General features: G+C 36.3%; 1 protein-coding gene across 3 annotated transcripts; it reads right to left on the reverse strand.

Moving 5' to 3' along the window:
* Positions 1-2537: 2537 nt before the first annotated feature.
* SH3GLB1 (SH3 domain containing GRB2 like, endophilin B1) lies at positions 2538-40791 on the reverse strand. Of its 3 annotated transcripts, XM_032303498.1 has the most exons (11): positions 40421-40791; positions 30109-30250; positions 26669-26797; positions 24439-24572; positions 22882-22974; positions 19382-19420; positions 17725-17748; positions 13530-13619; positions 13034-13134; positions 7629-7854; positions 2538-7241 (listed from the first exon to the last, which is right to left on the reverse strand). In XM_032303498.1, the coding sequence occupies exons 1-11, from the start codon at positions 40490-40492 to the stop codon at positions 7134-7136; spliced, it is 1158 nt and encodes a 385-aa protein (XP_032159389.1). In that variant the 5' UTR covers positions 40493-40791; the 3' UTR covers positions 2538-7133. The 3 variants fall into 3 exon arrangements, with proteins under 3 accessions (XP_032159389.1, XP_032159390.1, XP_032159391.1); XM_032303499.1 differs by lacking the exon at positions 19382-19420 and having other exon boundaries at positions 40421-40790; XM_032303500.1 differs by lacking the exons at positions 17725-17748; positions 19382-19420 and having other exon boundaries at positions 40421-40786.
* Positions 40792-72089: the final 31298 nt, after the last annotated feature.

Consider the following 72089-nt stretch of genomic DNA (forward strand, 5'->3'; position numbering starts at 1 on the left):
TGATGAGCGTTGTTTAAGGTGAACTAGAGGGGCACCTGGGTGGTTCAGTCAGTTAAGTGTCTGCCTTCAGCTCCAGTCATGATCCTGGGGTCATAGGTAGGAGCCCTGCAACAGTCTCCCTGCTCAGCGGGGAGTCTGTTTCTCCCTCTGCCTTTGGCCTTACCCCTGCTTATGCTCTCTCCCTTTCTCAAATAAATAAAATAAAAAAAAAAAATAAAAATAAAATACCGGGGGCGCCTGGGTGGCTCAGTGGGTTAAGCCTCTGTCTTGGGCTCAGGTCATGATCTCAGGGTCCTGGGATAGAGCCACACATCGGACTCTTTGCTCAGCGGGAGCCTGCTTCCCCCTCTCTCTCTGCCTGCCTCTCTGCCTATTTGTGGTCTCTCTCTGTCAAATAAATAAATAAAATCTTTAAAAAAAATAACGCAAAATAAAGTGAATTAGGGTCAACCGGAAATAATAAAGATGATCAGTTCTGCAATTTATTCTCAAAGAAAAGTAGACATGCATTTTCTATGATATTGATGTGCAAAAGGAGCAATGCTTCCTAGGGCAAAGACACACATAATAGCGCTAAGTCTGAACCATTAGTACATCTTTTGTAGAAATTAGAATACTGGAAGCAGGTATGGGGATTGCTGAAACTCAGCTTCAGGTGTCTAGGTGTTAGGGGACACAGAATCCCTGTCCTTGAGCTCAGCCAGTTTTGCAAGTAATTGTAATTCAAAGCAATAAATGCCATAGTTGAGTCACACGTATACACGTGGGTAATTAATTCTGCCTGAAGGAGTCCAGAATATCTTTGTAGAGTAGGGAGCCTCTGGACTTGCTCTTAACAAATGAGGGTCTTCAGACAGGTTGAATGCAGGAAACCACACAGAAGGCAAGCAGCCATCAGGGTATGTGGTTGCTGGGGACTACTTACCACGGCTTGAGTTTCAGACATCACTACAACATGGGACTAGGCAGAAACATTTGCACTGTACCCTGGTGCATCAGGCTTCCAAAAAGTTGCTTGCAATAATAGCTCATTGTCTTTGGCCTCATAATTATTTAATATCTGCTTTGTTCTCACAAACAAACCTGGAGCCTCCCCTAGGCTTCCTTCTTTACATCCCTCTTCAGTTCTCTTACTACTCACTTTTTATTGGCTGAGTGGCTCCCAGTTATAATCAACAAGCCAGAGGCTAATTTAAACTTCCTGGGGGTTCGTCCAAATGTGACGAGTTGGTTTCTGGGGCTTTGCTATTACTAGTTGTTAACCCTGAGATACCTATCTTTTGGAAATACTGTTGAGCAACTTTCAGAGTTCAGATACATGTCTAGATAAAGTTCTTTCATTAGCGATCAATTCTGGTCTCTAGTTCTGGGGATGCTATTGGGACTTCGCTAATTGCCTTTACTTTTCTTGAGCTGAGCCTCTGTGCCAGCTTTTAACTAACCCACACTTGTCTCACAGACAAGTGTGGGTTAGTTTCAGGTAGAAGGAGAGGTTTGGCATGGTTGGCATGTCCAGCTCAGTACTTTAGAATAATATGATTACCACTTTGATAGATGGCCATAAAAGCACAGCAGTTGAAATCTGTTATACACCATGAAATCTGTTATACACTCCCTTGTCTGGGAGTTTTATCTGGTTAGATACTTGAATACCTGAGGGTGGAAAAATTAGGCAGCTTTTTTATGAACCAGATTTTGAAGGTATAGTAGGATATACCAGGCCAAATCCATTTATTATGACAGATTCCAGGAAGATTTGGTAATGGCAGTGATATTTACTCTATAGAGGTTAATAACTGCTCTAACACACTCGACCAGAAATCCTAATAAATTGTCTATTAAGTGCCAGCCACTTTGTCCATAACATGGTAATCCTTTCAGTCCTACAAAGGAGGTTTGTATTATTCTCATCCTAGAGTTGAGCGAACAGGCTCAAAGAGGTTAATGGACACAGAACCAGGAAACCAAGAGGGAGATCAGTGTTCTGCTCACCTTCCCAAGTTTCTACTTCCCCTATGATGGCTATACTCTCTAAAACCAGTAAGAACCATGTATCAGAGTTATCACAAGATTCCGGTCTACTTAAGATTGTTCTCCTACCATTTCAGCAAAAGTCAGAAAGATGATTGTGCTTCCAGGAGACTGAATTAAAGCAAGGAGCAAGCTGGTAAGACAAACATTCCCAAAGGATCACAAAACACCTAAGATAAGGTAGAACTGTAAATGTCATGCTGGAATAACTTAAGACTGATCTTGTTTTAATTTTGTAGGGTCTCTTTATCTTCCTCTTGCACTTTATTTTTAAACTGAAGGCCCTAAGAATGTTGGGTTGGAAGCCCTTCAAAAAAGAAACAGTATTTTTTTTTTTTTTAACATACTACTGAAAGAAGTGTAAACTGGTAAGTTTTCCAGGGGGCAAACTGGCAATAACAAAAGCTTTTTTAAAAAAAACTGGCATATCCTCTCCACTAGCAATTCCATTTCCAAGCATTCATCTTAAGGAAATATTAAGAACACACAAAAGATTTAGCAACATGTTCTTTAAAGCAGTTTATTAGTGAAAAACTGGAAACCTAAAAATCAACAATAGTTTAATAAAATGTGGCACATATGATGGCATACCATGCAGCCATTAAAAAAGATGTAGAAATATATTTGACACAGCAGGATAGTTGTGGTATTGTCAAGTGAAAAAAAGTTACAAAACAGTATGTACAACTTGATTCCATTTAAAAAAATGTATAAATGCACAGAAGACTCTGGAAGGCTATACACCTCAATCACAGTTCTCCCAGATGGTGGGATTATAGGTGATTTTTCTTTAAACTAAATTTTCATTTTTGTTTCCTTTTTACCAACACATCTACGACTTGTATTATTTAAAAAAAAAAAAAAAAAAAAGCCTTAACAATTCTTAAAAAGTCTCCTGTGAAGTAGAAATGAAAGAGCTTAGCAACCTGAGGCATAAGGATGTAAACGTTAATCTGAAACCTCATTCATGGTTTGCCAGGATGCTTTAATGTCAAATTGTCACTGTGTTAAGTGGAGACGTGCATGGTCGTAGTGCTTACCCCTTCTTCAGACTACAGGATCCATTCCCAAGAAACCCTCCACAGCAACCAAGTCCTGGCATTCCAAGAACTATTTCCCTTGCATACCCTAATCATACCCTTATTCCATCACGAGCACTCATAAGACAGCCCAGCAAGGTGCCTCTACACTTGAGAGAGCAGTGTTGGGTGATGGTGCGGAAGCCAGGGAAGATTTCTCCAGTGATGTCAGGTAGTACCTGAAGGTGGAAGGCAAGTTTTTGTTTTCTACTGAAGTGGTTCTCAAACTTGTAAAAACAGATTCAGTAGATCTTGGATAAGGCTTAGGAATTGCATTCCTCCCCTTTCATTTGACAAATATTTACTGAGTACATACAATGTGCTAAGTCTTGTACTAAGAGTTGGAAATTTAATTGTGATAAAAAAAAAATTATAACCTCTACCTCAGGGAGCCTGCATTCTAGACTGACAGATACATACTAATCAAATAAATTATAGAACTATATAATTATGACAGTGTTAGAATACAGTAAAGATCAGAAGACAGTTTTTGTCTTTAACTATTTTTACAATGTTACATGGAAGAACTAAGACTAGTTCTATAGCCTCAAGACAAAAAATTCAGTACAAATAAAGGTAGAAAGTACTTGGAAATATGAATTAGCATTTGAAACAAGTCCCTAGGTGATGTTGATGCTGCCTTTCCTGGGGTCTCAACACAGAGAACCACTGCCCTACTGAACAGACTTTCTAATTAGGATAATGTGGGAGAAAGGGCACAATTCCCTTCTCCCCTTTAGAGTCTCACCACAAGGTAGGGGCCACTTAGTCATCTGGAGGAGAGGCTGAGGCAAAGCTAGCTAGCTATTATAGCTCCTTATTCAGGCCTTAAGTGCTACATGCTAGAAAAGATATTTCAAAATGTCAAGCACTCGGGAGGTAGGGAAGAGATCTTTTGAGGAATCCAGTCAACGCATGGAGGTAAGCTGGGCCTCTCTGGGTAACCAAAGCTGTTGATTCCTGTCCTGCACTCTGTCATCTTTCCCACAGTATATCTCAGAAATGCCCTCGCACACCAGCTCCTCCATTCACATTCTGTTCCTTTGTTCTGGTGGAGAACGGCAGACTATGAGGATGCCTCTCAGCCACTGGCGACCCCAGCCTCAGGTCTCTTAGCTCTCCTGTTACTCAGAATGAGGCACATTCCCATTTCTGGGACCTAATGTCCTACAATATGAATTTTTCTGACTAGCACCATAAAAAACAATTTAACACCATGACCTCTGATGTTAGATTATTTTGACAACAAATGTAGAAACAACCCAATCATTTTTGTCTGTCTACAAAAGTGCCTATAGTTATTTCCAATTTTATTATTTCATTCATATGTACATCCTTCACATGTTACTAAACTTTTAGGTTAAGCTCAGGGGCACAGAGCTTATTTAAGTCATTTAAAATTGCACGTTACTAGCCTTCCCAAGCTTTTCTTCCATGCCTAAGAACCTTTATGGGCTTTTACCTGAGTAAAAATTAAATCCATGACTTCAGAAGTCAAAACCAAAATAAAAAAAACCCACAAAAAAACCGAGCTACCCTCCCTGCCCCCACAAACAAAACTCCTTTAAAGTAAAAAGCAACACAAACATAAGAACAAGTCCACGTATTATGGTGGATTTGTGGTAGACAAAGGCACAAGAAGCATTCGAATCTTAGTATTATTGAAGGCTACTGCACATAGGGTTATAATCAACATTCATTTGATGGAAAACAGAAGGTTCTGATAAAAAACTTATGCTGGCTGCAGTGAGGTTAAACCTAGATCTAGTTCTCCTTTTTAAGTGGGGTGGAGGACAGGGTCGATAAGTAGAATAGAGCATGGGTATAAAAGGTATCTCTGGTACACAGTCATAAATAAGGCCAGGAAGCCTATAGGGGTTAATGAAGGGAAACTGGTATTTACAGAATGTTTCTACTATGTGTTTAACTTTTCCCTAAAAATGACTTACCAAGCAAGTTAACATTTGCTACAGAATCCTCATAGTAACCTTAGGTGGCATTAATTATTATCCCTATTTTACTAATGAGGAAACAACAGTTGTTACAGTGTTGGGAGTCCAAGCTCAAAGAGAACAGGATGTGAGGAAGATTGGATTTGAACCTGTGGCCATTTCACTCCAGATCCCACACTTTCCCCTACGTTACTACTCTACTTCCCATAAGCCTAATTTATAGTTGCTGTTTGAGTTGACCTGGATTTTTTGTATGATCTTTTAAAACCTAAACCTGAACTCATGTCTCATGAAAGACAGTACTCCAGGCTGGCTCTGGAACTTCCTTTCTAGGAAAATAAGCAGCTCACTCACTCACCTGGAGCTATAGCTAATTAAACAGCTTGAACAGCTTTTAGGGTTGAGTATGGTGATTCACAGTGTGAATCAAAGTGTCTTTGTACAATTAAAAAATTGCAGAGGAATGTGTCTCAGCACAGAAATAAGAGGGTAACAACTACTTATTGAAGTTTGGACTGTGAACTAAATTATTATCAACATGTTTACAAAGCTCTTACTAGGAGCTCTTAAACACATTTAAAAATACCTTTTTTGTGTTAAAGGTTCATCATTTTTTAAAGTACCAAAAAATATTTCAATACATTAACATTCTCTGAGGAAATCAACTACACTTTTGCACTTGGTGTGTAAGCCAGACTGAAATACTACTTGTAATTGTCAGAATATGCTACATTCTCTTTCCTCCAGGCCCTGCACATCTTTTTCCCTCTGCCTGGAACACTTCCTCTCCAAACCATCTCCTACTCCCCAAATCTGATTTAGGTGACTCCCAAAGTTCCCAAACACAGTACCCTGTATTTCTTCTATCGTGACATGGATTCTGTTATATGGCAACTGTTTATTTTTCTGTATTCTCCATTGGTCTTTAAGGTATGCCGGGGAAGGACTGTGCAGCTCAGTAGATCAGTATAGTTCCTGGCCCTCAACAATGAATGAATGAAAATGAATGCAGAAGTCCTAACATGGAAACAATCTGATTAACAGCTATGGTCCAAATAGCAATTTTTTGACTGCAAGGGTGGCACCAATGATTTCATTAGTGTGTTTCATAACCAGAGATCCTGATCAAGATAACCTAAGTTCATTAATAAACATTCAAAATTAGTAGGCTTAGAGTAACCAAAAATGTATTGTTTGTATACAATTTTTCTATGATGGGTGTAGTTGCACTAATCTATATTTTGATAAGGACTGTTGTTCCATAAGAACAAATTCTCTTTACTGAAGTATGTTCTAAACATATCTGATTCTGATTATGCATTACATTGTTCCAACTGAACAATCTTAAAAAAACATTGTTTAGCGAATTGACCTTGATCCAGATGTTTTAGAACCTTAGCTGAAAATATACCAGAGTAATAATGTTTTTCAAGGACTAGTTTTTAACTTTAGAAGAAATCACTTAGTAGTGTTTAATAAAACCCCCAAAACCCCCTAACCACTGAGATACAGTATTGAAATAATTCAATTTCTGTTAGAAAACAAGGTAAACACGGTATAATTGCATTTCTGTTTATGGAAACATTCAGAAATAATCTATTTTCCACAAAAGAGGATTATATCCTAGAGCTCTTTTTAAAACAACAGCTTAAAACAAATTTTAGTGTTATTCTTTGGTTATTAATTATACCTAATAAATGAGTCACTGATATCAATTCACAATAAATTTATTTTACATAAAAGAAAAAGCTTGCCATTAATGAAAAATTCAGTAGAAAACAGTTCTGCTTTAAGTTGGAGCTCAAAAGTAGAAGCTGCTTATTAGTGAAACCTCAGTAGAAAGAGAATTTTGTAAGAAAACATTCTTGGCATGAAAGCACTAACATAAATTCTGTAATGAAATATGTACCATGCAATTTTATTGGCAGAAAGGCTGGCTTCTGGTGGCTGGTATTTTCTTTTCAGTCTCCTAAGAACATTAACATGGAAGATACTTAAACCTGCTTTATTTAGAGTTAATTGTATATAAATACTGGTTTCATGATGGGTAATCTTTCCATAGTCCACCTATTTAATTGAGCAGTTCTAAGTAGGTAATTGGCACCCTGCCCTTCTGATTTCCCCTTTCCCCCATTAGCCAGTCTGAATCCATTCCAACGACACTGAACACAGTGATCACCTACAAAATAAAATGTTTCCAGTTATTAACTATGTTACAAAATAAGCAAATAGAAGAGTAATCAGATTTGTAATCTGTTTATTCATTACTAAAGTTCTTTAAACATTTTCCTCAATTTTGGTAAAAGATAAAGGATTTTATTAGAGGTAGTTTTAGAAATCTTCTAGTTACTTAGCAGTTAATAGCTTTAAATATTTCTGTGATATTCTATTTTGTTAAAGAATAGCAAATTTTTTAAATAAAATGCTAATATAACCATCTTAAATCTATGAAAGTATTCACGATAAACTATTTCCAAAAAATTAATGAGGAATTTACACTTTACTATAATACTAGAAAATACGTCAATCTATGATACAGGTTTTCCTATACCCATATATTACTCACCTCATCTGCCAGAAGTGATAATTCACTACTGTTTGCAGCATCATAATCATACAGAACCCTGGCCTTCCTGCTGCCACTGCACTCCTTAAGGTCAATGAGGTTGGTAGGAGAGGCAATTACTAGGCCACTTGTTGAAGACAAGGCAGAAGAACCAATCACATTTGATGAAGCAGATGGCACGGGTGCCACAGAAGTTTGATTGTTGTTACAGTAACTGGATGGAAAACTGTTGAAAAGAAAATGTCCAATAGACCAGTTACTAGAGCTTCTGAATACCACCACTTGGTGGCAGTGTTTAGTTTCTACCAACTTCCACTGGATAAAGATTTACAGAAGTCAGTAATATTTTAATGACAAAGGTTGCTATCTAACTTACGCCTTTCGGGCCAGTTATACAATAGAAAATTCAGGTGTTTTCCAAATATAAGTCCTTCAAAGTTTTTTTTTTTTTCCAAAGCTCTCTTCACAATTATAAAGTTAAAAAAATGCCATTTTTTTCCTGAAAAAATTGTTTATCCTTAAAACACTTCCAAAAAACTTTCACTAGTATGTTTTATTAATCTTTTCCTGACTTTAAGAGTTGTTAAACACAATGAAAAACTACTTCTATATTAGATACTATCAAAAGAGTGAAATTTTTTCTCAAGTTAATTCTTTGAGAAATATTTCAACAGCCATACTTTTATAAAACCAATCCAATCACATTCTTCTACTTATTTAAATGACAAATATTAAGGAGCATTCACATGTCCAGAACCACTACCACAAGCTGAAGATACTAAGAAGAAAAAATATCATTCCTTAATGGGCATACAGACAGGTGACGACATGGGCATTCAAATATTATGCTATGACTAGTAATTATCATATTGAAGACTCAAATTGAGAATAGGGCAAATTTCACAAATTCATTGTCTTCTATTTTTTAGGGGGTAAAAATAAAAGTTTTATTAGAAATTAGTAAAATCTCTGTGATTGATGTGCTATAAATATATCTTAAAATTTAAAGATAATTAAAATTTCATTCAATGTTTCTCCAATACTAAATGGAAAACAGCATAAAATGGCTGGCCTATATTCATTCTCACCCAACCATTTCTAAGGTTGAAAATTCATACTTAAGTCTTAATAAGTATAAAAAGACCTCATCTGGTAAGGTGGGTGAAATTTATCTCTCCATAAAATCCAATTTCCTTCTCTTTATGACCACTGTGCCATCTGGAAATCACAGTCAGCCAGCAGCATAAAGAAAGTAGTTAAATTCTAGCAATTATCCCCTAACCTTTATAATCAGTCAATGAGTTGTTTCCTTTTGAACTGAGTAGAAAAAGAATCACGAAACATCTAGGCTTTTGTGATCATCTGTCCTCTTACTACAGATGAGCTGTCTACACTTCTATGGTTAATTTCTTCACCTCTGCACAAAAATCTCACTTTCTTTTTCCTCTCAAGGACATCACACTAGCAATCTTCCTTTTCTTTCCCATGCTATCTTATTTCTCCATGTACTGTATCATTCTCATCAGCTTACAAATATGCTAATTTCCATCTTAAAAAATAAGAATCTGCTAGACACACTTTCTCCTAGAGCTACTGCTTCATTTTTCTGTTCCTCTTTACACTAGAACGCCTCTGAAAGACTTATCTAAATTCAACATCACAGTCCCTCTCCTGTTCTTTTACATTACAGACAAGCTTTTGCCTCCACTGTTCCACTAGAACTACTCTTGTCGAGGACAGCAATGACTTTGTTGTTCTAAATCCAGCAGTCTATTAATACTCACTTCACCTGGCCTAACTAGTGATCAGAGTGGACCCCTTCCCTCCACTTTCCTCTATCTTCTTCCAGGTCACACTCTTGGTTTACATCTTACCTGTTACTCCATTCCACTGCTTCCTTAAGCTGTGTTGGGAGTGCTTCAAGGCTCAACCCTTAGCCCTCTTCTTTTCTCTACCTATACTTAGAGCTAGGCTTTCATTAGGTTTCAGATTTAAATACCCTTGATAAGCTGACCACTCTCTACTTTCTACCTCTAATTTATCCCCCAAACTCAAAAGCTGTATGTCCTACAACTGGGTATCTCCATATCTCCACTTAGATGTCTGATAGGCATTTCAAATTTCAGATGTCTAAAACTGGGCTTCTGGTATAAACCTGGGTTAATACACTACCCCAACTTGCTCCTCTTGTAGCATTCCCTATTTTAACGAACTACAGCTCCATTCTTTTCATTGTTTAGGCCAAGCACCTGCAGTAATCTGGACTCCTCTAAGCCCCATATAAATGAAGTCTTTCAGCAAATCCTGCTGGTTCTACCTTTAAAATACACCCAGGGTTTGACTGCTTCTACCACATCTACCACAATCACCCTGATCCAAGCCACCATCATCTCCTGACTGGATGGTAAATTCTAACAGGTCTGTTAGCTTCCACACATGCCCCCTAACATTTACCTTTAACAGAGGAGCAAGAACGATCCTATCAAAGGTCAGAGTAAAACTCTCCAAGGGCTCCTCATGTCTGAGTAAAGGCCAAAGCCCTCTCTCTCCCAGCTTCCTGTTTCCTCAATTCATCTCCAGCCAAGCCCTCCTTACTGCTGCCTGAACATCACAGCTATTTTCCTGCTGCAGGGCTTTTCTACTTACTATACACTCTCCTGGAGCACTTTCTCTCAGATGCCTGCCTGCTTTGCTTCCTCTTTCAAGTCTGTCTTCCCTAACTAGTGTAAGCCTCTACTCCTAATCAAGAAGTATTTCCCTGCTTATTTTTCTCCACAGTATTTATCACCTTCTAATACACTATGCAAATCACAAACCTATTGATTTTCTACTTCCCTCTGCCCCCAAACAGAATGCAGGTTCAGTGAAGAGAGAGATTTAGTCTGTTTTGTTTACATTGTATCCTTCCTGACTGGAATAGTGCATTTTTAAAAAATTAAAACAAATATTTCTCTGACAAATTAACAGGGTTCTAATGATAAGAAATCCTAATTTCTAATTCAGATTTTACTCTAAAGTTAGGAACACCTTTCCTAGCATCTCTTCCTCAGTGAACTGAGGAACTCAGCTGTGACTAAATATTTATATTTCTGAAGATTAAAAAAAAAATAAGCTCTCATTCCCCACATATGTGGGGTTTTGAAAGTCTCTAACCATGGAATTTTACTTTCAAATTTACTAGTATAATTAGCCTTCGTTTACCACTGAGGTCTACCTATGTCAATTTTGAGGAATTAATGGTAAAAACAAAAACAAAAAAGCCCAACCAAACAACAAAACCCTGAAAGACCATTTTTACTTTCTAAGAACTTTTACTGATATATTTTAAAAACTACAGACTTTTTGCCACTGTAGCTTGATATATTAAAACCTTCTGATTATTTAAAAATAAAATACATTTACAAATTTTGTGACTTGTTTCCTCATCTGTAAAATGCAGATACCAATACCTACCCTTACTGGTGTGAGGACTATCACATTACATATGAGGTGTCCAGAGGAGTGCCTGAGGACAATTGGAGCCCTTCTGAAGTGACTGCCAGTTACGACTACTACTACTACCAACACTACTATAACCATTAACATGACAACCCGGCTCTACTCTGCAGAAATAGCTTCTGAATTAGAGTGTAACTGGATGATTTGGCCAATACTGCATTTGAGTATTTCTATATACTCTCTTAAAAAGCCTAACTTGCAACATTGAAGACTTAAAAAGTCCCCCCACACTCTATCATTGGTCCTTACCAGTAATCTAATTCTTTGCGGGTAGCGAGATAAGCCAGACTTCTTCCCTAGAACAATAGTACCCATTTCAGTCTGTAATGTTTGAGCTTATCCAGAAGTGCAATACTAGCATTTTGTTTGAATGGCAGAGTTCCAAGCATTTGTGTGGCTTTAAATGGAGTACAGGTACGAATGGTAACAACAGCAATCCCTTTGCTGCACTCCCAGAGTAACAGGAAAGTGAAAAGGAAGTACTAAGCCTTCCTGAGCTTAAAATAGTTGTAATGAAGTGGAGATAAAGTAGTATTCTGCTTTCAGATACTAAATACCATTAACAAACTTCAAATATACAGAAGTATGAATCTTCTATGAATCTTATTGGAATAACCAGTGGTATCTGGCTACAATTAATCTTTAGGTCTAAAATTGGTTTTGTGGATGTGCCTAATTTTGTTCTAGGTCTAGTTTTAAAGGATTAATATGCAGAAAGGAACACCAAAGTGATTTTTAAAAGAACTTATTCCTTGAAAATAATTTCTCTTTATATTTCTCCTTAAATATTATATCACTCCCTTGCCTTAATGGCTCCTCACTATATAAGTCTCAAACTCCTTATCACTACTTACTTTACAAGGCATTGGTGATATGACCCTGCTTCACTCTTGTAGCCTTATCAACCATTCCATTCTTAACTCAAACACTATGTATGCTCCAACCAGAACAAACTACTGTCAGTTCCCTCAACTTGCCACTATCTCTTTTCCCTGGCCATTCCATATATGTTGTTCTTCCTTTGTCTGGAAAATGTGTCCCGGCTACTTTTATCTACATTATTCCCACTAGAATAATTTCATCTGTGAAATTTTGTCAGACCCACCTGAGTCACAGCTAGAGGTCCTTCACAGAAACCTGCACTTCTACTTTCCACTTACTGCCTATCTGCCAATGGCCTTTTACTTCTAGCTAGACTTTAAATACCGAGGTATTTCTATCTAGACCTAGCAGAGACCATGTTTGTCCTATACATCGTTTTATTTCTAGTGTCTCCTTACAATGTGAGCTCCATAATGGAAAGCAATTTTGCCTGTTGTTTGCTGATGTAATCCTAGAGAATAGTGTCTGGTATATGACAGGTATTCAATAAACATCTGGTGAATGACTGACCAAGCCATGCGTGTTTTGTGCTATCATTTTGCTTTAAAGTATATTAAAATATAATTTTTAGTAATTACATCATGGGCTTGAGGTCTTATAGACTATTCTAAAACTTTTTTTTTTTTTAAATAGTGGACAGGTAAATAATGAGTAAGTATAAATTAGTTTATCTCTAAGGGCAAATAAGTGTCAATGTAATCTCCCTCAACTAACTGGAAGGTATTTTAAGAGAGAAGTATACTTCAAACACTTAAGTTTTCTCTACATAGCACTAAAAAAGTATTCACCTAAACTATGTTCTCATTCCTGTTAAGTTTTTGGGTGCCAGAAGAGCACACCATGTTTTTGTTACCTCACGAGTCTGACAATTACTTTCCTTAAAACAAAATAAAACAAAACTGATTTTAAGTAAGCTAATAAAAGCCTTTAATTCTTCTATTCTTCACCTCCATTATTAGTTCATATACAAAAATCTGAATTTCTTCTCTTATCAGGAGTTTCATGTGTGAAAAGGAAATTACAACCTTCCCAGTTGTTTCTGGAGGTCTAACATGTACTGGTAACATTGCGCATAGTAAGTCATCTGGGCTTCCACAAAGTCATTCAGACAGCGGAGATGATGGGCCTGTAAAGGAAAGTTACAGTTACCTCTTAGATCTATAATCTACTTAAACGTGTTAAATTCCAAGGGGTAAGGAGAGCACATATACTCAGGGAAAATCACCAGTACCTAGCATTTTACTACCATGCTTATCAAGGCTGACATCAGTTAATAGCGTAAGAACAAATTATGGTGCTAACAAAACTCAACAAATGGATTTGATGATGGTGGGAGAACTAGGTGATGAGGTGTAAACAAAAATTTAAAATATTTCTTTAAATATCTTGGAAAGCACTGCAATTTAAATTTCCTTGATAAATAACTGAAAAAGTTTTGAACTTTAGTTTCCCCCCTCACAGTGCCTTAGGACCATCAAAGTCTTCTGTTTCAAATGAATTCCCAGTGGAATAAACACTCACATGCGTACTGCTGATTCCCTCTAGCAGAAGTCTTGTAATCTCTGCTTGACGATCAAATTCACTTTGAGTTATTCTCAATTCCTGTTCAGACTTAAATTGGAACACAGTTTTAGAATTTTATTTGAGGACTTAGTCCATTTTATGTACACTTGTTTAGACAATTTAAAAATCCCCCAAGTAAACCCTAAATGAGAAGCTGGCAATTTCCCGACTCTGCTGTGTTTAAATGTCCCTGTTTTCGATACCTTAGCTTTTCTACATTATCCAATTCCCTACCAGTACTTCACTCAAAAGAATCTATTAATGTCAAAGCTTAATGGTATATACAAAAAAGCCTAGAAACACTACCAAGAGACAGTCAATATGCTGTCATGACATTTTAAGAATATTGGTTTATATGTATAAAATAATATTTAAAAAATTCTCCTGGGTGGCACAGATAGTAAGTGTCTGCCTTTAACTCAGGTCATGATAGTCCACGTCTGGCTCCTGGCTCAGCAGGGAGTCTGCTACTCCCTCCGCCTTTCCCCCTGCTCATGCTTTCTCTGTATCTGTCTCAAATAAATAAAATCCTTAAAAAAAATTGTTAAAAAAATTTCTCAATTATCACTAGAGCTACTTTACTTTGAAGTTAAAGATAGTCTTTATTTTTTTATTATTTTTTTTTTTTGGCTTCTTTGTAAGACAAATTCAACATATAATACTTTTTTAAAATTTAATTTTATTTTTTTTTTAAAAAAGTCTTTAATCTCAAATGAAAAAAACTTCAAAGTGAAGACATAGGATTTTAACCTCTTCTGTTTAGTTACCAAACATATTGTTTCTAGGCACACAGTTCTAAGCTTCTTTCAAAGGACTCTTTCTTGAATAAATGACTTTTTCAGTTTTCTTTTCAAACTTTAACCCCTGAGCCACCCAGGTGCCCTTCTTTTCAAACTTTATATAAAATGTGCCTTAAGTATCATTATTATATACAAGATATGCTAGGGTTTTTCTGCAAGTTATGGAGCATACCTTTTATCAGTGGTGTGCTGGGAGTGGGATGAGTAAGTTCTACTATGCTGATTTTCATGGTACGAATACTCCAACCACAGCTCGTTTCAAGCTACAAAGGTGAAGTCATTGACCTCAGGTTTGGAAAAAGGTATATATAATAGCACACCACTACTACTAGCTTTGGCCCTCTGATATAGGTTCAGTGCTGGAAAAAAATAGTTCACTAAAAAATCAACGGGACCTAAAAATAATAGATACTGGCAAAAAAAAATCTTAAACCTTTAGCTTGGTTGGTGGTAAGTGAGGAAGAGAAAAATAAAATCTCACACTTGCGCAAAATAGCTTATCCCACACAGGGAATCATCACTGATGATAATGTCATTAATAATGCTATATCTTCTTCTACCTCTCCAGAATAAATAGCTCCCCCACATCCAAGTAATTAAAATATTTCTAAGATTGTAGTAAGTATAAAAATTAGGTCTAAGCATTTTCCTTGCACACCGCATCTCCCTCTCCTTCACCTTTTGGTGGCAACAGTTAATCTAGTGAACCAGTCAAAAAGGAAGTAGCAGCAAAACAAAATGACTACAGTTGCTGTAGTCATTCTCATCCCACTGGCAACAGATCTGGGAGAGGTGATTAGAAGTGACCACTAGATTGGATTTATGAATATAAGTTTGAATTACTCAACAATTCAAGATTAAATTTTACTTGACTGAAACCAGAATGCAAGGCTGAAGTATGCGTCATCTAGAAGATAGTATGAAGTAGAAAATCAAGTCCCAGGAGAAGCAAAGAATCAATGATCTTCCTAAGTAAAGTGTTAAGGAAAACCAATCACTTCAGGGTTAGCTATGCTTTATTTACTCTTCTGCTTGGTTGAATAGGAAAAAGTTTTGATTAGTAGAAGTAACCATAGTAAACCAAAAATAAATGAACTTTAAAAGTAAACAAGACTAGTTCCATCTGGGTCTCTATGAAAGTAAAATTTGATTTAATGACCATTAGGAGAAATGGCAGAAAAGCCTTCGAAATGGCTTTATTTCTGTATAAGGTATAAGGAAGTGAACTAGGTAACATAGTAAGTGACTGGGAAGTTTGAGCATGAGGTGGAAGAAGTTATAAAATGATCTCAGAAAGTATAAGGCGTCAGTCTTCTGTGTTTGAGCAAAATATAAATAATTTAATTATGAAGAAAGGTACTGTATTACAAAGCTTAGGAAGTCAACCTTTGCACAACATACTTTGTATTAGAAAAGGCAAATGACAGGAAGGAAATGAATCTCACTTCCTGAACAAGTTTCAGTGTATGCCTGGGGTGGCTGTAGTCTAATCTCCCAAACCATCTCTACTTTTGACACACATAATGATCATAACTAATCTGAGAGGCAGAGGTAACTGAAATAGGTTTGGCATAGTCAATTTACTTAGGAAGAGAATGATCCATATTAGAAAGACAGATAAAAAGGGTTTAAAGAAAGAATGGATTTTTATTTTTATTTTATTTTTATTCCGTCCTCCAGAAGATCTCATTTCCTGACTTAATTTTATAGTTAAGACATAGAGTTCTAGGAAAGATAACTTCTCCTGCCAGAGTATATGACAGGAGAAGTTGGGTTAGGGAAGCAAGAATTCTATGAAGCTGTAACGTGGGAAAAGGGCAAGAATTTGTTTATCTGTGATATCAGGTCTGAGTCACTGTAAGTTAGAAATTTTGGTCATGCTTTTGAGGCATTTGCTGTGACAATCTTGTTCTGTCACCTATTTTTTTTTTCTATAGGCCTAAATCTTAAAATATTCAAGGAATATGAAGTTTTAAAATTATAAAAATGGCAGAAGTGAGAAGTACAGAAGAAAAAAATCTTCCCAAATCTATTTTGATATATTCTTAAGTTTTACATTCAAAATGTAAATATTTGTTTCATGAGCTTCTTCCCATAATATCACAAATTTCCTGAACTTAGAGAGACTGAAGAATCAGAAATGTTTTGGTGTATCTACATGCTAATCAGAGAGGAAAAGACCCTGGTTTTATTGTTCAACCTATATTCTCTTCCACGCTACTCTGTCCTCTTTTCAAGCTAGAGGTTCAGGAAAAAAATCAAAGGCCAAGGGAAAACTATAACTAAGTTGATAAATGGATTCTACAAAGGGGGATGAGAGTGGGAGTCAACAACTTCACACTGGATTTCCAATTCATAGAATCAAACTCCCCACAACCTATGCACAGAATAGACCATATAGGTGGTAAGCCTACAAAATCAGAAAATAAAGTGTTAACACTGGGGTGGGGAGAAGGAAAGAAAAAGTCAGGGTCCACAATTATCAATCTTAAGTACTGTCCTCCATCTTAAGCCCTCAATCTTAAGTACTGTCCTCATCTGGAGGTCAAATTTTGTAGGCACAAACACGAGGAGTAAATAAAAAAATGCTTCTTAAGACTTCAAATAGCATTTGAAACAAATCTACACTAATGTCACAATTTATTCCTTAAATTCTTGCTTAACTACTTTACATCTCATCCTAGGAAAGATTAGAAATGGTAACACAGAAAGAGGGACTACTAGTAGCAGTCACATGGACAGCTTCTAAGTGACAGTCTGAACACTGAGGGAGGAGACAACATACTTCAAAAACAAACAACAGATCTAATTGTTACATGGTACAATAATGTACATTCATACCCTAACTATAAGTAAAATTAAATATATGCTATCCTGTACTTAATGGAGCAGTAAAATATTATTTTACAAATCTTTTCAACTAAAGTGACAGAAGACTTAGCTCTGGTACTGAAGAGAACAAGCTTTAGTCATCTAAGAAATTCATTTGTGTGACATACAATACACATATTCAATCACTGAATATACATATTCAATCACTGAATAACATGGTATAAACTGTATTTTACATAATTGTCATGTAAGTAAACCAAGTATTTAAACTGTCTCCTGGCAAGATTACTACTTAATGTAACACTGTATCAGAGCATGTGCAAAGCACATCTCTGTAACATTGTTCCATTGCTTTGTGGAGCTACTATTAGCCAAACAGTTCTGACTCTTCTATGATAATTTCCAGATTTTATAAGATATAGTAGCAAAGACTATGACTGGCCCCATGGCTGCTGTCCAATAAATATTTACTGAATGAATAACAACTGTTTCATAATTCTGTAGTTTAATAATTTACTTACTTTTGTCACTTCCTCTGCCCAAATCTAGCCAGCATTAAAAATTAGAGAAAAATAGAGCATGAAAGAAAGTTGAATTTAACATTTTCTACAACTTAGTATAGAAAAATGTAATTTTTTAAATTCAAGGGTATACTCTCCTTCTTCAGAATCACATTAACATAGTAGTAACTAAATCAGTACAGCTTAATGTACTGTGAAAGTATGCCTTCATTTGTATCAATACTATTAGTTTTTGAATCTTATACTAATTTATAAGTTACTAAGTAATAGTTTTCTAAAACTGGGAATATCTTAGTTGTAGTTCTCTCCTCTGTAAAATGAAAGGTTTGGACTAAACAATTTTTAATTTCTCATTTAGGTCTAAAATTCTAGAATTTTAGGAAACTAAAATAAAGCAGGGATAAACATACATTGATATAGCCACCAGAGGGGCACAATAAACTTGAGATATAATGAATTTAAAATGACCAGAATTAAACACATCTTATTATAAGTAGATGACATCAGTAGCAAAACAGATGCCTAATAAGTGAACCAAAGTCTTGTTAATTTGTTTAGGACATTCTTACCTAAAATGAAACCTATGATTTATATTTGAAGTTACCAATGACTGAAATAGCTCACACATTTTCATTCACCTACAGCTAGGACAATGGAAATGAATGAATGCGTTCTCTTGCTATCTAAGGAAAGCCTTAATTTAGCCAACACTTCAATAACTAGAGTAGTTTAGAACAAAAATGCATTTTAAGTATTCTGTATACAAACTTTCCTATTACATGAATTTCCCCCCTTTTAGCTCAGTGCTAATGGAATAAAATCAATTAACTGTGAATTTATTATAACTGTACTGCAGATTCCATACCACTTCTATGAATGTAATGTATCTAGGAGTATAATGCCAAACACTACATGTATAAATCTTTATTGGCTAATGTTTATGAACTTTTGGGCTATATTCAGATTTTACATATTTCTATTTTGTTAAAAATTAAAAATTGCTAACATCTCAAAAACTTCCTCAAATCAAGCTCAATATATATATTGGGTACTACAGAACAATTCTCATTTCTGATTCTTGCCCAAAGCTATCACTGTTCTGCAGCTTTCTTAAGTAAATTAGTACCAAATAGGGAATTGGCCTTGCTACTACAGAAATATGGGGGGTGAGTATGTCTTGGCATGAAACTGCAGAAGAAATTAATTCTATGTAGAGTTTGGATGAATATTAAGGTAAACATCAAAGATAATGAAAAACAAAGTCAAACTATAAACTTTACACTTTTCTCTAAGTAAATTTTGTTTTCTTTGCCAAAAGTGAAAATACAAAGTGCCAGTTAAATTAATGTCTTTCACTAGAATAAAAGGCACTATCTATTTATATATAAATTTATTTTCTAAAATCTGAATTTGGCATAGCTAACATAGTTGGCAATTAGAACACAAAATTTCTTTTCCTCAAGTTCCAATATTACTTCAGCTCATATTGTCTGTAATTTTTGTTGGACTAAGGAATTCATCGCTTTGACTACTTTAGACTTTTACATGCAGATAATAGCAAGAGAAGGCACTTTACTCAAGATGTAGAAAACACAGTAGGCCAACAAACCTTCAGCCATTTTACATGCAGGAAGTTGAGCATGTAAGAGAAATTTACCATATTGTTATCTCCTTCAAGGCGAGCTGAGTTAAGTTGCTTAAGTGCATAGGTAAGAGACAAAGAACACATTATACCAATGAACACAGTGAAACAAGTTACTTCTTCACAATAAAGAACACACGAACAAGTATTAAGAAAGCTGATAAAATGGTTTTCTACTTAAAAAGAAAACTATGTTGTTCTATGGGATTTCACATTGTGGTGCCTATTCAACTTTTCCAAAAGACTCAGATTTTTAAAGACAAGAAACATGATGCATGATTGATGCTTATTTTAAATTAGAATCATTTAGGAAAAATGCATCACTTTAAAAACTGCCAGTTACCTACAATTTTTATTAAATTTTCACCTATGAAAGCCCTTCTGCCTATCCACAACTTCCCTAATCAAAGATCATTTCTATTTTATGAATGTATGATGCCTTCAACCATGTTCTCTCTCAGTCAGCCTCAGCCAGGTCTTAGCACACCCTGAAGAAATATGAAAGGTATCTTAATCCTTGTATTTTTAATAAGTTTTAAATTCTTGTATGTGTACATTAAGGTTAAGTTATATGATGGTGCTCAATTTACAGATTAAATATTTAGACATCTGTGGAAATGCTCAAGTGGGCAGAGGGACACTCATAAGACTGTGTATTGTGAAGATGTACTTTCCACATTTGTATACCCAAAACTGAGGTCTAAACCTCTAAATATGAGAGAGAACTTTGAAACCAGATGATTTTTTTCTTCTCATTAACAAAAGTCTAAAATAATTTTTAAAAATTTATATAAGACTAAAGAAGGGTTATTGAATGTCAGTTCCTCATAATTTAAATGCAGAAATTTTGTCTTTGCTTCTTTGACAAATTTTATATTATTTTTAAAATTGTGTTTTTGTTCATTGTGAAACTTTCAAGTAGGTTTTCTTTCTGTTCAATTGGTATATTTTTGAGAAATGCCTTTGATGTTGCCTTACCATTCTACAACATGCTAACTAATAAAATACAAGCTAATAAAATCGTAGTACTGGATACAGCCATAAATATTTTACTGACAGGGTTAAATCATCAAAAAGTTCAATCTAGTATACTAGATTGTGAACTGATGGCAGTAGAGATTTTGCATTTATCTCTGAATTTCTCAGCAAAGTGCCTTGTACAAAATAAGCATTTGATAAATATAGACTTTAAAGAAGTCACCAGAAACTAGTAAACAAGTTAAAGAAAAAAAAGTGCCAATACACACAGGTCCCAAACTTTACTTGCAGAGAAATAACTATTCACTAAACAATCCAAGACAATTTATGGAGTGAATTCAAAGAAATTCTGAGATTAGAGTAAGCTCTTCAAGCTGCCAACTAGAACGAGGAAATGTGTCAAAGAAGAAAAAAGCAAACACAACTCCTAGTGGTTTCTATTTTTCTGTAGTCTTCAAATAAACAGAAAAGAAATACAGAAAAACCCTCCACCAAAGGTCACAAAATAATAGGCATGTCTCAAGGCTTTATGTAATAATAAAATAAGAGGACTATTCCTTTCTAAAGTATTTCAGACCTACTGCTATAAAGTTTGAAGAAAAATGGGTTGGTTATTTAGGGGAAAAGAACACAATTATAATCAGGAAATGTGAATTTCTGCCTAAACTAATATTTTAAATATTTGACTATAGTTAAATTTGTTTTATGCAATATATAAATTCTAGAAAAGCTGTGTATAAATGAAATTGTTCAATAAAGTCACTTGTATAATCTTTCATTTTTATTTTAAATGTAAATTCTCATGGAAAAAATTTGTCCTCAACAATACTTAGCACAAAAAAACTGTCAAGAAAAAATCTGGATATATCAAAAGGATCTTTTAAAATTTGTCTACTACTGATTCTTACATATTTTTATATGGTAAATGGTAAATGGTAATGGTAAAATAATTTAGAATAACCAAAGGTCCTTATAAGGTGTTAAATCTATAAATTTTCTGGAACTTTTCTAGGTAAAAAAGATTACATTATTCCCTAATAGTGCTTGTTAAAGAAAATTTTGTACTGATACTTGATGACAGTATTCTCATTCCACAGTCATTATTGGGCACATACAGGCATTTTGAATGAAGAGATTTTGACTTTTTTCCAAATGATTCTTATTTATCTTAACATTTTTCCTGATTATGAAATTAGTATCTTAAAAATCAATTTCTATTTTACACATAAATCTACTCTTAGCAACTAAAACTAATTCTAATTTAGAGTACTTTGCCACCCATAGTGTTCATTTTTAAAGTTCTGATTCTGTGGAAAGTGTGTTTTGGGAAGTTAGAGTGTTCTTGATGATGACATCATGATAAATCCTGAGGTGAAATAGCCAGAGAATTTGGATTTAATGTCTTATCAAAGCAAGCTCTCCTCCAGCAGTGACTAATACAGAATCTCCAACAGGCTGTTTAGAAGAAAATATTTCTATAAGCAATTTATTCTGCTCATATAAAGTGTTAGGGTACTTTCACAAGACATCACTGTCCAATGCCAATTTTACCAGTTTAAAATTTCACTGTGAAACAAGTCTGAACCTCTTCTTTTCCCAAACAAGGGAGCCAAAGTTGTCTTCCACCAGCACTGTGGCGTATGTTCCTTAAGGGAAAGACTCTTGATGACAGTGGTAGTGAGTTGGGAACAGAAGGCAGGGGGAATGTCAAGCTTCTTGACAAAATATATCCCTTAGTATAAATTAAGAATTAACTTGTTAGCCTCCTCTAATAAATTCAGACTTGTTTATATTGTACTATTTGATCAATGTCTTCAATCTTTGGAATGAAAATATAAACTGTATAAATAACAGATCAAATAAGTTTATAAATAAAACCTTTTAAGAAACTTATAAATACATAAATGTAAATCATTATATTATTATATTTAATATTTAACCAACTCCATTTAAAAAGATTATTCTGAGGTTGATTTTATGAAAAATATACCAGAAGTTATGTATTCAAATGGGTTTCCTCCTCTTCAAAATAGTCACCTATGTGTCCATGCTGCAACTATTTGAATTGTTTTGGAACCATTCTTGGTGACAATGCCTTTAGTCAGTTTGACTCACATATGGAAAGGAAGTAAAGTTTAATTTTTAGGTCACACATGAGCAATCTCAAACTTGGCTCATTCTCATCTTAATTACTGTTTTTCTATTTCAAATATAATAAACCTATCTCCAAAAGAGTATTTGCCTTCATCACTGAGGATATTTAAAGAACATGACAGAGCTTTAGGAGCTCTTATAACTTTTATTTTTTAGCAACAGGTGTATCACTGAAACAGTACTGCCTGTGGATATGACTGCTTTGCACTGATTCGGATGTATTAAGTTCTGGTTAGTTTGTTTAAACACAAAACAATACCCTAAAGTCATATTATAGTCCTAGTAACAGACTGTATGTAGTTTGCATGGTATAGGAGTAAAATATTTTACACATTTTAAATTTATCAACCCAAGACGTTTTTCTATGAAAAAACACTACTTACTGAAGCTCTAGTTTCTGCAGCTTTTGCCTTTTTTAGTCTGGTTTTTGCAGCATCCAAATCGAGTCTTTTATTTTGTAATAGTTTCCTCTCTTTCTATAAATATAGGAAAGAAAAAAATAAAGGCTAGTGATGTTAAAATCCAGTACAAGTATGTACATGTAAAGTATCATTCTCCATTAAATACATGAATAATCTGATAAACAAAGGTCAATGATTACAAAATTGGCTCTGAAGTGACGCTTGACTCTTTTTTCTTATGGTTTTCAATTTTAAAATAATGGAGACACTCTAGATGCCCAGGAAATCTGGGAAAGATGGCAGGTGATGGCACAAAGGAATGCCAATTTTAATATTTTGCAGTTTTGCCATTTAGGGAATGTTTTGCTCTATCTTCTTGGTTGTCACAACTAGGGGGTGGTAGAAGTTACTAGGCAGAAGGTAGGATGCTTCTAAATATCCTATAGTGCAGTACAGCTCCTACAACAAAGAACTATTTTACCCAAAATATCAGTAATGCCCAGATTGATGAACTGTTTCAAAGAGATTATCTAGGAAGTACCTATGGTAAAGGAGGTACAGGCCTAGGTTAAAGTTCCTTGACACCCCAAGTGATCTACATCAAGGACTGGGCAGGCTCCCTTAATGTGCCATAGCACTGAAAGCAACTCTGCTACTCCAAAGGAAATTTCAAATTTATAGACTGAATACTGAATAAACAGTAGTAAGGTATCTTGGAATTCCTCATGGTAACTTCAACATAATAGGCAAGTTTATAAAAATTCACTGCTTGCTTTATTAATTCTCAGATTTCATATATCACATTTCATCCTACTGACAATCTAAGATCCTTTAAATCATATTTCAACTTGGTGGTTTTTCCTATTCTCAGGCAAAATACTTTATACACAGGGACAAATTCATTGTAAACAAACTGAGTTTCTAGAATATTTTATAATAAGGAATCTGCAAATTAAAGTTTAAAGTAGTATTCACAATAAAGAACAATCTTGCAAAAATCTTAGGAAAAAAAAAATCCACCTAGATCTTAACTCTCCATTGCTGGAAAAACAAACTAAAAAGTAGTATTAGGCTTGGGAAGGCTATTATTTATTTCTTCAGCAATAACACACAGCTGTGTGAAGAGAAAATAACAGACTTCTAGGGATGCAAACAACAGAAAGCTCAACAGCCAGAAGTACAGTAACTAGGTTTTTGGCTCCCAGTTTAAATGAAAAACCAACATGGCTTTACTATGGAGATATTTTGTGCCATATTTTTATAATCATTCCAGGAACTTCTCTACAAATTTTAGTGCTGGTAATGAACAACTGCTGATATAATCTCAATAACACTGCAGGGACACAAAGATGACATAAATATTTTCAATAGTTCATTTTGGTTAGCTTTGCGTCCCACCGAATATGTACCTAGCTAGATTACTTAAATTTCTAATCTGCTACATCTACAGAGTCAGTAGGAGGGCAAATTATTCATTAAAACGGTAGTAATATATATAAATTATTTTACTACAAAAAAAGGGAACATTTTCCAACTCACAGCAATTGTTTTGTAATCTCCTTCTATAAAGTTTCTTAAAGGAGTGAGAAAATTTAAAGCTGATGTTTGAATCAGCTCTCTGTCTGCTGTTCCAATCCGTTTTTGTGTTTCTCCACATTTAATAAGGGCATTACCTGCAAAGGAAAAAAGTGTTTTGTTTTGTTTTTTTTACCATCTTCTGGTAATTTCAGAAAATAAAATCAGCAAATCTGATCTGCTTTAAAGTTAGTTATCACTTGTTTACTTAAAAAAATCCAAGAGAACTAGCTGTCATTAGTTTTAAAAGTAAATTTAAGATTATAAATATCTAAATGAAAATGACAGATGTTCATGAAGTCCTTATCATATCATAGTTAAATGTACCAATTCAACCTATGGAACAAAAGAGGATAAATCATTAAAAATATTTATGATCACAGCTCAAACAGTGGAGACACATTTAAAAAAGCATTATGCTAAAAAAAATATTTTCCTTAATAGATCAAGTTAAAATTTGTCTATTATTTCTATAATATGCATGGGTCTCAAGCATCTTTAAATGATATTATATATTTGTATCTTAAGTTAAAGAAAAATCCATATTTTCCAACACATATACCTTAATGTTAAATTGGACAATTTCAATGCAAAATAGAGCAAAAAGGGGACAACAAGACCAAAGTTCTACTTCCAGTTCTACCTCTAAAAGTTTCAATTGTGTAGATCTTAAGAAATCTTCCATGTTAGGATGAGATTAGATCTGATTGGCAAGGAAGATAAAATAACATAGTCATTAAGAGCTCCATGTCTGGGTACAGATCTCTCTTTGAATTACTAGCTGTATGATCACTGATAAATTATGTAATCTAAGACTTGGTTTATAAGCAGGATATAAGTGAAGACTTAAAGAAATAATATTATTTACTGTATAGTGTAGAGCCCGATGCCAGAAATACTCAATTGTTAGCTCTTATCAATTACAATTAGATTCACAAAGCCTAATTCCAATAATCAAGTTACAGTCAATAGAATTACTATAAGTGAAAACAGATTAAGCATATTAAAAAAGGAAAAAACTGAGAAGCCTTTTGAATGTTCATGCTCCACTAGACCTTCAGCTTGGTGAAGGAAAGGGCTAGGTGTCTTTCATGTACCTTTATGACCTGCAGGATCTAATTGCTGCTGTACCAGCAGGCACAAAAAAACCTGTTTAATGTGTAAAATTTTCCTAAAATTAATAGTTAAAATTTAGAAATAAAACTATAGAAATTTTAAGCATTTTCAGACTTCTCAAAGAAGTATCTTTTGAAGGCCACGATGTAAAAGTTTCAATTGTACATTTAACAGTTATTCAATGGATTAATGCCATTCATTTTACAGTATTTAGGTTATTACCTTCTGACATAAAGGTAACTATTAAAACTTTATGTTCATTTTGTTCCAGAATTTATGAACTATTTTATAAATCAGTACAATATGTAGAAAATCATTTAATTTACCTACATTTCATACCCACATAAGGACCAATTTCCTGTAGAAGTCTTAATAAAGAGAATTATTTGCCATGAACAATAGGAAAAGAAGCTATAGAAATCTGAAATAGTCTTATATTCTGAGAAAATTAGATTTGAGGGATAACAAGCTTTAGAGTTATACATTTAAAATGTCAGCATAGCAACTAACAAAGCAACTAATAAACGTAACTGTAAAACATGATTATAGAAAATTTGAACTGCATGAAGAAAATAGAATGAAATATAATCCAAACATCCAAAGATAATCACTGTTAACATTTTTGTAGTACTGACATTATCATGTAACGAAAGCACTAGTGGTGTGTTCAAACACTATGTGCCAGACATTTTATTATAAAAATAAATAAAACCTCAAGAAAACTTAAAATCACCTAGGAGACATATGTAAACAGAGTTTATAATACATCAAAAGAAGTACTATAACAGAGGTTGCAAGAGTCGATGGGAGTACAAGTGAAGAATTCATTTAACTTTTTAGATGTAAAGTGATAAACATGAATTCTCAGAGTTAACAGATACTTAAATATATTAAATATTAAATTGAACTATTCATATTTGCTGGGCACCTGTATTTCTCACTTTATCCAAAATGTAAACAAAAAATTTGGAGTTAAAATTGATTCTACTAATATTAGATAAATGTTCATGATGTTTCTAAGTAGTAAAAATCTATAAGTAAAGCTAGTTTTTAGCAGATCTTTTTGCCTTTTGCTTACCATACGCTGTTCCTGGGCCAAACTCAGTCCCTGCATCAATCATATATTGTCCCAAAAGTTCTGGGTTGTTTATACGACTTGGAGCTTTTCTATCCAGTTTCTCATAAACAAATTCTTCTATCCTGGCATCTAGGAGAAAGGTTTAAAATTATCAATGATTTCAAAAAGCAAAACTATTTAAAATTTTTTTTACCTACTACCATTTATCACCCTGTAAAATAAGATGACGTTAGCACTTTTAAGTACATATCTTCATACTTAACTTTTAATTTTTATACTAGAATATTATATAGCTCTATGAAACTTATACTTTAGAAAGCTGATAAAGTATTTTGGCACAAAAATATTTACTTAAAGTAAAACTATCATATGATGAATATTCTATGAGATTCTAAAAGCGTTGTTCACCTAATGTCTAATGAAGTTGTCTTTGCCTCTTTGTACAGTCTGATTTTTAACTTTGAATGTACGTTCATTTCAATTTCAAAACCAGGGATTTCTAGCTATGAAAATATGGATATAAAGTGTCTATTAGAACCAAAGAGTCACATACTTCTAAAACCTTTATCATGCTTTGCTTGCTCACATGCTCTCTCTCCTTCCTAGAGTCTAAATATAGGCATGGGAAATTAAGGAATAGAACAACCTAGGTTTGGAACAGTCACAGACCAACATCAGTAATATGAAGTCATGGCTTAATTTTATTTAAAGTACAAGATATATAGATATCTCTCAGCATGTATTCACTCAAAAGTTTTTGCCATTAAAAACGAGGTCAAGGGACGCCTGGGTGGCTCAGTTGGTTAAGCAGCTGCCTTCAGCTCAGGTCATGATCCCAGCATCCTGGGATCGAGTCCCACATCGGGCTCCTTGTTCCGCAGGGAGCCTGCTTCTCCCTCTGACTCTGCCTGTCACTCTGCCTGTGCTCGCTCTCGCTTGCTCTCTGACAAATAAATAAATAAAATCTTTAAAAAAAAAAAAACAGACAAAACGAGGTCAAAATATGAGATAGGTTAGAAGAAATAGCAGAATGCTAGTATACATGGAAAGGAAAAAAAAATCAGTAAAATCTGAATAAATGCTTGGTTAGTGCAATATACAAAATATTCACACCTGCACACCTGCCTAATAGATATGACAGAGACAAATGAGAAAAAGGTCAGTTTCCAGAAGTAATGATTAACTATAAATCCAATTTATCATCCAAAGAGAAGCTACAAAAAAAAAAAAAAAGGCTCCTTTTAAGCATCTCAGATAATTCCTCCACAAGTGCAAGTTTCACACAGTGCACTGAAAACTTAAAAAGTGAATTGAACCAGTAATAGAAACACTTGAGGAGTCAGCACAAGCATTAATTATAATACATAAAATAGGCTACTGGAATAATACTTGTTTTGTGGTAGACTCTGGAGCAGCATCAGAAGTTCCTAAGCAGGACTTTAAAAACCTTTAAATTGGTTCAAACCAAAATGAGTCAGTTCAAAACATAACCATTTAGAAGATGCTAACTACATTTCAGAATTTCATTTTCTGACTAAGAGAGTCATTCTTAGCTTTGGTGCATTTCTATTTATTTGGTCAAAAGTTTAAAGTTGAATCCTATGTTGACTTCATTCAGTTAGTAAAACAATTTGGCATATTTTAAGTAAATGTTCATTTCAATAGGACATCAACAGACATCAACAGACATCAACATCTATTATTAAGATAATAAAATCTTAAAAGAATATGTGGGTAATACTGCTATAATGCGATAGATATTTTTGAAAAACCCTAGGTTGTGGAAAATTATACCCTAAAAATTACAGGACTTACATGTAAAAGAGGTTTGGGCCTGACCAATCATAATCTATGTAACTTTATAATAAGAGAACAAACAAACAAACAAAAATCTAAATTTGTTTACTACTTTAGACTTAAAAAAACACTAATGTAAAACTGTATTATATGAGCTGCTGTAACTTTGCACTAATGAAATTCCCATTTACCAGTTGTGTATGAGTTTGTCTGCCACTCAGAAAAATATGTAGAACAGACTACTTATGTGAAGAACTCTGGACAGAGCAAGGAACATACAGAAAAATGTCTACTACTTTTTTTTTTTTTTTTAAAGATTATTTATGTATTTGACAGAGAGGGAAACAGTGAGAGAGGGACACAAACAAGGGGAGTGGGAGAGAGAGAAACTGGCTTCCCACAGAGCAGGGAGCCCAATGTGGGGTTTGATCCCAGGACGCTGGGATCATGACCTGAGCCGAAGGCAGACACTTAAGGACTGAGCCACCCCGCCACTCCATGTCTACTACTTTTTTAAGGTGCTCTGGTACATAATTTATGTAGCCTTAAATGAGTAAGAAATACCACATGGTGCCCAAAGATAATAGGCCTCACTCAAAAGTGTAGAAGGCCTATTTCAAAAGATTACCATGATTTAATTAAAATGGTACAGAATTACTCATGTTTTGTTTAGGTTCATAGGATAGCAGCAAAGATTAAAGTTTGGAACCTTAGTATCTAAAAATGAGCTTACTGCATTTCACAACATGGTCAGAACACTGGGGAAAATGGGAAGGAAAGCATTTGCTGCCCTTGTTCTTCAGTTTTGATGTGTAAAGCTCAGAGTGAAAAGACTGGATTTTTCCATTTCCATTTCCACTTCTAATTAGCTATTCTACACTGTATAAAATGCTAACTTATGATTTGCAATTAATAAACAATCATGTACCTTATTTGATAAATTATTGAGATGGGTGATCTGAAAAACCTTACAGTTGTCTGAAAATCAAATGTAATAATTTATGTAAAAACATCAAACTTAACATAAATAATTGGTAACTATGTAAGTTTCCATATAATTTTCCCTTAATTATTTAGGGACAATTATCCCCCCCATGAAAGGAAGATTAATTTATTGCCATAGCCCTTCCTAACTCTTAAAATTAAAAGCCACACCTAGGGTACCTGGGTGGCTCAGTCTATTAGGTGCTGACTCTCCTGATGCTGACTCTTCTGATCCTCGACTTTGGCTCATGTCATGATCTTAGTTTTTGAGATCAAGCCCCACCTTGGGATCCACACTGAGTTTAGGATTCTCTTTCCCTCTTCCTCAAGGTATGTGTGTGGGGGGTACTTGTATTTCTCTTTCTCTCTCTCAAAACCAAAATTCATTCCCTTAAATTTTCAAAAAGATTCTACAAAGACATGGAAAACCCAAGCAGTGAATCTGTTAGAGGGTACACAGAGGTGTTTATCACCCTCTTCACCAAAAGGACGCGCGCGCGCACACACACACAACCCATACACCTGAAAGCCATAAACCAAAGACTGTTTTCAAGAGCCATCAAAACCTGTTTAGTTTTTTTTTTTAACATTAAAAAAACCTAACGGTATCCTTTAATCAGATTAGTCAATATGGTAGACAAAGGTAAAAAGTTTCTTACTTGGATTTGGCTGCAATAACACTTCAGTTTGTTTCATTATTTTTTCTGTCCATATTTTGGTACATTCAGCTTTGCTAAGAAGGTTCTCTAAGTGAGCATCCAATTCTGTCTTCTCTGCCTGGCCAAGCTTTTCTTCTGTGAACTGTTATTAATTACAAAAAAAATTAAATATACCTCAAATACATTTTAGGAACCTATATCAATAATTAATAACTCAAACCCAGACAGTCCTGAACATACAAATAAATGTAAACCATTGCACCGAATGCTTTTCTTTGCCCCTATGGAAATTTATCCGTACCTTTTTAACAGCACTTACCCTGACCTTCTCTTAAGGTTGCATCTGCTAGAATGGATAGGGTAAACTCTAGAAAATCTATATGCTGCCTGGTATATAAAGTATACAAATATTTCTTACATATAAAGTAGGTTAGTATAGTGGTAAGTAATAAGAACTTTAAGTCAGTCAGTATTAAATTCAAATCCCGGCTGCACTACTAATTTTGTGACCTAAACAGGCTTTTGAGTATTTTTTCCTCAGGTATCTTCTATCATTAAAGAGAGATGATACATAATGTACAGTACCTTGAGAATTAAGTAAGAGTACGTATGTAAATCACTTTCCTCAGTGCCTGGTAATTATTATTTTGAATTTAAAAAGGGCTGCTTATGTTTAATACAGCTTTATATTAATGGCACTTTAATCACACCTAGTTAGATAGGCTTTTATGGGATGTTTTGGGAAACTATCATTCAAGTTGTTTCTTCAGGATATGTTCCAACAATTGATTCACAAACTAACTTCTGGAACATACACTATTTCTACTATGGAAGAGCATTTTTTTAAAGATCATAATACGTAGTTAAATATACTCAGCGTATCAATTTTCATTACCTTGAGTGTGTTGGTTTTTGAGGGAAGGCAGCATTGCCCATACATAAGCAAAGAGATCAAAAGACTACCATGTAAATTTTATGGAGACTTTTGAAGACTTTTAATTAAATACCTCTAGAATAGGTGGCTTTCTCCCATTTTAACAGAGGCATATCACTAACACTAATTCTACACTCATTAGCCATGACTCATTTCTGGCTGAAAGAATATAATATATACCTTGTTTTTTTTCCCCCTTTCATTTCATAAAATATCTTCTGCTGCTCCATTTTTCCGAGTTTTATTATGTTTCTTTCAGCATCCTTCTTATTGGCCTAATACTTTATGATTACCAGTTAATATTTTTAGTTAAAAAGTCCTCTAGAATGTTATTCTTAGAGTCTGGTTACAAGCCCCCCTTGAAGGTCTTGTTCAGGAGCTAGAAATAAATGCTTCAATAGCTTTTGTAAAGCCTTAGGTCTTTTCAAGACTGGCCTGTAGCCAAGCCCTCAACCGGTGGGTGGAACGGAGAATATCACTTCCAAAGCTATTGCCTAAGCCCACAATCTTGCAGTGTACTGTAACCAAGGAGAGGAACAGGAGATGCATTGGGCAAAAGATCAAAACCCTGATGCCAAGGTCAGTTGGATAACTACTACAATTTCACTTTAACCCACTGAGCCACCCAGGTGCCCCTGCAATTTCACTTTTAAGAGAGAACTATGGTATTCTCTACAGATCCCTGAAGATTTGAGGCTATAGACCTTCTACAGAGGGATAGGTTAGAATTCCACATGTTCAAAGTCTACCTCTAATGGTTAAATAGATTATCTCTCAGATAAAGCAAGGAACAGAAGGGGGAAAAAAAAAGGGTAATTTACCCAGGTGAACATCACCTATAAAGAATGATCTACCAGTAGAAAAAATTCTTAACTTTGCACCTTAATAAGAAAGTATATCTATTTATTTGATTGATTCCTTCAACAAATATTTATCAAGCATCTTCATGTGTGCCAGGCATTATTCTAAGCACAAGGGTTTCAGCAGCCAGAAAAAACAGACAGGTTTCTGCTCTTAGGAGGGCAAACAACAAACAATTTGATAATAAGGATACAAAGGGACAGAGGACTGATACAGGTGGTCCTATTATTTCTTGAATGAGTGACTGAACAATTAACTGATGAATCAATAACTTTGAATATAGAGGAAGGAAGAATTCAATCTGCAGGGAGGGAAGGAAACAGGAGAATCAGTGAAGGCTTCAAGGGGAGAAGGATATGCAATCTTGGCCTAGACATGGGGAAGAGGAGTTTGAGTGTGAGATGTAGGTAGTTAGACAGACACCTTCTCTGAGCAGGTAACAATTGGCTTGAGAGTGAACGCTAAGAAATGAGGGATTCTAAGGGCAGCGCATAGAGTTCTCTGATGATTTATCTTCCAGTTGCATTTCTAGAAGAATCATTAGCACCATCTTTATACATCCTATTTTTTTTAATAGAAGTCCTTAACTTACATTTAACAGCCAAGAATGAATTAAAACAATTCACAGACTCATAATTTAAAAATCAGTATTAGGTAGGTCAGTTTTTGTGCAAGGCACTCTCCTAAGAAATAGAAGACATGGTTGCTGTTTACAGGAGAGCTAAATGAAAACTATTATATAAATAATATAAACTTACAGGCCTATTTTCTTCAGTACATAAAATCATGTTTAACTTTATCTAACACATCGTGTAGAAACAATGGAATTAGAGGTACAGGCTAGAACTTACTTAAGAATGTTTATAAATAGCAATTTATAAACAGTAGTTCATCAGTAAGTTTATCTAACACAAGTTAGGTTTCAGGGCAAATTTTCTCCCAATAATATTTCAGAGAACCAACAACTAGAAAGCTAATTATTTGGAAAATAAAATATTTCAAACTTTAGGTCAGAAGATTCCTTTAATTATTTAGTTTCTCCTTTATGATTCTCATTATACTACCTTACAATATCTTTCATTAAATACTTTGCTTTTAAGTGAAAGACAGAGTGTGAAAGTATAACTGCAAAGCTCAGTATTTGCAACAAGCTATTTTTTGTATGAGTCTGAGCAAGAAATAAAGTAAACTGACTTAGAATGTAAGATCCTATAAACACGGTAAGCAGGTTTTTAATATTTTAGCTCAGAAGGGTAAAAAACAAAACCCAAAAATATAAGGAATGCCTAAGTATGAGTGACGTAAAGTTTGATTATAGAAAACCAGTTTAGAAAATAGCAGTTCTGTAGGAAAGCCCATGTGAGCAGTTTGTTAAGTACCAGTAATAAAGTCTGATATTTACTTGCATTTTCTGGGAGTAAAAACAGTTGCTATTCTTTTACTCTACCTAACTCTGTGCTTTGAATTCCAGTATGTTACATATGTTCTTGTTTTATCTTTTGTCTTTAACATTTTCTTTTCTCAGTAAGATCATTTATAAAGACTTTTTTTTTTTTTTTTAAACTTCTGTGGTTTTAACAGTGTCAGGGCTTAGTATAAATTAGAAAATGCCATATAGGGGCACCTGGGTGGCTCAGTGGGTTAAGCCTCTGCCTTCAGCTCAGGTCATGATCTCAGGGTCCTGGCATTGAGCCCCACATCAGGCTCTCTGCTCAGCAGGGAGCCTGCTCCCCCTGCACCCCCCTGCCTGCCTCTCTGCCTACTTGTGATCTCTCTCTCTCAAATAAATAAACAAAATCTTAAAAAAAAAAAAAAAAAGAAAGAAAATGCCATATATAAGCTGTACATTTTATATCAAATATTCCAAAAAAACCCTTTTTAATACCTAGGTAAGAATCAATATAATATATAGGTAAGAATCAAAACTTTATTGATAAACATTTTGCCTAAGGTGTCAGTGTCATGTTTTAACTCCACATGTTTATTCAATCATAGTCTCATTACACTATAAGACTTCGAGTAAATATTTGCTGATTTTAAGATATTAATATTTTCTACTACCATTATACAAATATATTTCAGTTCTTCCTAGCCCCTGTGTCTTTGCTCACAGCACTCTGGTCAGCTGGATCTTACAGCCCACCTCGGCTTCCTACATGTATTCAATAATCATCAAATTAAGGGTAACTTTAATCCTATCTGGAATGAATAAAAAAAGGCAGGGGTACAGAAAAACACTACTAATGTTATCATATATTTAAGCTGAAATCATACATTTAAATTTTATTAAATATGTATTTAATTACATTAAAATATATTTTATATATTTATATATCATATATTTATAATTTCATAAAAATTAATTACATTAAAATAATTTAATTACAAGACATATACAATATGTCTTGTAATTGTAAAAAAATATGTAATATGTAAAAAGACATATACAATATGTCTTGTAAAAGACATAATATCTCCCATGATTTTATTGTAGGGGTTTAAGGATTTTTTTCCATCATTAACCAGAAAGTATGACATATTAGCAATATAGTATCATTTAATACATTTTCTCTAATACATTTTAAGAAAGCATCTACTATAGAAAATGATGAGTTATATCAACTAAATTTAGGTTTATATTGTTAATCAAAATACTTGTGGCATATATATTTTCTTCTATTGTATGTGAGATGTATAATCAGCACATGACATGATTCTTGCCATCAAGGATTTTATGATCTTAAGAAACATAAAATGATAATAACAGTTTGCTTCTGAGAAAGATAAAAGACCCGTTCTTTCTTAAAAAAAAAAAAAATCCTTTTCCCAAATACTAAAAATCTAAGTCTAAAATCATTACTATTTGTAGTCTCCTACCAGCTGTTAAAAACTATAGTTGATTTTAAGCATTTTAATGAATGTTTAGTAGTTTTAATAAAAACCTTTGTGAAAACAACCTACAATGAAAGTCAGAATATATCACAGAAATCCAAACCCAATGTTTTCCTAGATATTATTTGATGTACAGTTCTCTCATAATTATCTCATTAGTAATACAGTAAAATGACATGAGAACAGAAAGCTTAATCCCCTCTCTTTATACATTTTCTGTAAACATTGCTTTAAGGAAAGGACTATGAGTCAGCTACATTATGCCAAGCACAGTGATCCTTTCTTTATTACAGGATGGCCATATAGCCTGCAGTATGAAACACGGAGCCTGGATTCCATACCATGCTTTACCACAAAGAGAAAAGGAAAACAGGTAAAAAGGCTTTGTGATGAAAGGCAACTACTTAGTATGAACTCTTATCCTCAATTCATGGGTAAAGTAATATTTTAAAAGTTATCTAAACTTCTTGGGGAAAAAATGTATAACACGAATTTTAATTATAATGTGTTAGTAAACTGTAAAGTAGGTCCTTCTCAACTCATTCTCATTTTTGGCTGCTCTTCGGAATTACCTGGGGAAGCTTTCAAAAACGATGATGTCAAATCCAATCCCAAGGATTCCACTTTAACTAGACTGGGGTGTATTTTGTAAAGATTCCTCACGTAATTTTAAGTGCAGTTAAGACTGAGAAATATTGTTCTAAGCACACGGGTGATTATTTTAACATCAGGTTAACCATCTTCTATCTAGTAGTTTACTAAATTAACACCAATAATACCAAAGGATATGATGTTTTGGGTAACAGCAAATATGCAAAGTTTTTACATAACAAGAAAATGTATGGACTTTGAATGTGACAAGTTTTATTAGAATTTAAGAGACATATAAAGTTGTTATAGTTTAAATTCCATAAAGGAAACAGGATTTCAAAAGGGCCTGGACCAATGTTTAGCCAATTTGGAAATCCATCCAGATACAATCTAATAGAGGAGTTAGTTGAGGGCAGCATTGTATTCATCTTTAACTCTCCAGGGTTAGACACACCATTACTTGTTAAATTAAATCAGAGATGAAAGCCAAGCTTGCAACTAAATTTTAAAGACGACTTTTTTTTCCTCTCAGAAAATAGCTGGCATTCATGAAGTTCATAGTATAACTTCAGTAGTTAGGTCAAAGGAAATGTTAGAAAATTAAAATGAAACTCCTAAGTAATTAAAGTTGAAAATTTTGGGGGGGGGGAATATATGGTCTTATTTTAAAGATGGTGAGCAAAAGTTTTGCTTCAGTATCAATTCTGAAATAAAAATGTGTCCACTTGGAACATTTATCAAATGAAGTAACAGAACAATACTTCAAAAATGGATATTTACAACAAAGAAAAAAATAATTATGACAACTGGGGCAATGAAGTTTTTGAGGGCATCAAATAGGTCTCATTCATCCTTGTACTTCAGTGCTAAGCACCTAGGAGGTACTCAATAAATACAGACTGAATTAAACAGTTTAATATTTCAGACTGGCATTAATCAACTCCAAGTTCAGCAGATATGTTAGAAAAATACTAATAAAAATAACAAGATCATTTAACATGCTAAATGATTCAAAGAGTAAACTTTGCACATGGATACGCTGCTTGGCTAAAATGATATAAAAAATTTAAAAAAACAATGTTGGATACTGTGAGAGGGGAATAAGAAACAGTTGATTCCTCAGGACATACAAACTTAATAAAGATGTGAAAGCCAGAATTTTATAGCTCCAAGGGACCTTACATAACACTTATTAGATCATGCCACATGATCATACAGAATTAAAAAATGACATAGGAGTTCACATCAAGCTCTTGTGGTCTGAGATGGACTTTAAGATTTATCTTGAGGGAAGGAAAGAATACACAAAGAGGGAGGGGGTGGAGGGTGTTCACAATGAGTTTAACTGTATGAACATAAAGTCTAGAGTTAGAAAAGTACAAAGTATTTGGGGAATTAAAAAATAATTTGATAGGAATACAGTATTTATATGAGTGAGAGAAAAGAGAAGGTTGCTCAACTAAGGAGTCTACCAAAAAGACAGTAAGAATAAATAGCTTTTAAGATACTAATAAAGTAACAATTTATGGAGGTCAAATTACCTGATGCTTTTGTATTTTTTTATTTTGAGAGAGTTAAGAATAACAAAAGCACCCAAACATACTGTTAAAGAATGAATATTCCTATTGATTATACATTTTTACCTCAACATTCTTTCAAAGTTGCAAGACACATAAACAGATTTTATGAGTGAGAGTAGAGTGGTAAAACCCATTTGTATGTTTAATAGTTTTGTTTTTTTTTTTTTAAAACAGGGAATGTTTACTTGTTAACCTAAAAATTTTTAAGTAAAATGAAAAAAGATATGGCAGTTGGTCACTCAAAGAATGGCCTATTCCTTAAGGTATAATTTGAACAGAAATTATTATTTAGAAATGTGAAAGCTGAATTCCATTCCTACTGTTGTTTTGCTTATAATGAGTAACTGGCATAGCTCTTACCTATTCTTAGCATGAAACTTGGCACCTGACACTATACTGATGTCAATGCAATCTGACTGGGAGTTCAGTTATCAACTAAGTACTAAAATGACAATGCAGTGTTTTTGCTGAAAGTTACCACACAACATTCCAAATTTCACGTGTTATGTTTTCGAATGAGTTTTTTTCCTTATGTAATAAAAAAAAGTACTGTGCAAAATGTCAAATATTAAATTTTAATAGTATATTAAAACTTAGCTTTGTAACTGTCAACATTCTGTCAATGTTTCAACTTTTCTCTCTTCTGGAATATTTTAAAGCAATCTTCAGACATGATATAGTTCATACATAAATATTTCAGAATCTATTTCTAACAGATTTAATACAAAAAGACATATTGAGGAGTCTGTTTCTGCTGAAATTTTTCCCTTCTCAGTAAATGGCTCAAGCCAAAACTGTATAGACACCCTTAACTCATCTTTCTTCCTAACCTAGAGCCAATCTGGGAAGGAATATTGAATAGATTCTAAACCTTCTCTGCTATCACCCTCACCTAAGTTTTATTACTTTTTGCCCATCCTATGGCTATAGCTCCCTAACCAATGTCCCAGGTGCCCCAGAACCTCAGTCTTCGTACTTTTTCCTTCTGCCTAAATTGCTTTTCCTCCAAAAAACTGGAACTGTCACTTCCTTGAGGTCTCTTGGAATTTGGTCCTTTTGAAAAGGCTTGCCATGATTATTATGCCTATACAACATGGCAAAAACTGCCAACCCCGCCATTAACTTACCACCTCTCCTTCACCTGATATATTTACTGTTAGATTATAAGCTCCAGGAGGGCAGATGTTTTGTTAATTTTATTCACTGCTCTGTCACCAGTATCCAAAATAGTGTAAGGCAGACATGAAGTAGGCATGAAAGTATTTAATACTGAAAATCATTTGATAGCTCAACAGATTAGGAGAGACTTTAAAAAATTTGAAACAGGGGTGCCTGGGTGGCTCAGTGGGTTAAAGCCTCTGCCTTCAGCTCAGGTCATGATCCCACGGTCCTGGGATGGAGCCCCATATTGGGCTCTCTGCTCAGCAGGGAGCCTGCTTCCTCCTCTTGCTCCCTCTGCCTGCCTCTCTGCTTACTTGTGATCTCTGTCAAATAAATAAGTAAAATCTTTAAAATAAATAAATAAAATAAATAAAAAATCTGAAACAACAAGTAATTAAAATTCACCTAGGAAGTACATCTTTTGAGAACTTTGCTAGATTTTTTATATCAACTCTATCGACAATTTAAATCAAATTCCAGTACACGTGTCTGTTCCATTTAAGCACTGTGCATTATGTACCTGAAAACATACCCATCTTTAAAAGTGTCATAATGTCAAATCTCCACTCCGCAAACAAAATCATTAAGAATCAGCAATAAACACCAAAGGCCTCTTTTCAGTTAACATTAAGTCTCACAAATCAAATTCATTTCAGACCTTCAACCACTCATTCTTTTTGCACACCCCCATCTTTGAGCTATTAAAAGTAGGTTAATTTAAATCAAGAAATTATTTTAACCATACAGTTCATTTGTCTTTAAAATACAGTTTATAATTTCATGGAGAATAGGGAGCTGAGGGTTAAGGCAGCTAGCTTATTACTATGCAGATTTTGGAACTGAGAAATCAAGACTCAGAAGGAATTTCCCATGCCTTAAGTGTTGTCTGTTTAAGTATTGTTGAAATGCTCAGACTGTAGTACCAGATGATCTTTAAGGTCTCTCTAGCCTGTAACATTCTATCTGCAATGCCTATCCTGGAAGAGAGAAGTAACTTGAAACGAATTAGTAGATTACAGAGAGCACTTGGCCATTTACTAGCCATACAAGTTAATCAAGCTTCTTAACCTTTCTAAGGCTACTTCCTCATATATAAAAGGCGTTAGTAACATCTATCTGGCAAAATTACAGAAAGGATAGTAGGTAATCTGTCAAGTGCCTTGCAAATGTCTGACAGTTTTTTCACAATATAGGCAGCTATTACCTTGCACTAGTTCTACCATTCTTTTGCCAAGAGCAGTGCAATGTTAAGATCAATCACATCAGTAAAACTGGGGTAAAGGAGACAAAGTAGTAACGGCAGGACAAGTGATTTACATTTCAGTATCAGTATGGTATACATATTAGAAAATTATTTGTGTTTTCTCTTTACAAAAGAGAATGTTGTTGCTACCGTGACTATGCCATTAACAAACACCAGATTGTTTATAACGCATGTTGTGAAATTTACATCTGTTCATAGATTTAACTGAGTTGGCATAATGTGGGTAATGACTATGGAAAACTGTCCAAGTTCCCTAGACTGATACTTCTTTGCGGAAAGCCGCGAGAGAGCCAAATTTCCCCCCTTAAAAGTGTATCTGAAACACAAAACTCTAACATGCGTAAGACGAGTCTCCCCCTCCCCCTCTCCATGTCCTACAGCCGGTGCTTCCCATTTTGAGAATGAGTGGGAACCCCCAAACTCCAGACTTCCCAAGGCCTTGGCGGAGTACGTACGCCAACTGGCAATCTCCATTTCACCCGCGGACCGCCCAAGCCCAGCGACCGTCCTTCCCCAGGGAGAGAGAGGGCTGGAGGGACTGTCTTGGCAGCTCTTTGGGTTCAGGGGCAGGAAAAGGAAACTTCCTTCTTGGACTCGGGGGGGAGAGTGAGGGAGACGAAAGGAAAGGGTGGGGGTGGTGCCCGAAGGGTCCGTCTTCAGGGCCCTCGCCCGCCCCGGGAGGGCGGCCACACCAGCACCGTCGTCGTGGGGCCAGAAAGGAGGGCGGTGCTGTGTCTCGGCCCGGGGCCGAACTCTGGATGTCCTTCACGGGCGGGGGACGCTCCCGGCCCCGTCTCGGCCCCGTCTCCACCCCGTCTCGCTTCCGGAGCCGCGGCGGTTGAACGGGAAGGGGGCAGAAAACGGCCGTCGGACCCGGAGGGGCACCAGGCCGCGCCCATCAGCCAGGCCATCTGCCGCAGGCCTGCCAGCCAGTCGGTGAGGCCGGGTGCGGAGAGCGCCGCCGCCTCAGGCGGCCCCCTTGGCCTCTCTCTCGGGCGCCGCCGCCCCTTCCCCCCCACACCGCGGTACCTGCACTGCACGACTGAGGAAGGTGCCCGCGTCGGCCGCCAGCTTCTTCACGTTGAAGTCCATGATGTTCATCCTGGGCGGCAGCCGGGCGGAGCTGCCGGCTGACCTAGCGGGGAGGCGCCGCGGCCGGGCTGGGGCGCCGGGCGAGAGTGGCGGGGGCAGACGTGGTAGGTGGAGGGAGGCGGCGCCAGCCCCGCCGCCGCAGCTGTCGTTTCCGTGAAGGGGAAGCGAAAGGGTGGGGCGAGGAGAGAGAACGAGCGCCTCGGGGCGGGCCGCGCGCCCGGGCGGCGGCGTTGGCCGAGACGCAGGGCCTGCTCCGCCGGCAGTGGGGCGTTAGCGTCGGCACTAGCGACGATGGGCGTGCGGGACACTGACGGACTGGTAATCCGCCGTCTGGGGCGGGGTCTCGGACGGAGGAAGCCGGCGCGGGCCGCGGGGAGGAGCCTTCCCCGAGGTTATCGCGGGAACAGCGACCCCTTCTGGATCGCCGCGGCGCAGTCGCGGGGCGGGGCGCGCCGGAAGCTCCGACGCCCGCACCACAAGAGGGAGGGTCCTGTTAGTCGGGAGAAGGGATCTCGGTTTGCATTTAAGCCCCTGAAAACTAAAAGCAGAGACAACCCAAATCCCCCTTTTTGTGTTAAGAGGAAATCTGAAAATTGTGGTATAGAATCACACCATCTGTGAAATTAGAACCAACAGCTACCCTGTCGTCTTCTAGCGACCGCGCGCCCTGCTGGTCCCGCACGCCTGGTGGCCCTCGGGCGAACGTTTGCTATTAGAAAACGGTTGAATTTAGAGTCCCCACCGAGTGTGTTCGGCAGCATTATTGAGAATCTTCTGTGTACTAGGACTGAATCAGGTGCTGAGATACCTTGCTGAACAAGACGGTCCCCGGCCTCAAGGAGCTCTCAGTTGGGTTGCCTGACAACCTTCGGGGATTTCTCACCCCGTCCTGAAGCGCTGTTAACTATTTGCCGCTGCAGGGACTTCGTGACTGTCTTAAGGCAGCGGGCACACGCTGGATTGCGGGAGCAGCACTAGATGCCTACTGTGTGAAATGTGCAGGGACGGGGGACACAAAGTGCCAGGTGGAAGACTCAAGTATAAAATGGTGAGTGAGGTAGAATAACTCTTAACCCTTAACACTCAGCCTGGGGAATTTTAGTAACAAATGAGAATATGATGTGAAATCTGTTCAAGAGCCCATGATTCCAAGTAACTTCCTAAGCACATTTCATGCTACCAACCTATGCTTGAATGAAGTTTAAAACGGGCAGTAGTGCAGAGAGAGAGACAGTATTTCGAGAATAAGAAAACACTCCATGTTATTTTTTGTCATTGGGTCCTTTTCTTATTTTAGGGCTGGGAAAATGCAGGCCCAGCAGGCAATGAAATGAGCTCATGTTTGTGCTTTAGTGTTTTACTGAAGCAGTCACAGAAGCAGTACCTGTTGTTAAAGACGGAAAGATTAGTTCCTAAAGACATGAAGAACAGCAGATATGTATAAATGTTTGTGTTTTTTAATTTTTTTTTTTTGTGATGGTGACAGAAATAATCACTTCTTTCTAAAGTAACTCCAAAAGAATGAGTCTCCAGGACCAAAACTACCCCATGTATCTTTCATCTCAACTTATTTTCCCAGAGATATATAAAAAAGGAAATATGTAATCAGAAACCTTGTTTTTCATTTATTGTTCATTTTAGATTTTCATGTAAAAAAGCACTTTTTCTCTTTTCAGACATCTGTCTTCACAATAAGTGTGTTTGCCATAATCTATGTCCATTCCATTTTAGGATCACAAAACTGTGTCCACCATTAATAGAAAAAACTCTAAATCGTCTTTCTCAAAAACGTAGATTTTCCTAACTTGGAAAAAAAAAAACTTAACTTCTTCCTGTTGAGCCCTTTAGAGCTGTAATACTGTTTCTCTTGTTTCACTGACAATTCATAAGACTCGTGTATCACCTCTGTTCCCTTATTATCCATCTCCTGCCTGTTTCAATGCAGTTGACTTCCATTGCTATAACTACACCTAAATAGCATTCTTGAGGTTGCCAGTTAACTTCCTGATAAACTCATCAGCTTTTTCTCAGACTTCCACAGTGACTCCACTCACTGCCTTCCCAAAGACACAACCTTTTATAGGTCCTTATTATTTCCTGGTTTTCCCTCATTTGGACTTGTCCATTCTCTTCTGCTGGTACTTCTGATGGCTTTACTGTAGGTATTCCTTATGTTCAATGTTTAGCACTTTTTTGGGTTCTCTTTTCTTTTATTAGTTAGTTTCTTAATCATGACTTCAATTATACCACTTCATTCTTTTATGCATTCATTCAGTAAATATTTTTTGGACATCTACTGTGTGCCACGTGGTATTATTCTTGTGGCTAGGGATATAGCAGGCAAAAAGAACAGCCCTTGCTCTCATGGGATTTTATAACTAATCTGGTAAGACAGAAGTTGAATAAAGTAAAGTGTGATGAAATATCAAGGAGGAATTCAGAGTACTTTAAAATGTTCACTTCCATCCTGTACCCAGTAACCTGAATTCTAATTTGGAGGTTTGATCTTCCTATAAGTGTTCTAGATCACCTTTTTAATGCTTTCTTTCTCTGTCCCCGAAACTAAATTCTTATTCCAATACAAGGTATTATGAAAGCGGTATTTCTAAGATCATACAAAGTGCTGAATACCTGAAATCTTCCCCCAAATTTTTAGCTTAAAAAAATAAACAAAACCTTTATAAAAATAGTATTGTAGATAGTATGATATGCATCTTAATTTTTTTTTTGTTAGTGTCTGACAAGGTGTTCATTACCTCATGTCTAGACCAATGACACCTAAAGTGGTGGTAGATGTACTTCATTGGTGTGTGTAATATGACCCACTGGAGTGCAGAAAAATATTAGAAATTTAATTTATATTGTATCTACAAACAGGAAAAATTTGCTTCATTAATTTTTTTAAATACATGAATTGACACTGGTGTCCTTACTTTGCATTTTTCATTTAGACACATGTTACAGATAATAAATGGGGTATCCTAAGGGAAGAATGGGAATTCACAACTTGGAAGAGTTGAAATTAGTAATTTCTTCTAATTATTTGCATCAGCATATGGTAACATAATAGAATGTGACTGGTTAAGTGTATTTGTAGATGATATTATCAATCCAGTTTTAACTAAATAAACCTCCACAAAAATGGGCAAGTTGTCCAAAGAGTTGTCCCCACCCTCTTGTACTGTTGGTGGGAATGCAAACTGGTGCAACCAGTCTGGAAAATGGTATGGAGGTTCCTTAAAAAGTTAAAAACTACCATATGACCCAGAAATTGCACTACTATATTTACCCAAAGGATTAAAAATACAGATTGGAAGGGGTACATGTACCCTGATTTTGGGGGGAAGATTTTGTTTATTTATCCAAAGAGGAGAGAGAGAGAGAGAGAGAGAGAGATTGCACACCAGTGGTGGGGGGAGGGGAAAAGGGGGGAGGGAGAGGGACAAGCAGACTCCACACTGAGCCCTGAGCCCAATGTGGGGCTCAGTCTCACAACCCTGAAATCATGACCCAAGCTGAAACCAAGAGCCACCCAGGTGCCTCCCACCCTGATGTTTATAGCAGCGTTATCAATAATAACTAAACTATGATAAGAGCCCAGATGTCCAATTGACTGATGAATGGATGAAGATGATGTGATTTTATATATATATCTTACCATATATATATGGTGGAATATTACACAGCCTTCAAAAGAATGACATCTTGCCGTTTGCAATGATGTGGATAGAGTTAGAGTGTGTTATGCTATGCTAAATAAGTCAGTCAGAGAAAGACAAATACCATATGTGGGATTTAAGAAACTTACATGGGGAATTTAAGAAACAGATGAACATGTGGGAAGAAAAGGAAGAAAGAGAGGGAAGCAATTCAGAAGAGATTCTTAATGATGGAAACCAAAGTGAGGGTTGATGGGGGAGGTTGGTAGGGGATGGGCTAAATGGGTGATGAGTATTAAGGAAGGCACTTGTTATGATGAACACTGGGTATTATATGTAAATGATGAATCACTAAATTCTACTTCTGAAATCAATATTACACTATATATTAACTAACTAGAATTTAAATAAAAATTTGAAAAGGATAAGAGTTTCTCCGAAGAAACCATCATTAAAGGTAAGCAAACAAGAAATGCCAGAGTCGAATATATTAGGAAGGCTGTTGAAATATGGATTAAAAGATGATGAAAACTTGGTTCCAACTTTCAAGGAACTCAGAATCTAGTGGGGGAGACACTTTTGTAAAGTAAAACACAATGTGAAAACTATAAACATAAAAGTCTGTATAAGATTGGGTGAGGGGGGAGCGCCTGGGTGGCTCAGTGGGTTAAGCCGCTGCCTTCGGCTCAGGTCATGATCTCAGGGTCCTGGGATCGAGTCCCGCATCAGGCTCTCTACTCAGCAGGGAGCCTGCTTCCTCCTCTCTCTCTCTCTCTGCCGGCCTCTCCGACTACTTGTAATTTCTCTCTGTCAAATAAATAAATAAAATCTTAAAAAACAAAAAAAAAAGATTGGGCGAGGGGGGCGCCTGGTTGGCTCAGGTGGTTGAGCATGGAACTCACGGTTTTGACTCCGGGTCCTGAGATCAAGCCCTGCCCTGTGTCAGGCTCCACCATTAGCGAGGAGTTCTCTTAGAATTCTCTCTCCCTCTGTTCCTACTGCCTCTACTCATATGTGTGTGCACTCTCATTCTCTCTCTCTCTCTCTCAAATAAACAAATCTTTAAAAATTTAGAAAATATTGGGGGGAGTGAGAGGAATGGTGTATTAGCTAACAGGAGAATAGAAGTGATAATTAAGTCTTCTGGCTGGGTTTTGATTGAATTCATCTGGAAGATTGAAGTTTGAGGGTGGGGAGAGATGATCAGACTTTTAATTTAGAACATGTTTGGGGTAGTGTGGATAATGAACTGGGGAAAGGCAAAGACAGATAGGAAGACCAATTAGGATTCTGTTGCTATAACTCAACCTGTGCTGTGCTATCTTGAAATTCTTAATTTAGAAATCTCATTTTGACCCAAATTCCTTCTCATTTGATCTCTGTCATTCCTTTGTTCATTTAGTGTTCTTACCATCATCAAAGTCTGCAGGCCATGCCTCATTTCTGTTCTACAGATTTTTAACTCTCACTAGGACTCTTAGTTCCCTCTATCCTTCTGACCTGTCAACCTACATTCCCAAATGAATATTTTCTCTGTTCATGCTCTCAAACTGCCAAACATTTTTAGGGAAAATTGCACAATCTTGTAAATGGATGCTACTACCAATGTATGATTGCCCATTTTCACTGAACCTTTATAATTGCCTAGAAATGCTTTTACTTGTTTCTGATTAATTCTTTTTCATACTCTCTGCAGACTCTACTGTAAAACTTTGCCATTCCTGTTAAGATGCCTGCTTTAATCTCATATGATCTTATTTTCAGCCTTTGATACTTTTTCTTTACAGAGAAATTATATATCATCAAGCTATTTGGCCAGAGCTCCTTTAATCAAATTCCCGTATTCCCACATTTTGTCCTTTCCACCACCCTGCACACCCATTGTTATTGCCAAATGCTTCAAAGGAAGAGGTATCCCAGGTGTTCTTTTCTGAGCCAAGGTATTGCTTTCTTAATCTTGGCTGTGCATTGGCATCACCTGGAGAGTTTAAGCAACGACTCCTGCCTCAACCCCACGCCCAGAGTGTGGACCAGGCACTGGGATGTTTAGAAGCCTTCCAGGTGATTCTGATGTGTGCCCTAGGTTGAGAATGAACCCATCATCCTCTGAAAACTTCCTCCCTCGTTTCTAGCCTACACTTGTAGGCAGATTCCTTTTCTCTTACTGGATTGAGTCCCTCAAGGGCAGCAGCCATTTCTTATTCATTCTTATAGGTTTATGGTCTACATTCCTGGCAACGTAGTGGATTCTCAACTTGTTAAATGAATAAAGTAATCAAATCCAGATGTATACAGTTCTTTTGTGGCCCCTCCTCTCCACAGTCTAAATGTGCAATGACAGATTGAATATTTCCAGTGCTGAGTCTGTTTAGTTTGCTTTTTTTTTTGTCTTTTTTTTTTTTTTAAGATTTTATTTATTTATTTGAGTGAGTGAGAGAGCGCATGAACAGGGGCAGCAGGAGAGGGAAAAGCAAGCTCACCAGCTGAGCAGGGTACTGACATGGGGCTTGATCCCAGGACCTCAGGGTCATGACCTGAGCCAAAGGCAGATGCTTGCCAACTGAACCCCTCAGGTGCCCCTCGTTTCTTAAAAGTTGTTTTTCTTCTTGGGTTTCCTGTAATGGTAAACTGAATTATATGCACCAAGTCACCTGAGCTAAAAATATGAGTCCCCTATGATTATTTACTCTTATTTCTCACATGCAATTGATCAAGTCCTGCTAATTTTTTTTTGCTGAATATTTCTCATCTTTATTTTCATTTTTTTTTTAAATTGAGGTATAATTGACATACCACATTGTAGTAGTTTTAAGTGTACAACATAATGATGCACTGTGCTGAATCGGTTACAAATTTTTTTTCTTGTGGTGTGAACTTCTAAGATCTATTGTCTTTGCAACTTTCAAATGGGCAATATAGTATTTTTAACTATAGTCACTGTGTTGTGCATCAGATCCCCATTACTTGTTCATTTTATAACTTGAAGTTGTAACTTTTGGCTCCTTTCACCCATTTCTTCCCCCAGCCCCCTCTGGCAACTACCAGTCAGTTCTCTGTATCTGTAAACTTGGGTTTGTTGTTATTGTTTTAGATTTCACAGATAAGTGATATCATATGGTATTTGTTTTCTCTGTCTGACTTATGTCATTTAGCATACTAAGTCCATCCATGTTGTCACAAATGGCAAGATTCTCTTTATGGCTGAATAATATTCCACTGTGTATATGGGCCACATATATTTTCTTTATTCACTCATCCACTAATGGACACTTAGGTTATTTCCATCTTGGCTATTGTAAATAATACTATAAAGGAATGTGGGGGTGCAGAAATCTTTTTGAGTTAGAGCTTTCAGTTTTTTCAGGTAGATATAGTTGGTTTTTTTTTAAATTTTTTGAAGAATCTCCATACTGTATTCCAGAGTAGCTGCACCAATTTACATTTGCATCAGTAGTACATAATGGTTCTCTTTCCTCCACATCTTCACAACACTTGTTATTTCCTGACTTCTGAAAATAGCCATTCTAACAGGTGTGAAGTGGTTTTGATTTGCATCTCCCTGATGATTAATGAGCATCTTTTTATGTTCTCGTTGGCCATCTGGATATTTTCTTTAGAAAAATGTCTACTCAGATTTTCTGTCCATTTTTTAATTGGATTTTTTTCTTTTTTTCTTTTTTTTGCTGTTGAATTATATGAGTTCTTTATATATTTTGGATATTAACCCCTTATCAGACATATGACTTGCAAATATTTTCTCCCATTCAGTAGGTTGCCTTTACATTTTGTTGATGTTTTCCTTGCTATGCAAAAGATTTTTAGTCTGATATAGTCCCACTTGTTTATTTTTGCTTTTGTTGCTTTTGATGTCAGGTTAAAAAAAAATCATTGCCAAGATCTATGTCAAAGAGTTTACTGCCTATGTTTTCTTCTAGGAGTTTTATGGTTTCAGGTCTTATATATAAATCTTTACTCCACTTGAGTTAATTTTTGTGTGTGTTGTAATATAGTGGTCCAATTTCATTCTGTTTTATGTGGTTGTCCAAATTTACTATCACCACTTATTGGAGAGACTACCCTTTCCCCATTGTTCTTGACTTCTTTGTCATAAATTAATAGACCATATTGTGTGGGTTTATTTCTAAGCTATCTATTCTGTTCTGTTGATCTATGTGTTTGTATTTTGACAGTACTATACTGTTTTGAGTACTATAGCTTTATAATATAGTTTGAAATCAGCATAACTCGAGCTTTATTCTTCCTTATCAAGGTTGTTTTGGCTATTCTTTCGTAAATGATTTTTAGTTTTAGGGAACATTGTATTCAGAAAAGATACTTGATATAATTTCAATCTTCATAAACTTACTAAGACTTATTTTTTGGCCTAATATATATTCTTCCTGGAGAATGTTCCGTGTCTATTTGAGAAGTACATATATTCTGTTGCTTTTGTATATTCTACATAAATCTGTTAAGTCCATCTGGTCTAATGTGTCATTTAAGGCCAATATTTCTTACTGATTTTCTGTCTGGATTATCTATCCACTGATGTAAATGGGGGTAATAAAACCCCACTATATTGTATTGGTGTCTGTTTCTCCTTTTAGGCCTATTAGTGTTTGGTTCATTTATTTAGGTGCTCCTATACAGGATGCATAAAGTATTTATAAGTATTTAATTCCCTTGTTGGATTGACCCCTTTGTCATTATGTAATGCCCTTTGTCTCGTATTAGAGTCTTTATTTTCAAATGTAGTTTGTCTGATATAAATGTAGCTATCCCAGTTTGTTTGTTTTTTGGTTTTCATTTGCATAGAATTCCCTTTTTATTCTTTCACTTCCAATCTGTATGTGTCTTTACATCTGAAGTCTTATAGGCAGCATATAAAATGGGTCTTGTTTTCTCACCCATTTATTCTATGTCTTATAGTTGGAGAATTTAGTTCATTTACATTTAAAGTAATTATTGATAGTTACGTACTTATGACTTATTATTATAAGTACTTATTTTGTTCATTGTTTTCTTTTGTAGTTCCCTTCTGTTCCTTTTTTCTTGCTGCTCTCTTACTGGTTTGATGGCATGCTTAGATTCCTTTATCTTTTGTGTATCTATTATAGGATTTTCCTTTGGGATTACATGAGGCTTACATATAACAACCTATATCTACAGCAGTCTTTTTTAAGTTGATAACAACTTAAGTATGATTGCATTCTAAAGCCCTTTATTTTTACTTCATTTCCATATCCCCTTGTTTTATGTATTTGATGTCACATTTTACATCTTCTTTTTTAAAGACTTTTATTTATTTATTTGACAGAGATCACAAGTAGGCAGAGAAAGAGAAGGAAGCAGGCTCCCTGCTGAGCAGAGAGCCTGATGCGGGGCTCAATCCCAGGACCCTGGGATCATGACCTGAGCCGAAGGCAGAGGCCTTAACCCACTGAGCCACTCAGGCGCCCCACATTTTACATCTTCTTATCCTGTGTATCCCTTAACTAATTATTATAATTATAGTTATTTTTACTTTTCCCTTTTAACCTTCATACTAGTTTTATACATGTTTAATCTATTACCTTTACTATATATTTACCTTTCCTGTGAGATGAAGTCTTACATATGTTTTCTTGTTACTAATTAGCACCTTTTCTTTTCAACTTGAAGAAGACCATCTGCCGTTTTGTGTAAAGCCAGTTTAATGATGATGAACTTTTTAAGCTTTTGCTTGTCTAGGAAACTCTATCTCTTCTTCAGTTCTGAATGATAACTATTCATGTATTCATGGTTGGAAGTTTTTTCCTTTTAGTACTTTGAATCATGTCACTCCCTTCTGACCTGCAAAGTTTTTAACAACAACAACAACAACAAAATCTGCTTGTAGTTGTATGAGGGGTTCTCTTGTACATAAGTTGTTTTTCTTTTGTGGGTTTTAAGATTCTCTCGTTATGTTTGACTTTTGACATTTTAATTATAATGTTTGTTAGTGTGGGTCTCCTGGATTTGTCTTATTTGGGACTTTCTGGGCTTCCTGGATCTGGATGTCTGATTAGTTGTCCAGATTTAAGAAGTTTTCAGTTTTTATTTCTTCAAATAATTTTTCACTCTTTTCTCTCTCTTTTCTCTTCCTGGGATCCTTATAATGAGGATGTTAGTCTATTAGTTGTTGTTCCATAAGCCCCATAATCTCTCTTCTTTTTTTTCCTTCCTTATATTTTCTTTGTGCTCTTCTGGTTGGATGAAATCCACTGTCCTTAGATTAACTGAGCCTTTCTCTTCCTTCATCTAGCCTGCTTTTGAAACCTACTAGTCTATTTTTCAGTTCAGTTATTGTAATGTTAAGCTCTGTGACTTTTGTTTTGACTTTCTGTCTCTTTGTTGAAGTTCTCACTGTGTTCATTCATTCTCCCAAGTTTGGTGAGCGTCTTTATAACCATTACTTTGAATGCTTTGTCAGATAAATTACTTATTCCTGCTTCATTAAGGTTTTTTTCCTGAGGTTTTACCTTGTTCTTTAGTTTGGAATATATTCTTTTGTTTCTTCATTTTACTTGATTCTCTTAGTTTCTCCATGTTAGATGAAACATCCACCTCTCCCAGTCTGAAGTAGTGGCCTTGTGTAAGAGATGAACATTGTCATTCAACCTAGCCCTAGCTCTTGGTTGTCTCTCAAACCTTTGTAATTGTCTAAGCAGCCATTATATTTTTAATAGCTTCCAGTAGCTGAAGGTTTGTGAAAACCTTTCAGTGTCCCCAAGGGGAGGATCTCAATCGGCACCTAGGTTCAGGCTGATTGGCATATAGACCTTTTGGCAGCAGCTATTAAAGTATACACATGTACATAGTCCTTTGGGATTGCAAACATAAGCCCTGCAGGACACAGAGCCAGGCCATCTGGAGGTGTCCTCTGGGTATTAGTCACAAAAATCAGCACTCCGGGCAAGTATATAAGGTGGGTTTTACCATGAAAGACTATGGACTGTGAAAAACAATCTGAGGGTTTTGAAGGGGATGGGGGTGGGAGGTTGGGGAAGCCAGGTGGTGGGTATTAAGGAGGGCACTGGGTGTGGTGCAAAAACAATGAATTCTGTTACACTGAAAAGAAATTAAAAAAAAAAAAAGCCAAAACAAAACAAATTTACAAGGAAAAAAAAAAAAAAAAGAAACATGCCCCAAGTCATCAGAGTGGTTAATGTCAGAAACAAAAGTAGAACTCCCAAGTCTCCCTGACCAGAGGCTTTTTGTAGTCCTTTCTGTTTGTAAGCAGCCATGAATCTGTATGGGTGGGCTTGGTTCAAGACCAAAGAAGAAGTGAGTCCTTGAAGGATAGGGTTTGGTTGTGGACAGAAGAGCAGATGTTCCATGATGGAGTGTCACCGGAAGACCTGGGGAAGAGTGAAGAAGGGAACAGCCTAATGAGAGTAGAAGGCACAAGTAGAGACTGTTGGTCACTGGGGGTTGGATTAAGGAGTCCTTTCAGACCAGGTAGATTTTTACATTGTGGGCCTTGGGGTACTTTCATGGATTTCTCAAATGAAAAGACTTGGTAAAAATTTTATTTTGGGAAGATCAGTCCATGTGGTGAACAGGTAAGATGGAAGTAAGAGAATTCAAAGGGCAGAAAGACAGGGTAAGCTGGGGTATCAGGTTGTGGCAGTAGGAATGAAGCAGAAAATTCAAACCCACAAGGCACTTCTAGGAGGGGAAGACAATAGCCCTAGATTATAGTTTTATAAAGAGATTAAAGGATAGAAGAGTATAGAAGAATGGGATTCCCATGGACAGAAATAAAATAACTTGAATGAGAAAAAAAAATAAGGTGGGTTTTGTTGTTGTTTTGTTTTGTTTTGTTTTTGTTTGTCTCCCCCCCCCCCCAGATGCTGACAAGTTGTAGCAAGGTAGAGGGAGAGAGCAAAGATAGCATCCATTGGCTTTGTTCTGTGAGATTAGCTCCATAGGCCCTAGGTGTATGCCATACCTGTCCTTCAGGCTGAAACTCTAGGATAAGCAAATAAACCTCTTTCATAAGAAGACTGTGGATGTGCTTCAGTCTGTTGAATATGTAGTGCCCTAGGGTGGTATCCTGCCAAGAACTCTCTCTGATTGTTATAGTCCCATGAGAGCCATGAATGCAAGCTCCCTTGGGCTCCAGAGCCAGACAATCAAGGATCATCCCCTGGGTTGGTAGCTGCACAAATAAGGGTGCTAGATATCTGTAAAAACTACCTTTGGGGAGTTACTGCTGTGCCGGTGTATGGCAAGATAGTGTGGTGATGGTGCTCATCAGCTCTAGGAAGCGAGAGAAAGAGTATAAAGATGGCACCTACCAGAGTAAGAAAAAAGAAAGAGGTTGTGCCTGTTGGCTAGGAAAGGCAGTGGGAGAATATGACAATGAAGTCCTCCAGTTTCTGTCCCCAGAGAAGGTTTTAGCAGGCTCTTATGTGTATGTTTCAAATTAGATGTCTGCCCCTCAGGCCAATACTTTCATATAAGTAGGTGAGCCTTTCTCGCTTAAAGTCTAAGAGCTATCAGCTGCTTCTAAGCTGGGCCCTGGTGTGGGTGAGTCCAAGCATGTGAGCCCTATGAGAGCTCTTTCTTAGATTGCTACAGTCTTGTAGTGTGAACCCCACTGGTTTTCAAAGCTGCATGTTTTGGGGGCTCATCCCTTAGGTACAGATCTTAAAACTTGGAATGTTGGGTATGGATTTAAACCCTTTGCTTCTCAAGGACAAGTTCCAGGTTTTGAAATTCCCTCCTGATTATAAGTCTCAACACTTCAACTGAGGTTTATGGCAATTTATGGCAAGATTGTGTACAAGCCTCTTCTACCTGCTTTGTTGTGGCTTTTTTTCTTGTTTCCTCAAAGGGTAGTTGTTGCTCAGCCAGCCTTTAGGTTTTTTTCAGAGGAAATTATTTGGTATGACTGTGGAAAGAGGTGAGTTAGGAATCTGCATCACCATGTTGAACTGGAACCCATCTTCTTATTTTTAAAAAATAATTGTTTTATATTGAAACAATTTCAAGCCAATACAAAATTGCAAGAGTAGTACACAAAATTTCTGTATATCCTTTGCTAGAAAGCTCTTTCAAGCTTTGCCAGTTATTCCAATAATGTCTTTATAGCAAAACATCCAAGCGAAGATCAGGTGTTGCACCCAGTTGCCATGGTACTCCATCCTCCTTGAATCTGGATCAGTTCTTCATCTTTTTCTTTTTCTCTTTGACACTCTATCCCTACCTCTTTCTTTCTGAAGAGTTAATCACTGTTCTTAAGTTGGCTTGATTAATATTGATTGTGTCTTGTATTTTCACTGATTGTATATGGAACAATAAATGATACTAGTTTATATTTTAAACTACATAAATGATATACAGATGCATCCTTTTGTGATTAGGAATCTAATACTGTTCTTTGTCATGTCTGTTTCCTCACTGCTTTTAGACTGATGATTCCTTTTCTGTCTTGAAAAAATTAATTTGTTTTTAATGTTTTTTTTAAAAAAGGATGTTGTTTCTATGACAGATCTTTATGGTTATCACTGGCCAGACACCAATTTTTATATGAATTTTTTTCTGGACTTAGAAGTTCCAAGATTATTCAGATATTGTAAATTTGAAACGCTAACCAGCTGAAGCATGTATCATGGTTACAAATACTATTGGGAGACCATTTTCCACTCTTTTAAGAGTTCATGCCATGACAGAAAAGTTTCTTTGTCCTCTTGCTAAGGGTTGCTATAGGGTGAATTTTTTCTACTTTACTTTTTCACTGAGGGTGCAGAACTTACCAGGCCTTAATTTATGTATGTAGTGAGACAGTAGGAAGAAGGGCTTGTAGTTTCTAATTTCTGCTTTCAGCAATGGCTCAAAATCTTATCTTTGGTTACTACATGGGTTTAAATATTCCAGCACCTTCCTCACCCATCCTCTCCCTGCTCAAGACACGGTTATATTGTGTGCTCCAGGCTCTGGTATTCAGTTCCTTTTTTATTTCTGCCACTTAAGTATTTCCCTTCATTTTTTGTAAGCTCAAGCATGTATTAAAAGCATTTTTTTTTTTTCATTTCACCCAGTATGTGTAGTGGAAGAGTTTTCATGTTACCTAGTCTGCTGGTATTAGAGATTGATTGTGATCAGCTCAGTTAACAGAGATCTGGTACAGTGATTTACCCAAATAGGGATTTATTTTATCACTTACTAAGAAGCTCAGGGGCAGGCAGCTTTTTGTGTTTCTATTTTGCTATTCTTAGCGTGTAACTTTCATCCTCTTTTCATGAGATGGCTTCTGTATTTCTAGGCATTACATATATCTTGAAGGCAGGAAAAAGGGGAGAAAGGTGAGGCAGAAGGTACTTGTCAAGCGAGGCTGTTTTCTTTTCTTTCTTTCTTTCTTTTTTTTTTTAAATCAAGAAAATACCTTTTCACAAGCTTCCATCTAGTAAACTTTTACTTATATGTCATTGGCCAGACCTGGGTCATTTGTTTCCTTGTTACAGTAGAATTTGTAAATGTAATGTGCCCTGTTTAAAAATATTAATATTTAACAAGGTTCATTATTATCCTGAACAAAACAGCAAAGCTCTTGGCAAGGAAGAAGGTGAGAATAGTTATAGAACAAATAATTATCAATATCAGCCGTGCTACTGAAGGGCAAGAACTGAAAGTCTCTTGTGCTCTTTCTACTACACTGCAACTTCCTTTCAGTTTAGAATAATAAACAGAGTCAGCAACAAAACTTGAAGAGCTCAGTGCAAAATGAAACTATGAAGCCCCTTGTTCAAGGAGCAGGAGGAAAGTGCCATTAAAAGGTACTAAAATAAGAAAATTTTTCCTTTCTTCCATGGTCTCTTTCTCAACTTTCAAAAGTTTTTGTTTTTTATTTGCTGTTCAATGTCATTCTAAACAAAGAAAAACTAAAAATTTAAATTGTTAGCATGAATTTACCTTACATTTTCATATTGTGCAATGCCAGTTTAAAAATGTAAATTTAAAAGCATTTAATATGTATACATAATTAAAGAAATGACAATTTACAAAATACAATTTGTATTTCATAGTCTGTATGCACTGTATTTCATTCTTACCAAAATAATGGGAATGCTGCACAAATATAACTTAATTTCTAAAATTTTGTTTCTTGACATATGCACATTCTACCATTACTCTCTATCTTTGGCTTCCTGATGAGTGAGGAAAGACTGAAAGGAAGAGGAACTATGGATTACCATTTAGATATTGTAAATTTGAAACGCTAACCAGCTGGAGCGTGTATCATGATTACAAATACTATTGGGAGACCGTTTTCCACACTTTTAAGAGTTCATGCCATGACAGAAAAGTTTCTTTGTCCTCTTGCTAAGGGTTGCTATAGGGTGAATTTTTTCTAATTTACTTTTTCACTGAGGGTGCAGAACTTACCAGGCCTTAATTTATGTATGTAGTGAGACAGTAGGAAGAAGGGCTTGTAGTTTCTAATTTCTGCTTTCAGCAATGGCTCAAAATCTTATCTTTGGTTACTATATGGGTTTAAATATTCCAGCACCTTCCTCACCCATCCTCTCCCTGCTCAAGACACAGGATTTTCAGTAACTTTAAGTGGTTGACAGCTTCCATGCACCCTTGCCTTTTACTCTGGTTGGTCTATTGGAATTTTTTCTTCATGGAATATTGAGAACACTGTGTGAGTAGGGCAGCAAGGACCTGCAGTGGACATGTGTATCTGTGGAAAGATCTCCAAGGTGTGTTTAAGACAAACAAACAAACAAACAAACAAGGTGCACAACAATTTGAGTCCTTCTGTGTAAATAAAAAAGGAATGCATGTGCTGTTTTTATATAAGTACATTGTATATGCATAACTTCTTTTAAATAAAAATATAAAGAGACTATAGTGGTTATCTTTGTAGAGAAGGTACAGTGGGGCAAGGAGTGACAAGGGTTTGAGGTTTTCATTTTGTATCTTTCTTTACTGCTTGGATTTTCAATCTGTGCATCTGTGTGTGTGCATGTATAATGTTTCATATTTCTACTTTTTTGACTTTAGTAATTTTATTGATTTTATAAATATGATCCCTACTCATTAGAAATATTCATTGGCAGGGGCATCTGGATATCTCAGTTGGTTAAGTATCTGCCTTTGGCTCAGGTCATGATCCTGCGGTCCTGGGATCTTGCCCTACATCGGACTCCCTGCTCAGTGGGGAGTCTATTTCTTCTCTCTCTCCCTCCCCACCCTATTTGTACTCTCTCTGTTTGGCTCTCTCTCTCTCTCTCAAATAAATAACAAGTTAAAAAAAAAACCGAATAGCTAAACCTCATTTATTTCTTTTACATGAGAGATATTAGGTCCTTAAAGATCCCTCTTGGAGTCATTAGAGTCATTTTGTGTGAGTTTTCTTTTTTTTCCTTCTTTTTAAAAAACTATCTGTTTCGACCTTGGACATTATCTTAAATTATTAAAATTTAATTAATTTAAAATTAATTTAAAATTAATTAAATTTAATAAAAATTAATAAAAATTAATAAAAAATTAATTTAATTAATTTAAAATTTAAATTATTACATTAAAAGTGTAATAAAGTGCTTTTCCTTTGTCACCCTACAACCTTATATAGCTTTAATTATTTTTACTTTTCAGCCAGGGGTTAAGCAGAGAATCACCTTTAATGTCCAGTGTTATTGGATGTTGTAGGAAAACAAGTACTCTCATATACTGTTGGAGGAAGTATACACTGATAAAGACATTTGAAATGGTAATTTGCATGTTTTTCAAAATTAACAATATTAAACACTTTGAATCAAAAATTCAACTTATAGGAATCTATCCAAAGACATGTTTATACAGAAATAAGCATACAAATATTATTTTGCAATACTGTTTTTTCCCCCAAATTTTTATTTAAATTCTGGTTAGTTAACATATAGTGTAATATTGGTTCCAGGAGTAGAATGTAGTGATTCATCATTTACATGTAATGCCCAAGGCTCATCATAACGAGTGCCCTCTTTAATACCCATCATCTATTTAGCCCATCCTCTACCTCCCTCCCTCCATCGACCCTGTTTGTTCTTTATAGTTAAGAGTATCTTATGATTTGCTTCCCTCTTCTCTCTTTTTTTTCCCCTTCTCCTATGTCCATCTGTTTTTTTTTCCCCTAAATTCCACATGAGTGAAATCATATGATATTTGTTTTTCTCTGACTGACTTATTTCACTTAGCATAATGCAATACTGTTTTTAATACTAAAAATTTGGAAAGAACTTAAATGTTAATCTGTAAGGAATTGGTTTTATGACTTGTAATGTATCAATGAGGAACACTGTACAGTTAGAAGAATCATGGAGACAAGTGTACTAAAATGGAAAAAAATCTCTGAGCTATATTCTTAAGGGAAAATCCCCAAATCATATAATGTACCTACAGTGTGATTCCATTTTTTATTTATACACCTACATATATAGAGAATGGTACACATAGAAAAAGAGACAAAGAGTGGGAAGGGCCTGGGAGGATAAGGGGGTAGTTTCACTTTTAATCTTATATACTTAAAAACTGCTCTAGTGTTTTACAACAGAAAGGTATTCATTGTATAAAAGGTGGGGGGGGGGACAAAATTCTAGTCAATTCTAAAAAATTTATTATGTGAGAACAAGGAATCTAGTTAATTTTGTTGGTATTTCATGGTTAAGAATTAATATAATAATTAAATCTGCATTACATTTCAAACAAAAAATCTTGATGCAGTCCACATGACTTGCCATAGATATTATCAAACAAGCTAAAACTTTCCCTCATATTAAAATGACATAATTTCTTTCCTGCTATGCTTAGGATCTTGGAATAATTTAGTTCACCACACCCTTTAATCCTCAATAAAAGTGCTAGGTTACTGGCAATGTTACTTTCTTTCAAAGTATTTGTAGAAATATCTTGCTCTTTATGCCCATGTTTTCGTTGGAAGGATTGAATACTTATTCCACTATAAAATAAGGCCTAATTTTCATTTTATTTTGTACTTTAGTGATACTACTTTATGACTTGGGATGAAGGTAAAAAAGGAAGAGTACAATAACAAGTTGGCCCACATCATTGTAATTTAGGTTAATGTGACTCACACTAGTAATAAACTTCCTGTCCTGAAAGGTACATATCAGTTATTAACTCATGCTTTGAGGTATGGGAGGAAGGAGACACTATTGTCAAAGTAGTATAAGTTTAAATTCTTAAGCTGTCAAGGAGAATTTCAAAAGGACCCACTCACCTGTTGCTTACCAAACAGATGAACTAGCAAACACCTATTATGAACAACCCCTATAATAAATTTGATGGATACCAATCAATAAAAGATTGTTCCTTTTGTCAAAGAACACCACACAAAATATTATGGAAAATCAAATGTAAGAAAGTCTGACTTTGAAGGCATTCAATTGGTCAGTGGAGTTAGGGATTACACAAGTCTTGCTAAGAAGTACAAGACATGATCCTTGTTCTCTGGAGGCATATGATCTGGTTTTATTCACATACAAAGAAGACCTACATGGTGAGGCTGTGTATTGCCAAGTATTAACTGAAAAGAACAGAGAAGTGCTATGGAAAATCACAGAAGGGACACGTTATTACTTCACTACATATGAAGTAGTCCGGTAAATTTCACAGCATGAGACATGAGATATCTAATAATGTCTAGAAGGCAATTAGAATATGTAATTAGGGATACCTGGGTAGCTCAGTCAGTTGTGTCTGCCTTTGGCTCAGGTCATGATCCTAGGGTCCTGGGATTGAGTTCCACATAGGACTTGCTCAGTGGTGAGTCTGCTTCTTCCTCAGCCTACTGCTCCCCCTGCTTGTATGTGCTCTTTCTCTTCTCTGACAAAAAAAGAAAAGAAAAAGAAAGAAAGAAAAAAAGAAATACTAAAAATATATGATTAAAGCTTGGGAAGGAACACTGGGTTGAAGATACAGACTCTGGAATCATTTGCACAGATGTGATAGATAAGGTTTCCATCCAGAGATACCCAGAGTGAGAATGGAAGGAAGATTAAAACCTAAAGAAAATAGTAAGAGTGTGGGAAAATAAGGACAGATTAAAAAAAAAAAAAAAGAACATCAAGAAATTTAAAATACATTTAAAATAAAAATTTTATGAATTGAGTAATAGCTTATGGATACAGGTGTAGAGATATTAGTAGATGGAAGATAGTTCTTAGGAAATTATACAGAAGGCAGCATGGAGAAATACGTAATGAAAAGTATGGATTAAGAAAGCTGAGGAGAGAGTGAGAAAGTTATTATCCAACTAAATTTCCAGAAAGCAAGATAAAAAGGAGAGAGAGAAATTTGATGAAATAATGGTTGATAATTTCCCAGAATTGATGAAACAATGTCTCAAAGTCAATAATCAGGAGTCTTAAGCTGAATAAATAAAAAGAAGCACACCCTAGGCATGTTGCAGTGAACTGAAGTGCAGCAAAGATAAAACGTGGAAAGGAATCATATAAAAGGCAGATTACCTATGAAAAAATAACTATTAGATTAGCAACAGAGCAGCAACAAATTTTCCCAAGAATAGTAGTGGAAGCTAGAAGTTAATTAAACTGTATCTTCATCTTTTTTGTTGTTTTTTTGTTTTTGTTTTTTATTTTTTATTAAACAGTATCTTCGGGGCACCTGGTAGCTCAGTGGGTTGGGCCTCTGCCTTCAGCTCAGGTCATGATCTCAGGGTCCTGGGATCGAGCCCCGCGTCGGGCTTTCTGCTCAGCAGGGAGCCTGCTTCCCCCTCTCTCTCTGCCTGCCTCTCTGCCTACTTGTAACCTCTCTCTCTCTCTCTGTAAAATAAATAAATAAAATTAAAAAAAAAACAGTATCTTCAAAGAGCTGAGGAAAAACCGATAAATTTATAATTTGATATGCAACTAAACCATCATTTATAAGTGCCAAATTAGTGACACTTCTCAGACAAAGGCTGAGAAAATTTACCTCTCCCCGACTGTCACTGAAAGACTAAAATAGTCATGTCAATGCTATACATTGTTTAAAGATGTATTCATATATATTGTGTACATATGATACATATGCAGACAGTAAGTGGTAAAAGCATAAAAACAAGCACAGGAGCGAGGAAGACCTAGATCAAAATAGTGATACTGAGGTGCCTGGGTGGGTCAGTGTCTGCCTTTGGCTCAAGTCATGATCCTTGGGTTCTGGGATTAAGTCCTACATTAGGCTCTCTGCTAAATGGGGAGCCTGCTTCTTCTTCTCCCTTGGCCCCCCTCCCCCATTAATGCTCTTTCAAGCATGCGCTGTCTTTCAAATAAATAAATAAAATCTTTGGAAAAAAACAGTGATTATCTGTGGGAAAAGGGAAGAGAATAGAATTGGAAGTTTGGTTTGTATTTCTTAAGCTACTATATATGGACATTCATTACATTCTTATTATTTTTTTGTGGGGGTTTTTATGGGTTTTTTAAAAAAAGATTTTATTTATTTATTTGACAGAGATCACAAGTAGGCAGGGAGGCAGGCAGAGAGAGACAGAGAAGCAGGCTCCCTGCTGAGCAGAGAGCCCCATGCAGAACTCGATCCCAGGACCCTGGGATCATGACCTGAGCCGAAGGCAGAGGCTTTAACCCACTGAGCCACCCAAGCACCCCTATGGGTTTTTTTTTTTTTTTTTAAAAAGAGAGAGAGAAAGCGAGAGAGCTTGAGTGGGGTAGGGGCAGAGGGAGACGGAAAATCTTGTGCTTAGCAGTGTGGAGCCCAACAATGGGGCTCAGTCTTATGACCCTGAGATCATGAGCTGAGCCAAAATCAAGAGTTAACTGACTGAACCACCCAGGCACCCCTCATTTTATTATTTTTAGGCTTTTTTTGGCCTATTTGAAATATACTTAAAAAAACAGGAGAGAGTTTTAAGAAAGAGAATGATCTACAATATCAAATATTAAAATATTTATATATATAATATCAAATATCCAGAAATATACAATATCAAATATCCAGAAAATGAGACCAGGAAATTCCACAGTTTTGTGTTCTAAGACGCCACTGATTATGCGCCAGAGAATTGTTTTCCTAGAGAAGGGAGAATGGAGACATCCTTTCCAGCCTGCCTACATCTGCTCCTACCCTTTCTCCTCTCCAGTTACAATAGAGGAGATGTCCTTCTGCCCACTGAAGATCAGTCCTTTCTCTCTGAGTCTGGATCCCACCTTTCCTACCTTTTTAGGACTCATATATTTATCCCTTGTCTTTCATATTATTTTTGCTCTCTCCCTTTCTACAAGTTCCCTACTGGCATTTAAACATGTTTAAGTCTCTCCTATCTTTGAACTCCTCCCAAATTGCCACAAAACCAAATACGGCCTCTAATTCACTCTTAGAATGTTATTCCAACCACTGCCTTATTTATCTCTTTCCATGTCTGCTAAACATCTTAAAAGAATTATCTCCAATTATTGTCTCAATATCTGTATGTCCTATTTACCTCTGAAACCTCTCGAAATGTAGCTCCTCCCTACCCACCCAACAAGAATTACTCTCCTAAAGATCACCAGTGATTTCTTTGTCTTGTTCTTTTACCATTACTCAGTATTCCGTACCACTTCTTTCTCATTCACCATCAAAATAAATGCAGTGTTCAGTGAGTATTTACCATATTCCGGGCACTTTATGTGCATTATTTGCCTCTTCAAACCTCTCTTCCTTTGGCTTCCATGACCTAATACTCCTCTGATTTCCCTTCTACTTCTTCAGTAGGTACTCTCCAGTTTCTTTGCTCATCCTCATCTCTCTGGCCTTTAATAGATGAAGTTTCTCGAAGTCATCATCCTTATTCCTTTACTCTTCTCACTTTATACCACAGATAACTGCCTCCATTCATATACATCAATCTGTACAGAGATGAGTCCCAATTTTATTTTCATTTCATCCATTAATATTTTAATATGTAAATATTCGAATTTATTATTTATTTTTATTATTATGTTATGTTAGTCACCATACAGGAGATCATTAGTTTTTGATGTACTGTTCCATGATTCATTGCTTGCGTATAACACACAGTGCTCCGTGCATTCCGTGCCCTCCTTAATACCCATCACTAGATTTACCCATCCCCAACCCCCTCCCCTCTAAAACCCTCAATTTGTTTCCCAGACTCCATAGTCTCTCATGGTTCATCTCCCACTCCGATTTCTCCCCCTTCAGTTTTCCCTTCCTCTTCTAATGTCCTCCATGCTATTGCTTATGTTCCACAAATAAGTAAAACCATATAATTTACTTTCTCTATTTGACTTATTTCACTTAGCATAATCTCCTCCAGTCCCATCCACGTTAATGGGAAAGTTGGGTTTTCATCCTTTCTGATGGATGAGTAATATTCTGGGTATACAGACCACATCTTCTTTATCCATTTGTCTGTTGAAGGGCATCTTGGCTCTTTCCACAGTTTAGCGATTGTGGATGTTGCTGCTATGAACCTTGGGGTACAGATGACCCTTCTTTTCACTACATCTGTATCTTTGGGGTAAATATCCAGTAGTGCAATTGCTGGATCATCGGGTAGCTCTATATTTAATTTTTTGAGGAACCTCCACACTATTTTCCAAAGTGGCTGCACCAACTTGCATTCCCACTAAGAGGGTTCCCCTTTCTCCACAACTTCTCCAACACTGATGTTTCCTGCTTTGTTAATTTTTGCCCTTCTAACTGGTGTAAGTTGTTATCTCAGTGTTGTTTTGATTTGGATTTCCCTGATGGCTAATGATGATGAACATTTTTTCATGTGTCTGTTAGCTATTTGCTTGTCTTCTTTTGAGCAGTATCTGTTCATCAACATGTAAATCTTTAAAGGATAATCACTCTTTTTTTTTTTTTGTAAAACATAACCATAAAACCATTATTGTACATAAAACAAAGCTAACTAAAATTCTTTAATATTAGCAAATACCCAATGACCAACTTTCCAAGTATCTTATAAATATCATAAAATTTTCTATTTTAAAAAAAATTCAGGTTCTAATTGAGCTTTTGTCTTGATTAAAAGTCTTTAATGGTTTCTTAATAGTCTTAGAATAAAGAAGAAAATCTGTATCCTGTCCTATAGATTCTGCACGATTTTTTTTCCTGGCTTATCTATTCAGCCAAATCAATAAGGTCAAATCTGGAAATCTAAATTGTTGTTTCATATCCAGTATATATATATATTTTTTAAGATTTTATTTATTAGAGTGAGAGAGAACACAAGCAGCAGAGGGAGAGGGAAAAATAGGCTCCCCACTGAGCAGGGAGCCTGACGAGGGACTCGATCCCAGGACCCTGGGATCATGACCTGAGCCAAAAGGCGGACGCTTAACGACTGAGCCACCCAGGCTCCCCTCACATCCAGTATCTTGAGTTGACGTACAGCTAATAATATTAAGCCAAAAAGGGAACTGAAACCCTCTTGGTGAAATTTGCATCTTTTGAAGTTTGTTTTGACCAAAAGGAGGGAGTTGAGAAATACTGATGGGGGAGGTGATGCAGGCCTAGCTCATCTAAAGCAAGGGGAAGGGCCTTAGCAGACATTGCCCTCTGACAGCCTGCCACTTGTGCTCCACAGCAAACTCTCAGTGTTTGGGGAAAATCTAACATGACTGGAACTCTTTCCTGTGTTATGCTTGGCCAGTCTTCACAAGCACAGACTGCCTAGACAGATCTCTTGCTGCTAGCTAATTAGTTTACCTCTAAAGATGTGCAGACAAAACTTGGTCTTCCTAAACTGTCTGCATTTTTCCCCCCTCATAAGTATGGTTCTTTGTTTTTTCCTTGACAACAATAAAATGACTGTCTCCCTCTATGTCAAAAATTTTGTTTGTAGATAAATGTCCCTAAGTTATTCTTTGGTAATAAAGGATTGGTCTTACTCTCAAATCTGTTCTTTCTTTGCTGTTTCTCTCTCCTCAATAGTTCCAGGTGGAAATATGAAGTATTTTTAAGTGATTTCTTGTCCCTCACCACTGGCTCCTTTCCAATTGCCAATTCATCACCCAGATCTGAATCTACTTTTACAATACATCTTGATAGCAACCACTGTAGACTGAGCCCAAACCATCTATCATTTGGACTATTGAAATTCTCTCCCATTTCATTTCCCCATTGGAGCCAGAATGTGTTTTATTTTTAAGATTTTATGTATTTATTTATTTATTTCGAGAGAGAGAAGGAGAGAGCACAAGGGAGAGAGGGAGGAGATGGGGGAGAGGGAGAAGCAGACTCCCTGCTGAGGAGGGAGCTCCATGCAGGGCTTGATGCAGGACTCGATCCTGGGACCCTGCAATCATGACCTGAGCTGAAGGTGGACGCTTAATTGTCGGAGCACCCAGTCATCCCGCCAGTGTTTTTTTAAAACCTCCTTTCTCATCACATATTGCTCCCTTTTTTTTAAAATACTTCAGATGGCTTCCATTATATATGATAAAATGATAAATTGTGAATCCTTAACTCGGCCCGCTCTTTCACAAGGCCTGCTTGCTTTGGCCCCATAGACCTTTCTAAGTTGATCTGATACTATATTTTTCCCTTACAACTATAGTCACACTGCCCTTCTTTCTCATTTGGCAGCATATCTTCTCCTACCCCAGGACCTTGACACATGATATTCTTTCTGTCCCAAATCCCCATTGCTACCTTAGAAGTTGGCTTACATATCACTTCCTCAAAGAGGACTTTCCTGAACTTCCTACTAAGTTAAGGATTTTTTTCTGAAGTCTGTCATAGCTCTAAACACAATTTATGATTTTAATGCTTTATATAATGATTTGTTTAATATCTTATTCCTGACTAGCCTATGGATTCCAAAAGGACAAGGATCATATCAATTTTTTAAAAATTCTGTATAATAAATGCCTAGAATGTAGCAGGCACTAAATACTTGTTTTGAACAAATGGATGAGATAAGATATCAGACAGCATTTAGTAACAGTGTCTGGCAATAAGGCAATGCTCAAGTTGATTTTCCTTTTTTATTTGAACTATTTGCATCACATATTGGTCTTTAGAGGAATATTGTTAGGTTTTTTTTTCAAGGTATGTATTTTAAATATTTGGGATGGCTACAATTGTTCCACAGATGTCAGGCTAGCCTAAAAAATTAATTGCTATAAAATTAAAGTACCATGTATGATTCCAGTGTTCAGTTGAGCTGTTAGATGATTCCTATATTTTCAATTTAATGAAGAGAGAGAATGTTTTTGTAGATACCTTTGAAATTGAGATTGTTAAAGCTCCATGATTGTATATTGAGTACCAAGAATGTAATTCTCCTATGCTATAGAAGGTTATAGAGGTTTGTGTACTCCCCCCCCTTTTTATTAACATATAGTTTATTATATGTTTCAGGGGTACAGGTCTGTGATTCTTCAGTCTTTCACAACTCAACATAGCACATACCCTCCCCAGTGTCCATCACCAGCCACTCCATCCCTCCTGCCCCTTTCCCCTCCAGCAAACCTCAGTTTGATTCCTGACATTAGGTATCTCTTATGGTTTGTCTCCCTATCTGGTTTCATCTTGTTTCATTTTTCCCTCCCTTCCCCTATGATCCTCTTTTTTGTTTATCAAATTCCTCATATCAGTGAGATCATATGATAATTGTCTTTCTCTGATTGACTTATATCGCTTAGCATAATACCCTCTAGTTCCATAATCCCTCTAGTTCCATCTTGCCATCACTGCAAATGGCAAGATTTTGATATTTTTGATGGTTGCATAGTATTCCACTGTATGTGTATGTATATATGTATATGTATATGTGTGTGTGTGTGTGTGTATACATATATATATGTATATATATATATATATATATATATATACCACTTCTTTTTTTTAATTTTTAATTTTTTTTAACATATAATGTAATATTAGCCCCAGGGGTACAGGTCTGTGAATCGACAGGTTTACACACTTCACAGCACTCACCATAGCACAAACTCTTCCCAATGTCCATAACCCAACCACTCTCTCCCTATCCCCCTGCCCCCAGCAACCCTCAGTTTGTTTTGTGAAATTAAGAGTCTCTTATGGTTTGTCTCCCTCCCGATCCCATCTTGTTTCATTTTTTCCTTTCCTAACCCCACCCCCCTCGACATTGCTTCTCAACTTCCTCGTATCAGGGAGATCATATGATAATTGTCTTTCTCTGGTTGACTTATTTTGCTAAGCATAATACCCTCTAGTTCCATCCACATCATTGCAAAAGGCAGGATTTCTTTTTTTTTTTTTTTTTTTTGATGGCTGCACAGTATTCCATTGTGTGTGTGTGTGTGTGTGTGTGTGTATATATATATATATATATATATATATATATATATATCACTTCTTCTTTATCCGTTCATCTGTTGATGGACATCTAGGTTCTTTGCATAGTTTGGCTATTGTGGACATTGCAGTTATAAACATATAAACATTTGGATGGATGTGCTCCTTTGGATCACTACATTTGTATCTTTAGGGTAATTACCCAGTAGTGCTATTGCCGGGTACTAGGGTAGCTCTATTTTCAAATTTTGAGGAACCTCCATACTGTTTTCCAGAGTGGCGCACCAGCTTGCCTTCCCACCAACAGTGTAGGAGGGTTCCCCTTTCTCCACATCCTTGCCAGCATCTGTTGCTTCCTGACTTGCTAATTTTAGCCATTCAGACTGTTGTGAGGTAGTATCTCACTGTGGTTTTTTTTTTTTTTTAAGATTTTATTTATTTATTTGACAGATCACAAGTAGACAGAGAGGCAGGCAGAGAGAGAGAGAGGGGAAGGGAAACAAGCTCCCTGCTGAGCAGAGAGCCCAATGTGGGGCTCGATCCCAGGATCCTGAGATCATGACCTGAGCCAAAGGCAGAGGCTTTAACCCACTGAGCCACCCCAGTGTCCCTCACTGTAGTTTTGATTTGTACTTCCCTGATGCTGAGTGATGTAGAGCACTTTTTCATGTGTCTTTTGGCCATTTTGGTGTTTTTGCAGAAATGTCTGTTCATGTCTTCTGCCCGTTTCTTGATTGGATTCTTTGTTATTTGGGTGTTGAGTTTGATAAGTTCTTTATACATCTCGGATACTAGCCCTTTATCTGATATGTCTTATGCGAATATCTTCTCCCATTCTGTCAGTTGTCTTTTGGTTTTGTTGATTCTTTGCTTTGCCGTGCAAAAGCTTTTGATCTTGTTGAAGTCCCAATAGTTCATTTTTGCCCTTGTTTCCCTTGCCTTTGGCGAAGTTTCTAGGAAGAAGCAGCTGTGGCTGAGGTCCAAGAGGTTGCTGCCTCTGTTCTTCTCAAAGATTTTGATGGATTCCTGTCTCACATTGAGGCCTTTCATCCACTTTGAGTCTGTTTTTGTGTGTGGTGTAAGGAAATGGTCCAGTTTCATTCTTCTGCATGTGGCTGTCCAATTTTCCCAACACCATTTATTGAAGAGACTGTCTTTTTTCCATTGGACATTCTTCCCTGCTTTGTCAAAGATTAGTTGACCAAAGATTGAAGGTCCATTCCTGGACTCTCTATTCTGTTCCATTGATCTATGTGTCTGTTTTTGTGCAAGTGACATACTGTCTTGATGATTACAGCTTTGTAATAGAATTGAAATCTGAAATTGTGATGCCACCAACTTTGGTTTTCTTTTTCAACATTCCTCTGGCTATTTGGGGTCTTTTCTGGTTCCATATACATTTTAGATTATTTTTCCATATATTTGAAAGAAATTAATGGTGTTTTGATAGGGATTGCATTAAATGTGTAGATTGCTCTAGGTAGCATAGATATTTCCATGGTATTTGTTCTTCCAATCCATGAGCATGGAACGTTTTTCCATTTCTTTGTGTCTTCCTCAATTTCTTTCATGACTACTGTATAGTTTTCTGAGTATAGATTCTTTGCCTCTTTGGTTAGGTTTATTTCTAGGTATCTTATGGTTTTGGGTGCAATTGTAAGTGGGACTGACTCCTTAATTTCTCTTTCTTCTGTCATATTGTTGGTTTATAGAAATGCAACTGATTTCTGTGCATTGATTTTTTATCCTGATACTTTACTGAATTCCTATATAAGTCCTAGCAGTTCTGGAGTGAAGTCTTTTGGGTTTTCCACATAAAGTATAATATCATCTACAAAGAGTGAGAGTTTGACTTCTTCTTTGCTGATTCTGATGCCTCTTATTTCTTTTTGTTTTCTGACTGCTGAGGTTAGGACTTCAAGTACTATGTTGAATAGCAGTAGTGATAGTGGACAACCCTGCCATGACCCTGACTATGGGGAAAAGCTGAGAGCTTTTCCCTATTGAGAATAATATTTGCTGTGGGTTTTTCATAGATGGCTTTGACGATATTAAGATATGTACCCTCTATCCTCACACTGTGAGGGGTTTTGACCAAGAAAAGATGCTGTACTTTGACAAATGCTTTTTCAGCATCTATTGAGAGTATCTTATGGTTCTTGTTCTTTCTTTTATTAATGTATTGTATCACATTGATTGATTTTAAGAGGTTGAATTAAGCATGCAGCCCAGGAATAGATCCCACTTGGTCATGGTGCATAATCCTTTTAATGTATTGTTGGATCATATTGGCAAGTACTTTGGTGAGAATTTTTGCATTCGTGCTCATCAAGGATGTTGGTCTGTAATTCTCTTTTTTGATAGGGTCTTTGTCTGGTTTTGGGATCAAGGTAATGCTGGCCTCATAAAATGAGTCCTCTTTGCTTAGAGGACTCCTTGCAATATTTCCTGTAGGACTGGTTTGGTGTTTGCAAATTCTTTTAGTTTTTGTTTGTCCTGGAAGCTTTTTATTTCTGCTTCTATTTTCAATGACAACCTAGCTGAGTATAGTATTCTTGGCTGCATATTTTTCCTATTTAGTGCTCTGAATATATAATGCCAGTTCTTTCTGGCCTGCCAGGTCTTTGTGGATAGATCTTCTGCCAGTCTAGTATTTCTACCATTGTAGGTTATAGACCTCTTTTCCTGAGTGCTTTCAGGATTTTCTCTTTGTCTCTTGTAAGTTCTACTATTAGGTGATGGGGTATTGAACTCTTTTTATTGATTTTTAGGGGCATTCTTGGTGCCTCCTGGATTTTGGTGCCTGTTTCCTTCCCTAAATTAGGGCAGTTCTCTGGTGTAATTTTCTCCAGTATACCTTCTGCCCTTCTCTTTCTTTCTTCCTTTTCAGGGATCCCAATTATTCTAATATTATTTCATCTTATGGTATCACTTATGTCTCAAATTCTCCCTTTGTGATCCAGTAGTTATTTATCTCTCTTTTCCTCAGCTTCTTTATTCTCCATCATTTAGTCTTCTATATCAATAATTCTCTCTTCTGCCTCATTTATCTTAGCAAAGAGCCTCCATTTTTGATTGCATATCATTAATAGCTTTTTTGATTTCAACTTGGTTTTTAGTTCTTTTATTTCTCCAGAAAGGGATTCCCTAGTATCTTCTATGCTTTTTTCATGCCCCAGCTAGCATCTTTATAATCGTCATTCTGAACTCTAGTTCTGACATCTTACTAATGTCCATATTGATTAGGTCCCTAGCAGTTGGTACTGCTTATTGTTCTTTTTTAAAGTGAATTTGTCTGCCTTGTCATTTTGTCCAGAGAAGAAGAAAAGAATGAGAGAACAAAATACTAGAAGGGTAACAATGACCGTGGAAAGGTATACACTAACCAAATCAGAAGAGACCCAAATCTGGGGGCAGGGGGGAATGATTAGGCTGGTGAATAGAACAGATCCATACACTTGATTTTGGGTGTATTTTGGTCTGTTAAAAGAGACTGCCTTCCAAAATTTTAAAGAAAGAAAACATATATATGTATATAAATAAGGGTTAACACAATGAAGGGATAGAATATGACTGTAAAGGTGAAAATTGAAAAGGTTTTAAAAAAGGAATTAATAAGTTAAGCAGTTGGTTGAAAAAAGAAAAAAAAAAGGAGAGAATGAGATCAGGCTGGAGACTAGAACAAAATCATATGCTCAATTTAGGATATATTTTGGTCTGTTGAAGAAACTGTATCCCAAAATTTTAAAGAAGGAAAATCTCACATGTATATAAAAAATAAGGTTAAATACAATGAAGGGATAGAAATGAGTATAGAAATGAAAATTAAGGGGCACCTGTGTGGCTCAGTGGGTTAAACCTCTGCCTTCAGCTCAGGTCATGATCTCAGGGTCCTGGGATCGAGCCCCACATCGGACTCTTTGCTCAGCAGGGAGCCTGCTTCCCCCTCTCTCTCTCTGCCTGCTGCTCTGCTTATGATCTCTCTCTCCCTCTGTCAAATAAATTTAAAAAAAATTAAAAATATTTTTAAAAAGGTATTGATAAGATAAAATAGTTAAAGTGGGTTAAAATGGAAGGAGGAAAAATTTAAAAAATAGAAAAAGAAAATAATAATATAAATTTAAAAAATTTAACTTGGAAAGACTAAAGAATGATGGAGGGGGGGAAGCCGTGAATTCTATGTGCTGTATTCCTCTAGAATTGGTGTTTTGCAGTCTCATTGATCAGTAAACTTGTTCTTGGCTGGATGTTCTGGCTGATCTTCTGGGGGAGGGGTCTGTTGCAGTGAATCTCAAATATCTTTGCCTGAGGCAGAATTGCACTGCCCTTGCCCAGGGCTAGGCTAAGTAATCTCGTTGGGTTTACCCTTGGTAGCTTTTGTTTCCTGAAAGTTTTCCCTACAGCTTTGGAGGATGAGAATGAAGATGACAGCCTCCTAGTCTCCCTCCTTGGAGGAGCCCAGAGCTCCGGGGGCCCCCCTTTTCAGTGAGCCCTCAGTGAAAAGCAGTCCATCATTCCTGTCTCCCTGGTCTCTGGCCACTGTCCGAGCTCACCCAGCCTGTGACCAAGCATTTTTATCTCTGGCACATGGCTCCTTTTGGAGTCTCCACACCCGGCAGATTCCTATAGCATGCTCCCATGTCATTCCTCCCAGTAGAGGAAGCGGGGGGAGGGGTGTCCTGGATCTGACACTTGTGGCGTCTGTGCTGAAAGTGTAGTGGCCTGACATTGCTTCAGATCATTGTTTATGGCAACCCTGAGCTGAGAGTGCACTCTTCAGTTCCATCTTTGCAGCTGGTTTCCCTGCTCTGATACCTGAGAGCTCTGCCACACTTAGGCACTCAGTCTTTCTGTGACTGCTGAGGGTCCTGAAACCACACTGACCCAGCAATGATTCCACCCCCACTTAGCCTCTGGAGCAGCATCCCTCAGTGGAGTAGACTTCTAAAAGTTCTGATTTTGTGCTCCACTGCTCTACCACTTGCCAGAAGCCAGCCCCTCTCCCCACCAGTCTATCTTCTTGTATATTGTCTCAGATTCACTTCCCTGCACATCCTACGTTCCAGAAAGTGGTCATTCTTCTGTTCCTAGAATTGCTTCTATTCTTCCATTAGAGCTGTTGAGTTTGTAGGTGTTTGGAATAGTCTGATAAAAATCTAGTTGAATTCCTGGGACCAGATGAAATTTATGTCTCCTACTCCTCCACCATCTTGCTCCTCTTCTGACTTTGGGTTCTTTATCAAAGGATTGACCTCTATCAGTAGTAAAGTATTTATAAAACATAACAATAAGATAATAGTAGCTTATAGAATTTATTTAGCACTAACTACATGCCAGATACTTTACTAAATACTTATGTGTTTTATCTCATTTAATCTCGATTAACAAATTAGGTCAGTAACTAAAAGTATTTCAGTTAATAAAACCAATCCTGTGATATAAAAAGTATTATCAATGCCATTTCAAGAACTTGAGTTTGAATAGGTTAAGTAGCTGTTCTTAAAAACTCTAAGAGATGGCATAATATATCATCATTACTTGTTTATAAAATTAAAGATGTGTTAACAATGGGTACTTGCCAACAATCATTGCCACTTGGAACTCAAGATTTAGTTTATGTGACAAATTAATGTTGTTTAGTGGACGAGATTAGGATTAGT

This window comes from Mustela erminea, chromosome 10 (genome assembly GCF_009829155.1).
Source record: "Mustela erminea isolate mMusErm1 chromosome 10, mMusErm1.Pri, whole genome shotgun sequence".
NCBI lineage: Eukaryota > Metazoa > Chordata > Mammalia > Carnivora > Mustelidae > Mustela > Mustela erminea.

Coding starts and splice junctions, on each gene's coding strand:
- SH3GLB1 (XM_032303498.1), bottom strand. CDS start 40,492: ATGAACATCATGGACTTCAACGTGAAGAAGCTGGCGGCCGACGCGGGC. Junction 13,135..13,529: donor AGGGAATCAGCAGTACGCAT/GTGAGTGTTTAT, acceptor TTTCCTTTACAG/GCCCATCATCTCCGCTGTCT. Junction 7,855..13,033: donor CTCCAGAAACAACTGGGAAG/GTTGTAATTTCC, acceptor TCTTTTCAACAG/TTTTCCATCCAGTTACTGTA.